The sequence below is a fragment of the Triticum aestivum genome, chromosome 6D, assembly GCF_018294505.1.
Source record: "Triticum aestivum cultivar Chinese Spring chromosome 6D, IWGSC CS RefSeq v2.1, whole genome shotgun sequence".
In the NCBI taxonomy this organism is placed as follows: Eukaryota; Viridiplantae; Streptophyta; class Magnoliopsida; order Poales; family Poaceae; genus Triticum; species Triticum aestivum.
Genome location: NC_057811.1, coordinates 392,926,628 through 392,998,716, shown reverse-complemented (window position 1 = coordinate 392,998,716; position 72,089 = coordinate 392,926,628). Strand labels below are relative to the sequence as shown.

General features: G+C 44.8%; 1 protein-coding gene across 1 annotated transcript; it reads right to left on the bottom strand.

Moving 5' to 3' along the window:
- Positions 1-41,813: 41,813 nt before the first annotated feature.
- Positions 41,814-46,848, bottom strand: LOC123145312 (fimbrin-4). The gene is made up of 15 exons (XM_044564690.1): positions 46,690-46,848; positions 46,467-46,594; positions 46,172-46,342; positions 45,778-46,046; positions 45,498-45,669; positions 45,056-45,094; positions 44,885-44,953; positions 44,683-44,799; positions 44,157-44,368; positions 43,839-43,997; positions 43,557-43,756; positions 43,292-43,458; positions 43,113-43,209; positions 42,891-42,982; positions 41,814-42,683 (listed from the first exon to the last, which is right to left on the bottom strand). The coding sequence occupies exons 2-15, from the start codon at positions 46,551-46,553 to the stop codon at positions 42,297-42,299; spliced, it is 2,238 nt and encodes a 745-aa protein (XP_044420625.1). The 5' UTR covers positions 46,554-46,594; positions 46,690-46,848; the 3' UTR covers positions 41,814-42,296.
- Positions 46,849-72,089: the final 25,241 nt, after the last annotated feature.

Genomic DNA, 72,089 nt, shown 5'->3' with positions numbered 1-72,089 from the left:
GGATGATGCATTACGGAACGAGTAAAGAGACTTGCCAGTAACGAGATTGAACTAGGTATTGAGATACCGACGATCGAATCTCGGGCAAGTAACATACCGATGACAAAGGGAACAACGTATGTTGTTATGTGGTTTGACCGATAAAGATCTTCGTACAATATGTAGGAACCAATATGAGCATCCAGGTTCCGCTATTGGTTAGTGACCGGAGATGAGTCTCGGTCATGTCTACATAGTTCTTGAACCCGTAGGGTCCGCAAGCTTAACATTCGGTGACGATCGGTATTATGAGTTTATGTGTTTTGACGTACCGAAGATAGTTCGGAGTCCCGAATGTGATCACGGACATGACGAGGAGTCTCGAAATGGTCGAGACATAAATATTGATATATTGGACGACTATATTCGGACACCGGATGAGTTCCGGGGGTCACCGGATATTTATCGGAGTGCCGGGGGTTATCGGAACCCATGGGGGATATAATGGGCCAACATGGGCCTTGTAGGAGAGAGAGGAGAGGGCCTAGGGCTGCCCCCCCCCCCCCGTTGGGAGTCCGTATTGGACAAGGAGGGGGGCGGCGCCCCCTCTTTCCTCCCTCTCTCCCTCTCCTTCCTTTCCCCTTGCTCCTTCCAAGTTGGACTAGGAAAGGGGAGTCCTACTCCCACTAGGAGGAGGACTCCCCCCTCTCCTTGGTGCGCCCCAAGGCCGGCCGGCCTCCCCCCTTGCTCCTTTATATACAGGGGTAGGGGGCACCCTAGGACACACAAGTAGATCATTGATCTCTTAGTCGTGTGCGGTGCCACCCTCTACCATAATCCACCTCGGTCATATCGTCGTAGTGCTTAGGCAAAGCCCTGCGCTGGTAACTTCATCATCACCGTCATCACGCTGTCGTGCTGACGAAGCTCTCCCTCGAAGCTCTACTGGATCGTGAGTTTGTGGGACGTCACTGAGCCGAATGTGTGCAGATCGCGGAGGTGTCGTACGTTCGGTACTAGGATCAGTCGATCGTGAAGACGTACGACTACATCAACCACGTTGTCATAATGCTTCCGCTTTCGGTCTACGAGCGTACGTGGACAACACTCTCCCCTCTCGTTGCTATGCATCACCATGATCTTGCGTGTGCGTAGGAATTTTTTTGAAATTACTACGTGCCCCAACACTTCATAGAATATATAGGAGTCAATATGTGCATCCAGGTTCTGCTATTGGTTATTGACCAGAGATGTGTCTCGGTCATGTCTACATAGTTCTCGAACCCGCAGGGTCCGCACGCTTAACGTTCGATGACGATTTGTATTATGAGGTATGTGATTCGATGAACCGAAGTTTGTTCGGAGTCCCGGATGAGATCACAGACATGACGAGGAGTCTCTAAATGGTCGAGACATAAATATTTATATATTGGAAGGTTGCATTTGGACATCGGAATGGTTCCGGGATGTTCGGGCATTTTTCCGGACTACTGGAACCCCCCGGGGAGTTAATGGGCCTTCGTAGGCCCTAGTGGAGAGAGGAGGAGGCGGCCAGGTGGAGCCCCCCCCCCCCCCAAGCCCAACCCGAATTGGACTAAGGTTGGGCGACACCCCCCTTTCCTTCTCCCCTCTTCTCCCTTCCCTCCTTCTCCTAGCTGGAATCGGAAAGGGGGGGGAGAATCCTACTTGGACCGAGAGTCCAAGTAGGACTCCCCCCTTGGCGCGCCCCCTCTAGGGCCGGCCTCCTCTTCCCCCTACTTTATATACGTGGGAGGGGGCCACCCCAAAGGACACCAAAGTTTCTCTTAGTCGTGTGCGGTGCCCTCCTCCACAGTTACACACCTCGGTCATATCGTCGTAGTGCTTAGGCAAAGCCCTGCGTCGGTAACATCATCATCGCCATCACCACGCCGTCGTGCTGACGGAACTCTCCCTCGTCCTCAACTGGATCAAGAGCTCAAGGGACGTCATCGAGCTGAACGTGTGCTGAACGCGGAGGTGCCGTACGTTTGGTGCTTGGATCGGTTGGATCGCGAAGACGTTCGACTCCATCAACCGCATTACTAAACGCTTCCGCTTTCGGTCTACGAGGGTACGTGGACACACTCTCCCTGCTCGTTGCTATGCTTCTCCTAGATAGATCTTGCGTGATCGTATGAATTTTTTTAAATTACTACATTCCCCAACAGTGGCATCCGAAGAAGACTGACGCTGACGGTAATGTTACTGTCTACAAAGCTCGACTTGTTGCAAAAGGTTTTCGACAAGTTCAAGGAGTTGACTACGATGAGACCTTCTCACCCGTAGCGATGCTTAAGTCCGTCCGAATCATGTTAGCAATTGCTGCATTTTACGATTATGAAATTTGGCAAATGGATGTAAAGACTGCATTCCTGAATGAATTTCTGGAAGAAGAGTTTTATATGATGCAACCTAAAGGTTTTATCAATCCAAAGGGTGCTGACAAAGTGTGCAAGCTCCAGCGATCCATTTATGGACTGGTGCAAGCATCTCGGAGTTGGAATAAATGTTTTGATAGTGTGATCAAAGCATATGGTTTTATACAGACTTTTGGAGAAGCCTGTATTTACAAGAAAGTGAGTGGGAGCTCTGTAGCATTTCTAATATTATATGTGGATGACATATTGTTGATTAGAAATGATATAGAAATTCTGGATAGCATAAAAGGATACTTGAATAAGAGTTTTTCAATGAAAGACCTCGGTGAAGCTGCTTATATATTGGGCATTAAGATCTATAGAGATAGATCAAGACGCTTAATTGGACTCTCAGAGAGCACATACCTTGAAAAAGTTTTGAAGAAGTTCAAAATGGATCAAGCAAAGAAAGGGTTCTTGCCTGTGTTACAAGGTGTGAAGTTGAGTCAGACTCAATGCCCGACCACTGCAGAAGATAGAGAGAAAATGAAAGATGTTCCCTATGCTTCAGCCATAGGCTCTATCATGTATGCAATGTTGTGTACCAGACCTGATGTGTGCCTTTCTGTAAGTTTAGCAGGGAGGTACAAAGTAATCCAGGAGTGGATCACTGGACAGCGGTCAAGAACATCCTGAAATACCTGAAAAGGACTAAGGATATGTTTCTCGTTTATGGAGGTGATAAAGAGCTCGTCGTAAATGGTTACGTCGATGCAAGCTTTGACACTGATCCAGATGACTCTAAGTCACAAACCGGATACGTGTTTATATTGAACGGGGGAGCTTTCAGTTGGTGCAGTTCTAAGCAAAGCGTCGTGCCGGGATCTACGTGTGAAGCGGAGTACATTGTCGGCGTTCTGGGAACGGGGGTCCCCAGACTTGCCTGCCTGCGACCCACGGCGTGGCTCCACCAGCGGCCCTGTATGGCCCATCTTCACCAGCAAACACTCAAAACCCTCGCGAGGCAGACAACGCAAGACCTCCTCGGGGGCAACCTCACCAGGCTAGGCTCGTGAGGGGCGGAGAGATAAAGGCAAGGGGAACCTCGTGAGGTTCCCGTGACATAAGCCATGACGACCAAGGCCAGGCGGGCGCCAGCGTGCATAGTGTCCTCGTTTCCTCTTTGGTGCTAAAGAGGCAAGCGCGGGCGAGGAGTCCCGAGGAATCAGGCAAAGGTTTCCATATCGGTGCAACGAGACCAAGACCAGAAGGACGGCAAGATGGAGGTCACCGTGGAGCCCAAGGCGGCGTCATCACCAGAGCCTTTGGCAGGCAAAGACCACCTTTAGTCAGGATAGCTTGTACTCGCTGTACCCCTTCAAACTTGGCCATTGTGGGATCCCTTCCCGCTCAATATTTGGGAAGAGGACCGGGGCCTCTATAAATAGGACTAGCCACCCCGTAGCAGGGGGGATCACTCAGCTCACCAACCACCACCCAAGCTCACCGAGCACAAGAACACCTCTCCTCGCGAGGCTGTTCTTCCCTTGTAACTGTTCATCCTCAGCCCAAGAGGCAATCCACCACACCACACTGGAGTAGGGTATTACACCACAACGATGGCCCGAACCAGTATAAACCTTGTGTCTCTTTGTTCTTTGGGTTCGTCGAGCTAGGACGTGAGATCTAGTTGCGAGCGAGCTAGAGGGAGGTGAGATCTTCGTGCGCCACCCAGTGTTCAAACCTCAAGGGTTTTGCCGGAACCCGAGATCCGACATTTGGCGCGCCAGGTAGGGGTGCGCCGAAATCTTCCTTCCGTCGATCCACGCTCCTCCACCACCTCGCTTCACCCCCATGGCCGGCGCTGCTTTTCCGGCTGCGACGACTAGTGCCCGTGGCGGGGCCGGGGGGCTCCGAGCCTTGGCCCCCGCCTTACGGCAGGTACAGTGGCTGCCCAAGTTCAAGCCGGAGATGCCACCGCGCTACGACGGCGCGGCAGACCCGTCGGCTTTCCTGCTGACGTACGAGGAGGCCGTCCTGGAGGCCGGGGGCAACGAGAAGGTCATGGCCAACTGGCTCCCCATGGCCCTCGCTGGTGTGCCGCGCGCCTGGCTCCTCCATCTGCCGGGATCTTCTGTGGCCTCCTGGGGGGAGCTGCGCGACCTCTTCATCGCACGCTTCGGGGGACCCGCACCACCCGTCATCGCGGCTCTCCTCGGTGGCTCGCAGGCGCCGCCCTCGGACCGTCATGCCAAGCCGTTCTTTCGCCAGATCGGTGCTGCCTCCACGCGGCAGGGGGCTCCCCCGGGTTGGGTAGCGCCCAAGGATGACCTGACCTTCGACTCGGGGGACCACCCAGTCACCACCATCGGCTCGGGCGTGCTCCCGATGCTTTGCACGCCCACCATCTGCAGCGTAGCCATTACCAAGACTCTCATCAACGGCGGCGCCGGCCTCAACGTGCTCTCTATGGAGGATTTTAGCCTCCTCCACGTACCGCTTGAGCGGCTCCGCCCCAGCAAGCCCTTCTCCGGGGTCGGCGGCGGCTCCTCCAACCCCTTGGGGCAGATCTGTCTCCCCGTGACCTTCGGTACCCGCGACAACTACCGCACCGAGCTAATCGACTTCGACATCGCCCGCATCGACTTACCGTACAACGCCATCCTCGGGTACCCGGTGCTGGCCCAGTTTATGGCAGCTACTCACCCCGCCTACAACCTCATGAAGATGCCTGGAAGCAAGGGCGTCCTCACGATGGCAGGGGACACCAAGGAAGCCTTGGCTACCCTCAAACTCGCTTTCAGGGCCACAACGGCAGCTTGCCCGGCCGACAAGGCCGCGCCCCGGGCCAAGGGGGCTGCACCAACCAAGAAGAAACAGCAATTCACTCAAGGCCAGGCCAAGACGAAGCAAATACAGGTCGACGAGCACGGGGCCTCGGGCGCCACCTTCACCACAGGCGCCGACCTCGCCCCAGATCAAGAAAGGGAGTTGGTGGACTTCCTCCGGGCGAACAAGGAAGTGTTCGCCTGGGAGCCCAAGCAGCTAGTTGGGGTCCCAAGAGAGGTGATTCAGCATCATCTGAAGGTATGCCCCAATGTGCGCCCTATGAAGCAGAGGGCGCGGCGACAGTCCACAGAGAAGCAGTCGTTCATCGTCCAAGAAACTCGCAAGCTGGAGGCTGCAGGCATCATTCGCGAGGTCCGGTACCCAGAATGGCTCGCGAACCCCGTCGTCGTGCCGAAGAAAGGAGGAAAGGAGCGCATGTGCGTCGATTTCACCAACCTCAACAAGGCCTACCCTCAAGACCCATTCCCGTTGCCGCGCATCGACCAGATTGTCGACTCCACCACCGAGTGCGACCTGCTATGTTTCCTAGATGCATTCTCAGGCTACCACCAGATCAAGATGGCGGTAGAAGATGTGGAGAAGACGGCCTTCTTGACCCCGTGCGGGGTATACTGCTACACTTGCATGCCATTCGAACTACGCAATGCAGGGGCAACCTTTCAGCGGTTGATGCACATCGCCTTGGGGCAGCAGCTCGGGAGAAACGCTGAGTCTTACGTCGACGACATTGTGGTGAAATCTCAGGAGGCAAGAACTTTGATTCAGGACCTGGAGGAGACCTTCGCGAGTCTGCGCTGATACGTCTCCAACGTATCTATAATTTTTTATTGTTCCATGCTATATTATATTCTGTTTTGGACATTATTGGGCTTTATTATACACTTTTATATTATTTTTGGGACTAACCTATTAACCGGAGGCCCAGCCTAGAATTGTTGTTTTTTTTGCCTATTTCAGAGTTTCGCAGAAAAAGAATATCAAACGGAGTCCAAACGGAATGTGATACGTCTCCAACGTATCTATAATTTTTGATTGCTCCATGCTATATTATCTACTGTTTTAGACATTATTGGGCTTTATTATTCACTTTTATATTATTTTTGGGACTAACCTATTAACCGGAGGCCCAGCCCAGAATTGTTGTTTTTTGCCTATTTCAGAGTTCCGCAAAAAAGGAGTATCAAACGGAGTCCAAACGGAATGAAACCTTCGGAAACGTGATTTTTAGGAAGAATATGATCCAGGATACTTGGACCCTACGTCAAGAAACAAAGGAGGAGGCCACGAGGTAGGGGGCGCGCCTAGCCCCCAGGGCGCGCCCTCCACCCTCGTGGGCCCCCTGTTGCTCCACCGACGTACTCCTTCCTCCTATATATACCTACGTACCCCCAAACAATCAGACACGGAGCCAAAAACCTAATTCCACCGCCGCAACCTTCTGTACCCACGAGATCCCATCTTGGGGCCTGTTCCAGAGCTCCGCCGGAGGGGGCATACATCACGGAGGGCTTCTACATCAACACCATAGCCTCTCCGATGAAGTGTGAGTAGTTTACTTCAGACCTTCGGGTCCATAGTTAGTAGCTAGATGGCTTCTTCTCTCTTTTTGGATCTCAATACAATGTTCTCCCCCTCTCTCGTGAAGATCTATTCGATGTAATCTTCTTTTGCGGTGTGTTTATTGAGACCAATGAATTGTGGGTTTATGGTCAGGTTTATCTATGAACAATATTTGAATCTTCTCTGAATTGTTTTATGTATGATTGGTTATCTTTGCAAGTCTCTTCGAATTATCAGTTTGGTTTGGCCTACTAGATTGATCTTTCTTGCAATGGGAGAAGTGCTTAGCTTTGGGTTCAATCTTGCGGTGTCCTTTCCCAGTGACAGTAGGGGCAGCAAGGCACGTATTGTATTGTTGCCATCGAGGATAACAAGATGTTTTTTTATCATATTGCATGAATTTATCCCTCTACATCATGTCATCTTGCTTAAGGCGTTACTCTATTTTCATGAACTTAATACTCTAGATGCATGCTGGATAGCGGTCGCTGAGTGGAGTAATAGTAGTAGATGCAGGTAGGAGTCGGTCTACTTGTCTCGGACGTGATGCCTATATACATGATCATACCTAGATATTATCATAACTATGCTCAATTCTATCAATTGCTCAACACTAATTCGTTCACCCACCGTAAAATACTTATGCTCTTGAGAGAAGACACTAGTGAAACCTATGGCCCCCAGGTCTATCTTCATCATATTAATATTCCAATACTTAGTTATTTCCTTTGCTTTTTACTTTGCTTTTATTTTACTTTGCATCTTTATCACAAAAATACCAAAAATATTATCCTATCATATCTATCAGATCTCACTCTCGTAAGTGACCGTGAAGGGATTGACAACCCCTTATCGCGTTGGTTGCGAGGATTTATTTGTTTTGTGTAGGTGCGAGGGACTTGCGCGTTGCCTCCTACTGGATTGATACCTTGGTTCTCAAAAACTGAGGGAAATACTTACGCTACTTTGCTGCATCACCCTTTCCTCTTCAAGGGAAAACCAACGCAGTGCTCAAGAGGTAGCAAGAAGGATTTCTGGCGCCGTTGCCGGGGAGTCTACACAAAAGTCAACATACCAAGTACCCATCACAATCCCTTATCTCCCGCATTACATTATTTGCCATTTGCCTCTTGTTTTCCTCTCCCCCACTTCACCCTTGCCGTTTTATTCGCTCTCTCTTTTCCGTTTGCCTCTTTTTGCCCGTCTCTTGTTTGCTCGTGTGTTGGATTGCTTGTTTGTCGTGATGGCTCTACCTAGATTTGGTGATCTTCACCTTAAAAGGTTAGAAGAGATCGAAAGCAACGTCAGGAGTTTTATGGTTTTGCAATTTGAGCATAATAATTTCTTCAGAAACGAGCTTAAGGAACAAAAAAGTTTTATGAGTTATATGAATAAAGAGCTAGATGATATGTCTAAAGAATTTGATGGTTTAAGATCCCAAATTGCTCGCCTTGAGAAGTTGACTGCTGAAATATCGGATAAGCAGGCTACCTTAGTTAATAAGATGGCCGCTAAACCGGATTTCTATGAAAATAAAGATGAAGATCTAAAAGTTATTGATGTGTCTCCTATTAAACCTTTGTTTTGCAATATGAATCTTGATAATGATGAGACTGAATATGATCCACCTTTACCTAGAAGGCGTTCCAAAAATTTGGAGTTTTTAGATCTTGATGCTAAAATTGATAAAAGTGGGATAGAAGAGATCAAAACCCTAGATGTTGCTACACCCACTATTTTGGATTTCAAGGAATTTAATTATGCAAATTGCTCTTTGATAGATTGTATTTCCTTGTTGCAATCCGTGCTAAATTCTCCTCATGCTTATAGTCCAAATAAAGCGTTTACTAAACATATCGTTGATGCCTTGATGCAATCTTATGAAGAGAAGCTTGAGTTGGAAGTTTCTATTCCTAGAAAACTTTATGATGAGTGGGAACCTACTATTAAAATTAAGATTAAGGATCATGAGTTCTATGCTTTATGTGATTTGGGTGCTAGTGTTTCCACTATTCCCAAAACTTTGTGCGATTTGCTAGATTTCCGTGATTTTGATGATTGCTCTCTAAACTTGCACCTTGCGGATTTCACTATTAAGAAACCTATGGGAAGAATTAATGATGTTCTTATTGTTGCAAATAGGAATTATGTGCCCGTAGATTTTTATCGTTCTTGATATAGATTGCAATCCTTCATGTCCTATTATTCTTGGTAGACCTTTCCTTAGAACGATTGGTGCAATTATTGATATGAAGGAAGGGAATATTAGATTCCAATTTCCATTAAATAAAGGCATGGAACACTTCCCTAGGAAGAAAATAAAATTACCATATGAATCTATCATGAGAGCCACTTATGGATTGCCTACCAAAGATGGCAATACCTAGATCTATCCTTGCTTTTATGCCTAGCTAGGGACGTTAAACGATAGCGCTTGTTGGGAGGCAACCCAATTTTATTTTTACTTTTTTTGCTTTTTGCTTATGTTTAGGAATAAATATTTGTTCTATCCTCTGGTTAGATGTGTTTTTAAGTTTTAATTAGTGTTTGTGCCAAGTTAAACCTATAGGATCTTCTTGGATGATAGTTATTTGATCTTGCAGTAATTTCCAGAAACTTACTGTTCACGAAAACAATTGTTAAAAATCACCAGAACGTGATACAATACTGATTCCAATTTCTGCTGATCAATAAACAAAATTGTCTAGGTCTTCCTATTTTGGCTGATTTTTTGGAGTTCCAGAAGTTTGCGTTACTTACAGATTACTACAGACTATTCTGTTTTTGACAGATTCTGTTTTTCGTGTGTTGTTTGCTTATTTTGATGAATCTATGGCTAGTAAAATAGTTTATAAACCATAGAGAAGTTGGAATACAGTAGGTTTAACACCAATATAAATAAAGAATGAGTTCATTACAGTACCTTGAAGTGGTCTTTTGTTTTCTTTCGCTAACGGAGCTCACGAGATTTTATGTTAAGTTTTGTGTTGTGAAGTTTTCAAGTTTTGGGTGAAAGATTTGATGGATTATGGAACAAGGAGTGGCAAGAGCCTAAGCTTGGGGATGCCCATGGCACCCCCAAGATAATCTAAGGAAACCATAAAGCCAAAGCTTGGGGATGCCCCGGAAGGAATCCCCTCTTTCGTCTACTTCCATCGGTAACTTTACTTGGAGCTATATTTTTATTCACCACATGATATTTGTTTTGCTTGGAGCATCTTGTATGATTTGAGTCTTTGCTTTTTAGTTTACCACAATCATCCTTGCTGTACACACCTTTTGAGAGAGCCATACATGATTTGGAATTTGTTAGAATACTCTATGTGCTTGGCTTATATCTTTTGAGTTATATAGTTTTGCTCTAGTACTTCACTTATATCTTTTAGAGCACGGTGGTGGATTTGTTTTATAGAAACTATTGATCTCTCATGCTTCACTTAGATTATTTTGAGAGTCTTAAATAGCATGGTAATTTGCTTAAATAATCCTAATATGCCAGGTATTCAAGAATAGTAAAAATTCTTATGAGTGTGTTGAATACTATGAAAAATTGATGCTTGATAATTGTTTTGAGATATAAAGATGGTGATATTAGAGTCATGCTAGTTGAGTAGTTGTGAATTTGAGAGATACTTGTGTTAAAGTTTGTGATTCCCGTAGCATGCACATATGGTGAACCGTTATGTGATGAAGTCGGAGCATGATTTATTTATTGATTGTCTTCCTTATGAGTGGCGGTCGGGGACGAGCGATGGTCTTTTCCTACCAATCTATCCCCCTAGGAGCATGCGCGTAATACTTTGCTTTGATAACTTGTAGATTTTTGCAATAAGTATATGAGTTCTTTATTACTAATGTTGAGTCCATGGATTATACGCATTCTTCTTCCTTCCACCATTGCTAGCCTCTCTAATACCGCACACTTTTCGCCGGTATCATACACCCACCATAAACCTTCCTCAAAACAGCCACCATACCTACCTATTATGGCATTTCCATAGCCATTCCGAGATATATTGCCATGCAACTTTCCACCGTTCCGTTTATTATGACACGCTCCATCATTGTCATATTGCTTTGCATGGTCATGTAGTTGACATCGTATTTGTGGCAAAGCCACCGTTCATAGTTCTTTCATACATGTCACTCTTGATTCATTGCATATCCTGGTACACCGCCAGAGGCATTCATATAGAGTCATATTTTGTTCTAAGTATCGAGTTGTAATTGTTGAGTTGTAAGAAAATAAAAGTGTGATGATCTTCATTTTTAGAGCATTGTCCCAAGTAAGGAGAAGGATGATGGAGACTATGATTCCCCCACAAGTCGGGATGAGACTCCGGACGAAAAAAAAGAGGCCATAAAAAAGAGAGGAAAAGGCCCAAAAAAAGAGAGAAGGGACAATGTTACTATCCTTTTACCACACTTGTGCTTCAAAGTAGCACCATGATCTTCATGATAGAGAGTCTCTCATTTTGTCACTTTCATATACTAGTGGGAAATTTTCATTATAGAACTTGGCTTGTATATTCCAATGATGGGCTTCCTCAAAATGCCCTAGGTCTTCGTGAGCAAGCGAGTTGGATGCACACCCACTTACTTTCCTTTGTTGAGCTTTCATATACTTATAGCTCTAGTGCATCCGTTGCATGGCAATCCCTACTCACTCACATTGATATCTATTGATGGGCATCTCCATAGCCCGTTGATACGCCTAGTTGATGTGAGACTATCTTCTCCCTTTTTGTCTTCTCCACAACCACCATTCTATTCCACATATAGTGCTATGTCCATGGCTCACGCTCATGTATTGCGTGAAGATTGAAAAAGTTTGAGAACGTCAAAAGTATGAAACAATTGCTTGGCTTGTCATCGGTGTTGTGCATGATTTAAATACTTTGTGTGGTGAAGATAGAGCATAGCCAGACTATATGATTTTGTAGGGATAACTTTCTTTGGCCATGTTATTTTGAGAAGACATAATTGCTTTGCTAGTATGCTTGAAGTATTATTATTTTTATGTCAATATTAAACTTTTGTCTTGAATCTTTCGGATCTGAAAATTCATACCACAATTAAGAAGAATTACATTGAAATTATGCCAAGCAGCACTCCGCATCAAAAATTTTGTTTTTATCATTTACCTACTCGAGGACGAGCAGGAATTAAGCTTGGGGATGCTTGATACGTCTCCAACGTATCTATAATTTTTGATTGCTCCATGCTATATTATCTACTGTTTTGGACATTATTGGGCTTTATTATTCACTTTTATATTATTTTTGGGACTAACCTATTAACCGGAGGCCCAGCCCAGAATTGCTGTTTTTTGCCTATTTCAGAGTTTCGCAAAAATGGAATATCAAATGGAGTCCAAACGGAATGAAACCTTCGGGAACGTGATTTTTAGGAAGAATATGATCCAGGAGACTTGGACCCTACATCAAGAAACAAAGGAGGAGGCCACGAGGTAGGGGGCGCGCCTACCCCCTGGGCGCGCCCTCCACCCTCGTGGGCCCCATGTTGCTCCACCGGCGTACTCCTTCCTCCTATATATACCTACGTACCCCCAAACGATCAGATACGGAGCCAAAAACCTAATTCCACCGCCGCAACCTTCTGTACCCACGAGATCCCAAATTGGGGCCTGTTCCGGAGCTCCGCCGGAGGGGGCATACATCTCGGAGGGCTTCTACATCAACACCATAGCCTCTCCGATGAAGTGTGAGTAGTTTACTTCAGACCTTCGGGTCCATAGTTAGTAGCTAGATGGCTTCTTCTCTCTTTTTGGATCTCAATACAATGTTCTCCCCCTCTCTCATGGAGATCTATTCGATGTAATCTTCTTTTGCGGTGTGTTTTTTGAGACCGATGAATTGTGGGTTTATGATCAAGATTATCTATGAACAATATTTGAATCTTCTCTGAATTCTTTTATGTATGATTGGTTATCTTTGCAAGTCTCTTTGAATTATCAGTTTGGTTTGGCCTACTAGATTGATCTTTCTTGCAATGGGAGAAGTGCTTAGCTTTGGGTTCAATCTTGCGGTGTCCTTTCCCAGTGACAGTACGGGCAGCAAGGCACGTATTGTATTGTTGCCATCGAGTATAACAAGATGGGTTTTTTATCATATTGCATGAATTTATCCCTCTACATCATGTCATCTTGCTTAAGGCGTTACTCTGTTTTCATGAACTTAATACTCTAGATGCATGCTGGATAGCGGTCGATGAGTGGAGTAATAGTAGTAGATGCAGGCAGGAGTCGGTCTACTTGTCTCGGATGTGATGCCTATATACATGATCATACCAAGATATTCTCATAACTATGCTCAATTCTGTCAATTGCTCAACAGTAATTCGTTCACCCACCGTAAAATACTTATGCTCTTGAGAGAAGCCACTAGTGAAACCTATGGCCCCCGGGTCTATCTTCATCATATTAATCTTCCAATACTTAGTTATTTCCTTTGCTTTTTACTTTTCTTTTATTTTACTTTGCATCTTTATCACAAAAATACCAAAAATATTATCTATCATATCTATCAGATCTCACACTCGTAAGTGACCGTGAAGGGATTGACAACCCCTTATCGCGTTGGTTGCGAGGATTTATTTGTTTTGTGTAGGTGCGAGGGACTAGCGCGTAGCCTCCTACTGGATTGATACCTTGGTTCTCAAAAACTGAGGGAAATACTTACGCTACTTTGCTGCATCACCCTTTCCTCTCCAAGGGAAAACCAATGCAGTGCTCAAGAGGTAGCAGAATGAAACCTTCGGGAACGTGATTTTCGGAACGAACGTGATCCAGAGGACTTGGACCCTACGTCAAGACATCAACCAGGAGGGCACGAGGTAGGGGGCGCGCCTACCCCCCTGGGCGCGCCCTCCACCCTCGTGGGCCCCCTGTTGCTCCACCGACGTACTCCTTCCTCCTATATATACCTACGTACTCCCAAACTACCAGATATGAAGCCAAAACCCTAATTCCACCACCGCAACCTTCTGTACCCGTGAGATCCCATCTTGGGGCCTGTTCCGGAGCTCCGCCGGAGGGGGCATCGATCACGGAGGGCTTCTACATCAACACCATAGCCTCTCCGATGATGTGTGAGTAGTTTACCTTAGACCTTCGGGTCCGTAGTTTTTAGATAGATGGCTTCTTCTCTCTTTTTGGATCTCAATACAATGTTCTCCCCTCTCTCGTGGAGATCTATTCGATGTAATCTTCTTTTGCTGTGTGTTTGTTGAGACCGATGAATTGTGGGTTTATGATCAAGTTTATCTATGATCCAATTTGTATCTTCTCTGAATTCTTTTATGTATGATTTGTTATCTTTGCAAGTCTCTTCGAATTATCAGTTTGGTTTGGCCTACTAGATTGATCTTTCTTGCAATGGGAGAAGTGCTTAGCTTTGGGTTCAATCTTGCGGTGTCCTTTCCCAGTGACAGTAGGGGCAGCAAGGCACGTATTGTATTGTTGCCATCGAGGATAACAAGATGGGGTTTATATCATATTGCATGAGTTTATCCCTCTACATCATGTCATCTTACTTAAAGCGTTACTCTGTTCTTATGAACTTAATACTCTAGATGCATGCTGGATAGCGGTCGATGTGTGGAGTAATAGTAGTAGATGCAGGCAGGAGTCGGTCTACTTGTCTCGGACGTGATGCCTATATACATGATCATACCTAGATATTCTCGTAATTATGCTCAATTCTGTCAATTGCTCAACAGTAATTTGTTCACCCACCGTAATACTTATGCTCTTGAGAGAAGCCACTAGTGAAACCTACGGCCCCCGGGTCTATTTTCCATCATATTCTATCTCCCGACAACAAGCTATTTCTGGCGCCGTTTTTATTTTGCTTTCTTTACTTTGCATCTTTATCATAAAAATACCAAAAATATTATCTTATCATATCTATCAGATCTCACTCTCGTAAGTGACCGTGTAGGGATTGACAACCCCTTATCTCGTTGGTTGCGAGGATTTATTTGTTTGTGTAGGTGCGAGGGACTCGTGCGTGGCCTCCTACTGGATTGATACCTTGGTTCTCAAAAACTGAGGGAAATACTTACGCTGCTTTACTGCATCACCCTTTCCTCTTCAAGGGAAAACCAACACAGTGCTCAAGAGGTAGCGAGAAGGATTTCTGGCGCCGTTGCCGGGGAGTCTACGCAAAAGTCAACATACCAAGTACCCATCACAAACCCTTATCTCCCGCATTACATTATTTGCCATTTGCCTCTCGTTTTCCTCTCCCCCACTTCACCCTTGCCGTTTTATTCGCCCTCTCTTTTTCGTTCGCCTTCTTCCCGTATGTATCTTTGTTTGTGTTTCCTTGTGCCTTCTATATGCTTGCATCTTCGCTTGCTGAAAATCTATTGGTATGGATCCACTTAAAGTGTTCTACTTGGATCATCTTCGATCCTTATGCGCTCGTGCTGAAACCCCAACTAGCCTAGTTGATGGGAAATCTTTAGATGAGCATGCTCATTTTGTGTGTCATCGTTTGTCTGAAAAAGGGAAGCTCTTATGGTATCATATAAATAGTTTGCTATGCTATGCTTGGAATCTTTGTGGAATTTGTGATTTTACTTGTTGCTCTAAGAACCCTAAAAAAACCTTCCCTACCTATGTGAGTTCAATGATAATGGAATCTTATCTTCTTATGCAAACGGTGTTTATAGCTACTATGATATCGAACAAATTGAAGAATTTTTCATTTTTAAGGATGCTCATGAAGTTGCTTCTTTGATTGAAAAGCATGATTTTACTCTCAACAAATCTGAAAATTCCGTCATACTTAAATATTGCAATGAAAACTTTGCTCATAATGTCTATGTCCAAGAATTTATTGAAAGAATGACCGTTGCTTTGGAAGAAAATAATGATATGCATGAATCTATAGATAATGATGATTCCGATGATTTGGTTGAAATATCCCTTGATGAACATGATGCTTGCTATTCCTGTGGCCATGATGCCAATATTTATGAAGACGAATTTGCTATAGTTCCTTATGTTAAAAATGGGATTGTTGCTATTGCACCCATGCTTGATAGTTCCCTCGATGAAAAGCATGATTTCAATGATTTTAATATAAATTCTCTTGATGTAAATTCTGCTAATAATATGCAAAACCCTAAGCTTGGGGATGCTAGTCTTGCTATGTCTACTACTTGTTTCAATGATCATGATTGGGGTGATTCTTCTTATGATCTTGAAAATTTATTTAATCCCCATGACGAATATGAGATTGATAATATTGTTTGCAATAATATTGAAAGTGGGTTTGGAAGAGTGTCAACTTTAGATCCCACATATTTGGAGAATATTCAATCTGATGAAATTTTGTATAAAAGTGGGTTTGGAGAGGTCATGACTTTAGTTAATGTTAATCCCACTATTTCGGAAGAGTGTCAACTTTGCATGCATGTGGATCATGTTGAAAATATTTTATGTGATAGCTATTTTGTTGAATTTGCTTATGATCCCACATGTAATTATTTTGATAGAGGAAAATATGGTCGTAGAAATTTTCATGATAATAAATTACCTCTCGTTATGTTGAGATTGCTATTGTTTCTTTCCACTTCCTTGCATATGCTAGTTTTTGCTTGCTATGATAATTTGTTTGCCTATAAGATGCCTATGCATAGGAAGTATGTTAGACTTAGATGTGTTTGTCACGTGTTTCATGATGCTCTCTTTGTGCTTCAATTCTTGTCTCTCATGCGAGCATCATTAAAGTTATCTATGACTAGCTAGGGGCGTTAAACGATAGCGCTTGTTGGAAGGCAATCCAATTTTATTTTTAGTTTTTTTTTGCTTTTTGCTTCTGTTTAGGAATAAATATTTGATCTAGCCTCTGGTTAGATGAGTTTTTATGTTTTAATTAGTGTTTGTGCCAAGTTTAACCTATAGGATCTTCTTGGATGATAATTATTTGATCTTGCTGAAAATTCCAGAAACTTTCTGTTCACGAAAATAATTGTTAAAAATCACCAGAACGTGATAAAATATTGATTCCAATTGATTCTTATCAATAAACAAACTATCTAGGTCGTCCTATTTTGGCTGAATTTTTGGAGTTCCAGAATTTGCGTTAGTTACAGATTCTGTTTTTGTGTGTTGTTTGCTTATTTTAATGAATCTATGGCTAGTAAAATAGTTTATAAACCAAAGAGAAGTTGGAATACAGTATTTTTAACACCAATATAAATAAAGAATGAGTTCATTACAGTACCTTGAAGTGGTCTTTTGTTTTTTCTTTCACTAACGGAGCTCACGATATTTTCTGCTGAGTTTTGTGTTGTGAAGTTTTCAAGTTTTGGGTCAAAGATTTGATGGATTATGGAACAAGGAGTGGCAAGAGCCTAAGCTTGGGGATTCCCAAGGCACCATAAGATAATCTAAGGACACCTAAAAGCCAAAGCTTGGGGATGCCCCGGAAGGCATCCCCTCTTTCGTCTACTTCCATCGGTAACTTTACTTGGAGCTATATTTTTATTCACCACATGATATGTGTTTTGCTTGGAGCGTCTTGTATTATTTGAGTCTTTATTTGGTAGTTTACCACAATCATCCTTGCTGTACACACCTTTGAGACACACACATGATTCGGAAATTATTAGAATACTCTATGTGCTTCACTTATATCGTTTGAGTTATATAGTTTTTGCTCTAGTGCTTCACTTATATCTTTTAGAGCACAGTGGTGGATTTGTTTTATAGAAACTATTGTTCTCTCATGCTTCACTTAGATTATTTTGAGAGTCCTACAAAACAGCATGGTAGTTTGCTTTAACAAAAATATGCATTCAAGATCAGTAAAGAAAAAAGAAAATTCTTATGAGTGTGTTGAATACTATGAGAAGTTTGATGCTTGATAATTGTTTTGAGATATGAAGATGGTGATATTAGAGTCATGCTAGTTGAGTAGTTTTGAATTTGAGAAATACTTGTGTTAAAGTTTGTGATTCCCGTAGCATGCACGTATGGTGAACCGTTATGTGATGAAGTCAGAGCATGATTTATTTATTGATTGTCTTCCTTATGAGTGGCGGTCGGGGACGAGCGATGGTCTTTTCCTACCAATCTATCCCCCTAGGAGCATGCGCGTAATACTTTGCTTTGATAACTTGTAGATTTTTGCAATAAGTATATGAGTTCTTTATGACTAATGTTGAGTCCATGGATTATACGCACTTTTCTTCCTTCCACCATTTGCTAGCCTCTCTAATACCGCGCACTTTTCGCCGGTATCATACACTCACCATATACCTTCCTCAAAACAGCCACCATACCTACCTATCATGGCATTTCCATAGCCATTCCGAGATATATTGTCATGCAACTTACCACCGTTCCGTTTAGTATGACACGCTCCATCATTGTCATATTGCTTCGCATGATCATGTAGTTGACATTGTATTTGTGGGAAAGCCACCGTTCATAATTCATTCATACATGTCACTCTTGATCCACTGCATATCCCGGTACACCGCCGGAGGCATTCACATAGAGTCATATTTTGTTCTAAGTATTGAGTTGTAATTGTTGAGTTGTAAGTAAATAAAAGTGTGATGATCATCATTTTTAGAGCATTGTCCCAAGTGAGGAAAGGATGATGGAGACTATGATTCCCCCACAAGTCGGGATGAGACTCCGGACGAAACAAAAGAGGCCTTAAAAAAGGCCCAAATAAAAAAATGAGAGAAAAAGAGAGAAGGGACAATGTTACTATCCTTTTACCACACTTGTGCTTCAAAGTAGCACCATTATCTTCATGATAGAGAGTCTCCTATGATATCACTTTCATATACTAATAGGAATTTTCATTGTAGAACTTGGCTTGTATATTCCAATGATGGGCTTCCTCAAAATGCCCTAGGTCTTCGTGAGCAAGCGAGTTGGATGCACACCCACTTAGTTTCTTTTGTTGAGCTTTCATATACTTATAGCTCTAGTGCATCCGTTGCATGGCAATCCCTACTCACTCACATTGATATCTATTGATGGGCATCTCCATAGCCCGTTGATACGCCTAGTTGATGTGATACTATCTTCTCCTTTTTTGTCTTCTCCACAACCACCATTCTACCCCACATATAGTGCTATGTCCATGGCTCACGCTCATGTATTGCGTGAAGATTGAAAAAGTTTGAGAACGTCAAAAGTATGAAACAATTGCTTGGCTTGTCATCAGGGTTGTGCATGATTTAAATATTTTGTGTGGTGAAGATATAGCATAGCCAGACTATATGATTTTGTAGGGATAACTTTGTTTGGCCATGTTATTTTGAGAAGACATAATTGCTTAGTTAGTATGCTTGAAGTATTATTATCTTTATGTCAATATTGAACTTTTGTCTTGGATCTTTCGGATCTGAATATTCATACCACAATTAAGAAGAATTACATTGAAATTATACCAAGTAGCATTCCACATCAAAAATTCTGTTTTTATCATTTACCTACTCGAGGACGAGCAGGAATTAAGCTTGGGGATGCTTGATACGTCTCCAACGTATCTATAATTTTTGATTGTTCCATGCTATATTATATTCTGTTTTGGACATTATTGGGCTTTATTATACACTTTCATATTATTTTTGGGACTAACCTATTAACCGGAGGCCCAGCCCAGAATTAGTGTTTCTTTGCCTATTTCAGAGTTTCGCAGAAAAAGAATATCAAACGGAGTCCAAACGGAATGAAACCTCCGGGAACGTGATTTTCGGAACGAACGTGATCCAGAGGACTTGGACCCTACGTCAAGACATCAAGCAGGAGGGCACGAGGTAGGGGGCGCGCCCTCCACCCTCGTGGGCCCCCTGTTGCTCCACCGACGTACTCCTTCCTCCTATATATACCTACGTACCCCCAAACTACCAGATACGGAGCCAAACCCCTAATTCCACCGCCGCAACCTTCTGTACCCGTGAGATCCCATCTTGGGGCCTGTTCCGGAGCTCCGCCGGAGGGGGCATCGATCACGGAGGGCTTCTACATCAACACCATAGCCTCTCCGATGATGTGTGAGTAGTTTACCTCAGACCTTCGGGTCCATAGTTATTAGCTAGATGGCTTCTTCTCTCTTTTTGGATCTCAATACAATGTTCTCCCCCTCTCTCATGGAGATCTATTCGATGTAATCTTCTTTTGCGGTGTGTTTGTTGAGACCGATGAATTGTGGGTTTATGATCAAGTTTATCTATGAACAATATTTGAATCTTCTCTGAATTCTTTTATGTATGATTGGTTATCTTTGCAAGTCTCTTCGAATTATCAGTTTGGTTTGGCCTACTAGATTGATCTTTCTTGCAATGGGAGAAGTGCTTAGCTTTGGGTTCAATCTTGCGGTGTCCTTTCCCAGTGACAGTAGGGGCAGCAAGGCACGTATTGTATTGTTGCCATCGAGGATAACAAGATGGGGTTTATATCATATTGCATGAGTTTATCCCTCTACATCATGTCATCTTACTTAAAGCGTTACTCTGTTCTTATGAACTTAATACTCTAGATGCATGCTGGATAGCGGTTGATGTGTGGAGTAATATAGTAGATGTAGGCAGGAGTCGGTCTACTTGTCTCGGACGTGATGCCTATATACATGATCATACCTAGATATTCTCATAACTGTGCTCAATTCTGTCAATTGCTCAACAATAATTTGTTCACCCACCGTAATACTTATGCTCTTGAGAGAAGCCACTAGTGAAGCCTATGGCCCCGAGGTCTATTTTCCATCATATTTAATCTCCCGACAACAAGCTATTTCTGGCGCCATTTTTATTTTGCTTTCTTTACTTTGCATCTTTATCATAAAATACCAAAAATATTATCTTATCATATCTATCAGATCTCACTCTTGTAAGTGACCGTGTAGGGATTGACAACCCCTTATCGCGTTGGTTGCGAGGATTTATTTGTTTGTGTAGGTGCGAGGGACTCGTGCGTGGCCTCCTACTGGATTGATACCTTGGTTCTCAAAAACTGAGGGAAATACTTACGCTGCTTTACTGCATCATCCTTTCCTCTTCAAGGGAAAACCAACGCAGTGCTCAAGAGGTAGCATGCGCCAGGTGGACTTGCGGCTCAACCCAAAGAAGTGCGTGTTTGGTGTCCCTTCCGGCAAGTTGCTGGGCTTTCTCATGTCCCACAGGGGGATCGAGGCCATCCCGTAGAAGGTCAAGGCGATCGAAGACATGAGCCCACCGCAAACCCTCAAAGAGATGCAGAAGCTTGCCGGCTGCGTGACTTCGCTGGGGCGCTTCATCTCTAAGTTGGGAGAACACGCCCTACCATTCTTCAAGCTGATGAAGAAGAAGGGCCCATTTGAGTGGACCCCGGAGGCTGACCAAGCGTTTCAAGACCTCAAGAGATACTTGACCAGCCCACCGGTGATGGTGGCACCTCGCCCCCTCGAGCCCTTGGTACTTTACCTATCTGCCACGCCCCACTCAGCCAGCACGGCGCTGGTGGCCCTCAGAGAAGAGCGTCAGATCAAGGTCCCGCCAAGTGAAGTCACCAGGCTGGACGAGGAAGCACAACACCAAGGCAATGCTCCTGAGGCGCTGGCTGCCCCGACAAGTCATCAAGCCCCTAAAGTTGGAGATCCGCAGGAAACGCCTCAGCCCCCAAGAGCCAAAGACTCCGCCAACTCTCCTGCCCTCGTCGAGCACCTAGTGTACTTTGTCAGCACAGTGCTGCGGCATGCGAGAGCACGATACCCCATGCCTCAGAAGCTCTTACTCGCGCTCCTGGTAGCCTCGCGTAAGGTGTGCCACTACTTCCAAGGTCACCCCATCAAGGTCGTCTCAGCTTACCCGTTGGAGAGAGTCCTCAGGAGCCCCAATGCTGCGGGAAGGGTTGCAGAATGGAACATCGAGTTGCAAGCGTTTGACTTGGAATTCAGCACAACTAGGGTCATCAAGGGGGCTGCACTCGCCGACTTTGTGGCCGAATGGACCGACGCCCCGGAACTTGAAGCAGGCGAGAACCGATCCCTCTCGCCAGGGAGTGAAGCGCCGGATGGCTGGGTCATGTACTTCGATGGCGCGTTTGCACGCCAGAGCGCGGAGGCTAGAGCCGTGCTCATTTCGCCAACTCAGGACAAGCTTTACTACGCCGTGCAGCTCTGCTTCCAGCGGGGCGAGAAGGTCTCCAACAACATCGCATAGCATGAAGGCCTTATCGCCGGCCTCAGGGCCGCGATGGCCCTGGGGGTGAAATGCCTCACCATCAAGGGAGACTCGTAGCTCCTCGTCAACTTCTCCAACAAGATGTATGAGCCAAAGGATGAACACATGGAGGCATACCTCACGGAGGTACGCAAAATGGAGAAGCAGTTCTTGGGCCTGGAGCTACAGCATGTGCCTTGTGGCACCAACAAGGAGGCCGATGACATCGCCAAGAGAGCATCCAAGCGGCTACCCCAAGAGCCTGGCGTCTTTGAGGAGCGGCTCTTCAAGCCTTCTGCGGCACCTCCACCTGCAGAATCAGCGCCACCTCAGGAGGAACTTCCCCAGCCACCAGCCTCGGGAGCCCCCACCTGCGGCCCGACCTCGGGAGCGTGCCTGCTCCTAGCGCTCAAGCCTCAGGAGGGGTGCTGGATCGAGGAATTCAAGGCATACTTGACGCAAGGCACGTTGCCGGAGAAGGAAGAAGACGCGGAGCGAGTGGCCCGACAGGCTACGGCGTACTGCATTCAGGATGGTGAGCTATACAGAAAGCGACCAAATGATGTTTCTCTGCGATGCATCTCCAGGGAACAGGGGAATGAGCTGCTGGCTGACATCCACGGCGGAGACTGCGGGCACCACTCATCGTCACGCACCCTAGTCGGCAAGGCTTTCTGCAGTGGGTTCTACTGTCCCACGGCACTCAACGATGTGGCCAAGCTGGTGAAATCCTGCGAGGCTTGCCAATTCCACGCCAAGCAGATCCACCAGCCAGCTCAGGGCCTCCAGACTATCCCGCTCTCATGGTCGTTCGCGGTCTGGGGGCTGGATATCCTGGGCCCATTCCCTCGAGCGCCTGGAGGTTACCGCTACCTCTACGTCGCCATCGACAAATTCACCAAGTGGGCGAAAGTGGAAGCCGTCTGCACCATCCCATCCGGATCAGCAGTCAAGTTCATCAAGGGCCTCGTAAGCCGATTTGGGGTCCCTAACCGCATCATCACCGACAACGGCTCGCAGTTCACTAGCAATCTCTTCAAAACATATTGTGCTAACCTTGGAACGCAGATCTGCTACGCCTCCATGGTGCACCCCAGGAGCAACGGCCAGGCCGAGCACGCCAACGCGGAAATCCTGAGGGGTCTCAAGACCAGGACCTTCAAGAAGAAGCTCGAGGCATGCGGCAGGGGCTGGCACGACGAGCTCCAGTCCATGTTGTGGTCCATCCGCACCACCGCCACCAAGCCAACAGGCGAGACCCCGTTGTTCCTCGTCTATGGAGCAGAATTGGTTCTCCCACATGAGGTCAGGCATCACTCCGCGCGGGTCCTGGCGTATGATGAAACGCAGCAGGACGCCATCCGGGGGATGGACCTCGTGCTGGGGGAGGAACGCCGCCGTGAAGCCTCGCTCCGAGCCGCAAGGTACCAGCAGGCGCTGCGGCGGTACCACTGTCGCGGCGTCCGCTCCAGGACGCTCGAGGTGGGTGACCTCGTCCTGAGGCGGGTGCTCTCCAGGGAAGGGCTGCACAAGCTCTCACCCATGTGGGAGGGCCCGTTTCGGGTCGCCCACGTCTCCAGACCTGGCGCCGCGCGCCTGGAGACACAGGACGGGACCCCCATCTAGAACGCCTGGAACATCCAGCACCTCCGGAAGTTCTACCCATGAAGAAAGGCCCAGTGCCTGTGAAGAAGGCCCAGTGCCTGTGAAGGTCTCCGCTCGTGACACTCTCACGTAATAATGAGTGGGGTTGTACACGCCCCGGAGTCTCCGGAGTGCCGCCCTCGGGCCTCGGGGGCTCCCTCCCACATCTTAGTGGCAGCACTTAGCTCCGCGCTGGTGAGAAGACAAGAAGACTAGACTAGGTGCCGGACGTGGCTTTTCATTTGCTTTCCGCGGTTGGCTTGCCCCTCTTTAATGAGAATTTGGTTTCTGGTGTTCCTCGCTGGTTGGTTCCCCTGCCTTTTTGCCCCTTTTTCTGCCCTCGGTTCCCCGTCTTGACCCGTTCTCTCCCTCGCATGCCTCGCGAGGGGGCTGGACAGGGGCCCTCGTGAGCGTTTTCCCTATTCTCCCTCGTGAGCGTTTTTCCTGTTCTTCGCAAGGCACCCTCGCTCGAGCTCGCAAATTGGCGCACCTCCCTCAATCCGTGCCCCTTGGGTACCGCGATGCAAGGCGATGGGTCATGGCCGGCTACGCCTGCGACCAGGGCTCAGAAGAGCTCAGAAGATAAGAGTTTCCTAATGAATTTTTTGCAATCCCCGGACGCCTCCCGAGTCATGGAGGCCTCGTCAGGTACTAACGCTCACCTCCTGAGATGGAAACTACTACTTCAAGCGCATCGGGCTAAGTTGTTTCTACGCACCTACATGAAACGTTAACGCTGCGACATAACATAGGAAAAATAAACATGGCATGGCAACTTGAGATCATGGTTCGTTGCACACCCCTACGGGGCCACATACTTGTCTCTCTTCATGCAGGAAGAACGGACGAAACAAAAGCGGCGCGTGCCCTACAGCCGCCCGCGGGGATGGGCAAATGCTGCTCTCCTGGGCTCAGCCGGACCCCTCCTCGCGCTTCACCGGGGCGCGGCGACGAGACGACCCGCTGCCGCCCTCGAAGCGGGCGCGGCTGCTGGTCATAGCCGCTGCTACTGGAGCTGTCGCCGGAGGAAGACCACCGTAGCTGGACGAGCAGCGGCCAGCGCCGAGGGCAAGGCCATCCACACCCTCATCACGGCCGTCGCCAAGGCCGAGCACCTCCTCACCGTTGCTACCTCTTGAGCACTGCGTTGGTTTTCCCTTGAAGAGGAAAGGGTGATGCAATAAAGTAGCGTAAGTATTTCCCTCAGTTTTTGAGAACCAAGGTATCAATCCAGTAGGAGACCACGCTCAAGTCCCACGCACCTACACAAACAAATAAGAACCTTGCAACAATTGCGATAAAGGGGTTGTCAATCCCTTCACGGCCACTTGCAAAAGTGAGATCTGATAGAGATGATAAGATAATATTTTTGGTATTTTTATGATAAAGACTAAAAGTAAAGAAAGCAAAATAAACGGTAATAGAAATAACTTGTTGACGAGAGATTAATATGATGGAAAATAGACCCGGGGCCATAGGTTTCACTAGTGGCTTCTCTCAAGATAGCATAAGTATTACGGTGGGTAAACAAATTACTGTCGAGCAATTGATAGAATTGAGCATGGTTATGAGAATATCTAGGTATGATCATGTATATAGGCATCACTTCCGTGACAAGTAGACCGACTCCTGCCTGCATCTACTGCTATTACTCCACACATCGACCGCTATCCAGCATGCATCTAGAGTATTAAGTTCATAAGAACGGAGTAACGCTTTAAGCAAGATGACATGATGTAGAGGGATAAACTCATGCAATATGATATAAACCCCATCTTTTTATCCTCGATGGCAACAATACAATACGTGTCGTTTCCCCTTCTGTCACTGGGATAGAGCACCGCAAGATTGAACCCAAAGCTAAGCACTCCTCCCATTGCAAGAAAGATCAATCTAGTAGGCCAAACCAAACTGATAATTCGAAGAGACTTGCAAAGATAACCAATCATACATAAAAGAATTCAGAGGAGATTCAAATATTGTTCATAGATAATCTTGATCATAAACCCACAATTCATCAGATCTCGACAAACACACCGCAAAAGAAGATTACATCGAATAGATCTCCAAGAGAATCGAGGAGAACTTTGTATTGAGATCCAAAAAGAGAGAAGAAGCCATCTAGCTAATAACTATGGACCCAAAGGTCTGAGGTAAACTACTCACACATCATCGGAGAGGCTATGGTGTTGATGTAGAAGCCCTCCATGATCGATGCCCCCTCCGGTGGAGCGCCGGAAAAGGCCCCAAGATGGGATCTCATGGGTAAAGAAGGTTGCGGCGGTGGAAATAGGGTTTTTGGCTTTGTATCTGATGTTTTCGGGGTATGTAGGTATATATAGGAGGAAGAAGTAGGTTGGTGGAGCTACGAGGGGCCCACGAGGGTGGAGGGCGCGCCCAGGGGGGTAGGTGTGCCCCCTGCCTCGTGGCCTCCTCGTTGATTGCTTGACGTCCACTCCAAGTCCTCTGGATCACGTTTGTTCCGAAAATCACGTTCCCGAAGGTTTCATTCCGTTTGGACTCCGTTTGGTATTCCTTTCCTTTGAAACACTAAAATAGGTAAAAAAAACAGCAATTTGGGCTGGGCCCCCGGTTAATAGGTTAGTCCCAAAAATAATATAGAAGTGTATAATAAATCCCATTAAACATCCAAAACAGAATATATAATAGCATGGAACAATCAAAAATTATAGATACGTTGGAGACGTATGAAGCATCCCCAAGCTTAATTGCTGCTCGCCCTCGAGTAGGTAAATGATAAAAACAGAATTTTTGATGTGGAATGCTACTTAGCATAATTTTCAATGTAATTCTCTTAATTGTGGCATGAATATTCAGATCCGAAATATTCAAGATAAAAGTTTAATATTGACATAAAAATAATAATACTTCAAGCATACTAACAAAGCAATCATGTCTTCTCAAAATAACATGGCCAAAGAAAGTTATCCCTACAAAATCATATAGTCTGGCTATGCTCTATCTTCATCACACAAAGTATTTAATCATGCACAACCCCGATGACAAGCCAAGCAATTGTTTCATACTTTTGATGTTCTCAAACTTTTTCAATCTTCACGCAATACATGAGCGTGAGCCATGGACATAGCACTATATGTGGAATAGAATGGTGGTTGTGGAGAAGACAAAAAATAAGAAGATAGTCTCACATCAACTAGGCGTATCAATGGGCTATGGAGATGCCCCTCAATAGATATCAATGTGAGTGAGTAGGTATTGCCATGCAATGGATGCACTAGAGCTATAAGTGTATGAAAGCTCAACAAAAGAAACTAAGTGGGTGTGCATCCAACTCGCTTGCTCATGAAGACCTAGGGCATTTTAAGGAAGCCCATCATTGGAATATACAAGCCAAGTTCTATAATGTAAAATTCCCACTAGTATATGAAAGTGACAACATAGGAGACTCTCTATCATGAAGATCATGGTGCTACTTTGAAGCACAAGTGTGGTAAAAGGATAGTAACATTGTCCCTTCTCTATTTTTCTCTCATCTCCTTTTTATATTTTTTATTTTTTTATTTGGGCCTTTTTCTCTTTTTTATGGCCTCTTTTGTTCTTCTTTTTTTCGTCCGGAGTCTCATCCCGACTTGTGGGGGAATCATAGTCTCCATCATCCTTTCCTCACATGGGACAATGCTCTAATAATGATGATCATCACACTTTTATTTACTTACAACTCAAGAATTACAACTCAATACTTAGAACAAAAATATGACTCTATGTGAATGCCTCCGGCGGAGTACCGGGATATGCAATGAATCAAGAGTGACATGTATGAAAATTATGAACGGTGGCTTTGCCACAAATACGATGTCAACTACATGATCATGCAAAGCAATATGACAATGATGGAACGTGTCATAGTAAACGGAACGGTTGTAAGTTGCATGGCAATATATCTCGGAATGGCTATGGAAATGCCATAATAGGTAGGTATGGTGGCTGTTTTGAGGAAGGTAATGGTGGGTGTATGGTACCGGCAAAAGTTGCGCGATACTAGAGAGGCTAGCAATGGTGGAAGGGTGAGAGTGCGTATAATCCATGGACTCAACATTAGTCATAAGGAACTCACATACTTATTGCAAAAATCTATTACTTATCAAAACAAAGTACTACACGCATGCTCCTAGGGGGATAGATTGGTAGGAAAAGACCATCGCTCGTCCCCGACCGCCACTCATAAGGAAGACAATAAATAAATAAATCATGCTCCGACTTCATCACATAACGGTTCACCATACGTGCATGCTACGGGAATCACAAACTTTAACACAAGTATTTATCAAATTCACAACTACTCAACTAGCATGACTCTAATATCACCATCTTCATATCTCAAAACAATTACCAAGTATCAAACTTCTCCTAGTATTCAACGCACTTATAAGAAAGTTTTTACTAATCTTGGATGCCTATCATATTAGGACTAATTTCACAATTTAAGCAAATTACCATGCTGTTTTGTAGGACTCTCAAAATAATATAAGTGAAGCATGAGAGAACAATAATTCTTATAAAATAAAACCACCACCGTGCTCTAAAAGATATAAGTGAAGCACGAGCAAAAACTATATAGCTCAAAAGATATAAGTGAAGCACATAGAGTATTCTAACAAATTCCGAATCATGTGTGTCTCTCTCAAAAGGTGTGTACAGCGAGGATGATTTTGGTAAAATAAAAAATAAAGACTCAAATCATACAAGACGCTCCAAGCAAAACACATATCATGTGGTGAATAAAAATATAGCTCCAAGTAAAGTTACCGATGGACGAAGACGAAAGAGGGGATGCCTTCCGGGGCATCCCCAAGCTTAGGCTTTTGGTTGTCCTTGAATTTTACCTTGGGGTTCCTTGGGCATCGCCAAGATTAGGCTCTTGCCAGTCCTTGTTCCATAATCCATCAAATCTTTCCCCAAAACTTGAAAACTTCACAACACAAAACTTAACAGAAAATCTCGTGAGCTCCGTTAGCGAAAGAAAACAAAACACCACTTCAAGGTACTGTAATGAACTCATTCTTTATTTATATTGGTGTTAAACCTACTGTATTCCAACTTCTCTATGGTTTGTAAACTCTTTTACTAGCCATAGATTCATCAAAATAAGCAAACAACACGCGAAAAACAGAATCTGTCAAAAGCAGAACATTCTGTAGTAATCTGTATCTAACGCAAACTTCTGGAACTCACAAAAATCTACCAAAATAGGAAGACCTAGATAATTTGTTTATTGATCTACTGCAATTGGAATCAGTATTTTATCACATTCTGGTGATTTTTAACAATTGTTTTCGTGAACAGAAAGTTTCTGGAATTTTCAGCAAGATCAAATAACTATCATCCAAGAAGATCCTATAGGTTTAACTTGGCACAAACACTAATTAAAACATAAAAAAAATCTAACCAGAGGCTAGATCAAATATTTATTAAAAAACAGAAAGGAAATATATTGGGTTGTCTCCCAACAAGCGCTTTTCTTTAAAGCCTTTTAGCTAGGCATTGATAATTTTAATGATGATCACATGAAAGACAAGAATTAAAGCACAAAGAGAGCATCATAGAACACGTGATAAACACATCTAAGTATAACATACTTCCTATGCATAGGCATCTTATAGGCAAACAAAATATCAAGGCAAGCAAAAACTAGCATATGCAAGGAAGTGGAAAGAAACAATAGCAATCTCAACATAACGAGAGGTAATTTAGTAACATGAAAATTTCTACAACCATATTTTCCTCTCTCATAATAATTACATGTAGGATCATAATCAAATTCAACAATATATCTATCATATGAAATATTTTCAACACGATCCACATGCATGCAAAGTTGACACTCTTCCGAAATAGTGGGATTAACATTAACTAAAGTCATGACCTCTCCAAACCCACTTTTATCAAAAACTTCATAAGATTGAACATTCTCCAAATATGTGGGATCTAAAGTTGACACTCTTCCAAACCCTCTTTCAGTATTATTGCAAACATTATTATCAATCTCATATTCATCACGGGGCTTAAATAAAATGTCAAGATTATAAGAAGAATCACCCCAATCATGATCATTGCAACAAGTAGTAGACATAGCAAAACTAGCATCCCCAAGCTTAGTTGCATATTATTAGCACAATTGACATCAAGAGAATTTATAGTAAAATCATTGCAATCATGATTTTCATTGAAGGAACTATCAAGTATGGGTGTAATAGCAATGATCTCATGATTAACATATGGAACTATAGCAAATTCATCTTTATAAATATTGGCATCATGGCCACAAGAATAACAAACATCATGTTCAAGGGATATCTCAATCAAATCATCAGAATCATAATTATCCATAGATTCATGTATATCATTATTTTCTTCCTCCATAGACTCTTGCAAAATATTAGCCTCTTCTTGGACAGCGGAGGAGTCCTCATATATGGTTTAACATAGGCATTAGAAGCATAATTATCATAACAATATTTAAGTATGGTAAAATTTTCAGATTTGTAAAGAGTAGTATCATATGTTTCAATCAAAGAAGCAATTTCATAAGCACCCTTAAAAGCAACAAATTCTTCAATTTGTTGAACATCATAGTAATTATAAACACCCTTAGCATACGAAGATACGATTCCATTATCACTAAACTCACATTGGTAGGGAAGGTGTTTCTTAAGGTTTTCAGAGCAACAAGTAAAATCATAAATTTCACAAAGATTCCAAGCATAACACATCAATCTGTTTATTTGATCCCATAAGAGTCTGCCCTTTTCAGACAAACGGTGACGCACAAAATGAGCATGCTCATCTAAAGATTTCCCATCAACTAGGCTAGTTGGGGTTTCAGCACGAGCGCATAGGGATCAAAGATGATCCAAGTAGAACATTTTAAGTGGATCCATATCAATAGATTTTTAGCAAGCAAAGATGCAAGCAAATAGAAGGCACATGGTAACACAAGCAAACAATAGATCTGGCAAGAAAAACGCAAACGAAAAAGAAGGCGAATAAAACGACAAGGGTGAAGTGGGGGAGAGGAAAACGAGAGGCAAATGGCAAATAATGTAATGCGAGGGATAAGAGTTTGTGATGGGTACTTGGTATGTCTTGAATTATGCGTGGACTCCCCGGCAACGGCGCCAGAAATCCTTCTTGCTACCTCTTGAGCACTGCGTTGGTTTTCCCTTGAAGAGGAAATGGTGATGCAGTAAAGTAGCGTAAGTATTTCCCTCAGTTTTTTAGAACCAAGGTATCAATCCAGTAGGAGACCACGCTCAAGTCCCACACACCTACACAAACAAATAAGAACCTTGCAACCAACGCGATAAAGGGGTTGTCAATCCCTTCACGGCCACTTACAAAAGTGGGATCTGATAGAGATGATAAGATAATTTTTTTGGTATTTTTATGATAAAGACTAAAAGTAAAGAAAGCAAAATAAACGGTAATAGAAATAACTTGTTGACAAGAGATTAATATGATGGAAAATAGACCCGGGGGCCATAGGTTTCACTAGTGGCTTCTCTCAAGATAGCATAAGTATTACGGTGGGTAAACAAATTACTGTCGAGCAATTGATAGAATTGAGCATAGTCATGAGAATATCTAGGTATGATCATGTATATAGGCATCACGTCCATGACAAGTAGACTGACTCATGCCTGCATATTACTCCACGCATCAACCGCTATCCAGCATGCATCTAGAGTATTAAGTTCATAAGAACGGAGTAACGCTTTAAGCAAGATGACATGATGTAGAGGGATAAACTCATGCAATATGATATAAACCCCATCTTTTTATCCTCGATGGCAACAATACAATACGTGCCGTTTCCCCTTCTGTCACTGGGATTGAGCACCGCAAGATTGAACCCAAAGCTAAGCACTTCTCCCATTGCAAGAAAGATCAATCTAGTAGGCCAAACCAAACTGATAATTCGAAGAGACTTGCAAAGATAACCAATCATACATAAAAGAATTCAGAGGAGATTCAAATATTGTTCATAGATAATCTTGATCATAAACCCACAATTCATCGGATCTCGACAAACACACCGCAAAAGAAGATTACATTGAATAGATCTCCAAGAGAATTGAGGAGAACTTTGTATTGAGATCCAAAAAGAGAGAAGAAGCCATCTAGCTAATAACTATGGACCCGAAGGTCTGAGGTAAACTACTCACACATCATTGGAGAGGTTATGGTGTTGATGTAGAAGCCCTCCGTGATCGGTGCCCCCTCCGGCAGAGCGCCGGAAAAGGCCCCAAGATGGGATCTCACGGGTACAGAAGGTTGCGGCGGTGGAAATAGGGGTTTTGGCTCTGTATCTGATGTTTTCAGGGTACGTAGGTATATATAGGAGGAAGAAGTAGGTCGGTGGAGCTACGAGGGGCCCACGAGGGTGGAGGGCGCGCCCACGGGGTAGGCGCGACCCCCTAGCTCGTGGCCTCCTCGTTGATTGCTTGACGTCCACTCCAAGTCCTCTGGATCACGTTTGTTCCGAAAATCACATTCCCGAAGGTTTCATTCCGTTTGGACTCCGTTTGGTATTCCTTTCCTTCGAAACACTGAAATAGGCAAAAAAACAGCAATTTGGGTTGGGCCTCCGGTTAATAGGTTAGTCTGAAAAATAATATAAAAGTGTATAATAAAGCTCATTAAACATCCAAAACAGAATATATAATAGCATGGAACAATAAAAAATTATAGATACGTTGGAGACGTATCAACCGTCGTTGTCCTCGGGGCAGCACCCGACGTGCCGGCCGTCTTCTCCGAACACCCTCATGTAGAGTGTCATGTCGCCGTCGTATTTGAAGTGGAGGGTGCACCGCCTGCCCAGGCCACGCGCGCGGGCAAATGTCTGCCAGCCGCGGGCCAGGGCTATGTTGCCCGCGACGGAGACCTCAACCGTGACCCAGGAAGCTTTGCTGCAGCAGTCGTCCGCCTGCAGCCAGAGCCCGCCTGGACCTGTGGCCGGCAGCTCGCCGGCGAAGGAGCGCGGGAGATGAAGCCAGGTGCCGGCCGGGTTCTCTAACCACACGATGAACTCCGGCAGCACTTCCGCCGAGTGGAAGCGCGGCCGGGGAGGCCGCACGACCATGGCGCGCCTCCCTTCATCGACGGGGCCGCCACGATGTGGGCGGCTCCCACCACGCGAAGAGGCGCCACCACAGCTGCGGGCGGCCACAGCAGGGGTCGCGGTGTGCTTGCGGGGGCGACCGCGCCCCCTCTTGGGCGGCGGTGAGCCGGGCCCCTCCTGGCGGGCCTTCCCCTTCTCCGCGGCCGAGAACCTCTTCGTGGGCGCCATGGGTGACACTGCTAGCAATGGAGCAAGGGGGAAGGAACGAGCAGAGCAGGAAGAGATGGGCGACGGGGGCTCCGCCCCTCCCCATTTATAGCAGGAGAAGGCCAACCGGCGACCCCCACGATGACAGGTAATGATGGTTTTTTCCTTGCATGCAGCAGGGACTCGTCAAGTCGGGCAGTTGCTGAGGCAGCATGGGGAAGCGGAGACGCCCACGTCCAATCAATCGCCACGCGTTGACCAAGGCCGCAGGCTGTTGGGGCCTGCGGCGCTTCGCACTTGCCCTTTGGCTTCGCCCCGAAGCCAAGTCCGAGCGTGCCTTGGGCCCGGTGGCTACTGTCGGCGTTCTGGGAACGGGGGTCCCCAGACTTGCTTGCCTGCGGCCCACGGTGTGGCTCCACCAGTGGCCCTGTACGACCCATCTTCACCAGCAAACACTCAAGACCCTCGCGAGGCGGATGACGCAAGACCTCCTCGGGGGCAGCCTCACCAGGCTAGGCTCGCGAGGGGCGGAAAGATCAAGGCAAGGGCAACCTCGCGAGGTTCCCGTGACGTAAGCCATGACGACCAAGGCCAGGCGGGCGCCAGCGCGCACAGTGTCCTCATTTCCTCTTTGGTGCTAAAGAGGCAAGCGCAGGCGAGGAGTCCCGAGGCATCAGGCAAAGGTTTCCATATCGGTGCAACGAGACCAAGACCATAAGGACGGCAAGACGGAGGTCACCGTGGAGCCCAAGACGGCGTCATCCCCAGAGCCTTTGGCAGGCGAAGACCACCTTTAGTCAGGATAGCTTGTACTCGTTGTCCCCCTTCAAACTTGGCCGTTGTGGGATCCCTTCCCGCTCAATATTTGGGAAGAGGACCGGGGCTTCTATAAATAGGACTAGCCACCCCCGTAGCAGGGGGGATTACTCAGCTCACCAACCACCACCCAAGCTCACCGAGAACAAGAACACCTCTCCTTGTGAGGCTCTTCTTCCCTTGTAATTGTTCATCCTCAACCCAAGAGGCAATCCACCACACCACACTGGAGTAGGGTATTACACCACAACGGTGGCCCGAACCAGTATAAACCTTGTGTCTCTTTGTTCTTTGGTTCGTCGAGCTAGGCCGTGAGATCTAGTTGCGAGCGAGCTCGAGGGAGGTGAGATCTTCGTGCGCACCCAAGTGTTCGAACCTCAAGGGTTTTGCCGGAACCTGAGGTCCGACATACATAGCTGCTTCGGAAGCAGCAAATGAAGGAGTCTGGATGAAGGAGTTCATATCCGATCTAGGTTTCATACCTAGTGCATCGGGTCCAATGAAAATCTTTTGTGACAATACTCGTGCAATTGCCTTGGCAAAGGAATCCAGATTTCACAAGAGAACCAAGCACATCAAGAGACGCTTCAATTCCATCCGCGATCAAGTCAAGGAGGGAGACATAGAGATTTGCAAGATACATACGGATCTGAATGTTCCAGATCCGTTGACTAAGCCTCTCTCACGAGCAAAACATGATCAGCACCAAGACTCCATGGGTGTTAGAATCATTACTATGTAATCTAGATTATTGACTCTAGTGCAAGTGGGAGGCTGAAGGAAATATGCCCTAGAGGCAATAATAAAGTTGTTATTTATATTTCCTTATATCATGATAAATGTTTATTATTCATGCTAGAATTGTATTAACCGGAAACTTAGTACATGTGTGAATACATAGACAAACAGAGTGTCACTAGTATGCCTCTACTTGACTAGCTCGTTGAATCGAAGATGGTTATGTTTCCTAACCATAGACATGAGTTGTCATTTGATTAACGGGATCACATCATTAGAGAATGATGTGATTGACTTGACCCATTCCGTTAGCTTAGCATAATGATCATTTAGTTTTATTGCTATTGCTTTCTTCATGACTTATACATGTTCCTCTGACTATGAGATTATGCAACTCCTGAATACCAGAGGAACACCTTGTGTGCTATCAAATGTCACAACGTAATTGGGTGATTATAAAGATGCTCTACAGGTGTCTCCGAAGGTGTTTGTTGGGTTGGCATATATCAAGATTAGGATTTTTCACTCCGTGTATCGGAGAGGTATCTCTGGGCCCTCTCGGTAATGCTCATCACTATAAGCCTTGCAAGCAATGTGACTAATGATTTAGTTGCGGATGATGCATTACGGAACGAGTAAAGAGACTTGTCAGTAATGAGGTTGAACTAGGTATTGAGATACCGACGATCGAATCTCGGGCAAGTAACATACCGATGACAAAGGGAACAACGTATGTTGTTATGCGGTTTGACCGATAAAGATCTTCGTAGAATATGTAGGAACCAATATGAGCATCCAGGTTCCGCTATTGGTTATTGACTGGAGATGAGTCTCGGTCATGTGTACATAGTTCTCGAACCCGTAGGGTCCGCACGCTTAACGTTCGGTGACGATTTGTATTAAGCGTTATGTGATTTGATGAACCGAAGTTTGTTTTGAGTCCCGGATGAGATCACGGACATGACGAGGAGTCTCGAAATGGTCGAGACATAAAGATTGATATATTGGAAGGTTGCATTTGGACATCGGAATGGTTCCGGGATGTTCGGGCATTTTTTGGAGTACCGGGAGGTTACCGGAACCCCCCGGGGAGTTAATGGGCCTTCATTGGCCCTAGTGGAGAGAGGAGGCGGCGGCCAGGTGGAGGCGCCCCCCCCCCCCAAGCCCAAACCGAATTGGACTAAGGTTGGGGGGGCGGGCCCCCCTTTCCTTCTCCCCTCTTCTCCCTTCCCTCCTTCTCCTAGTTAGAATAGGAAGGGGGGCCGAATCCTACTTGGACCGGGAGTCCAAGTAGGACTCCCCCATTGGCGCGCCCCCTCTAGGGCCGACCTCCTCTTCCCCCCTCCTTTATATACGTGGGAGGGGGGCACCCCAAAGGACACCAAAGTTTCTTTTAGCCGTGTGCGGTGCCCCCCTCCACGGTTACACACCTCGGTCATATCGTCTTAGTGCTTAGGCGAAGCTCTGCGCCGGTAACATCATGATCACCGTCACCACGCCATCGTGCTGACGGAACTCTCCCTCGTCCTCAACTGGATCAAGAGCTCGAGGGACGTCATCGAGCTGAACGTGTGCTGAACGTGGAGGTGACGTACGTTCGGTGCTTAGATCGGTTGGATCGCGAAGACGTTCGACTACATCAACCGCGTTACTAAACGCTTCCGCTTTCGGTCTACGAGGGTACGTGGACACACTCTCCCCGCTCGTTGCTATGCTTCTCCTAGATAGATCTTGCGTGATCGTAGGAAACTTTTTGAATTACTACCTTCCCCAACAGGTGGTGGTGCGACTGGCTTGGAGTCGACGGTGGTTGTTTGGTGGTGTTCTCTGGGGTTTGGTGGCGGTGCCTTTGGCGCTGCAGGGCGGCCATATGTTTCCCCCTCGTGAAGGTGTCTCGCTATGCATGCTCAAGACTCTCCTTTGGCGGCCGATGTGTTGCGGCGAGTGTCATGCTCTTGGTGATGTCTTGGTTCATCTTTGCTCTTTGATGGCGCCAGATGCCTCCCCAAATTGTTAATCATTCCGATCTTTCATGGCGGGGCACCCAGTCAAGGTTGTGTTTTTTGCACTCGTTGGTTGTGGATGCTCCTGAGTTGTGCCGTGGGGCTCGGTATGCACGCAATGCGGTGCATTAGGTTCCTCGCAAAGTCTAAGTATTGTGATCCCTCGACGACACCCCACAACTACTTGTGTCTTCCGTGGTGATGGTCCTTTTAGTCTGCTAGCTAGCTCCCGCCCTTGTTGGGTGTCTTGTTCTTCTCTTCTCCATGTAACCTTCTTGTACGGTTTCCGGCCCAGTTTCCCTTATAAACGGGTCAACTTGTTTAGGTTTTCGATCCGGTTTCCCTTATAAACTGGATCACTCTCCTGGCATAATGGCCACTTTGAGTAATATATTCAGGTGGAGGGACTCCTCCTCCGGTGATTCTACAAAAAAATGTTGCCAGGCTGTGTGTGTATTATTTGCCAGCTAATGCTAGTGTAGCAAAAAAGAATGAAAATGGTTGCATTATCTCCTATACAGAATTATTCGTGTTAAAAACTGCAGAGATTCAAGCATGAGCTCAAGCTATCTGCTACTCCCTCTGTATATTAATATAAGATCTTTTAGATAATTAGTGATCTAAAAGATCTTATATTAGTTTACAGAGGGTGTATATCATACTACTGCTCACGGCTGGACGAATGAATGTACAAAGTCAGGGCTGACATTAAGCTTGGTCTCGGTCTCGGACTTGGACTCATAAAGCGAGAGCCGGAAAATGGCATGAACTACGCAGTCGGGGTTGACATTGCAAATAGGGTCTACATGTGCATGCAGATTCAATCGTGACGACATCCTCTGCTGCCACATACTCAAGGTGGTGGATGTATGTGTCGCGAGGAACGCCGTTTGAGATGCCCTAAGGGCATCTCATGGCCGACTGTCGTTTGTTTGACGAACATCGCTGGAGATGCCCTAAGGTCATATGTGTGCTATTTTTTAATATATTTTTTCCATATGTTTGAATGATCTTGCGATAGTTACTATTTAAAACTAATAATATTCTATTTAATTGCTTACTGTTTATTTTGTTTTATTCCTCAGTCATCATCATGTCTACTAGTCGCATTTTGTTTAATCACTAACAATTACAAATTCAATATATTTCTAAATATTATGTGGAATAACATATTTGAAGTGATATAACTAAGTGAAAGTATGCTTTGATTATATTTTTTCTATATTATTTTCTCTGTTATATGAATTATAAAGAAAATAGGCCCTATTTTCATCTCCTCACGGCCCCCTCGAATTCCCGGAGACGTCTTGTTCCTTTCGCAGCCGATTTGAAGAAATTGCTCGACGGATCATTGTCGCATGTTCTTCTGGCTTGCAGACCGTGAGCGGTTGTTCGCAAACCCGTGGCTCTTTAGAAGAGTTGTCCTCCATGCAAGCTCGTTATGCACTCTTTGGGAGACGACTACTCCCTCCATCCACATATATAGGGCTTAGTTAAGTGAAAGTACGTCCTTGTGCATTACCGGTTCAACAATTTTTGCTTGATGTTACTTCACTCTGAAGTACTCGGTGGTAGCAGAATTTCGCGATCTATGTGTTTCAAAGAAGAAGAAAAGAGAAAAAAACTGCGTTCTATGGGATAGCACACCTCAATTCTTTCTTCGGTGTAAACTAATCTCCATCCTCTAAAATCTATGAAAATGACGCAACCCTCGAAGGCTTTTATATTATGGGACGGAGGGAGTAATAAACAACTAAAATAAAGGCATCACATCCATCTTCCGACAATCCTGGTCAGAGAGTTCTCCGACGGATTGTCCCTGTATAGGTTTTCTGCAACTTATACAATTAGTTTTCACTTTTCAGTTTGTATTTCTCCTTTTGATCGGTTTCTTGAGGTTGTAAATAACTTTGTTTGTCTAATTTACTGCAAATTGTCAGGCCGGTTTTTGCCCGCGATAGATCCCTAAAAAATGGAATGTTTTATTAGTAGTACACCTCTAAGAACACGAGTAGGATTAGAACAAGGAATACGAGTAAGCCAGTCTTGGCGCTTGGGTGGTCGCATCCCCCTCGGGTCATTGCCAAGTTTTAGGTGGTCCATGTACCCTTCTCTCGGCAGCGATGCAAGCCGCGAGATCCGAGACAAGAGAGGCATGGCACAACTCCACATCCGATCACGTACCCGGCCTAGAAAACAACACGCGCAGCTCAGGCAGGAAGGAACAGTCAGCAGCGGGTGCTCGTTCCTCAAGCCGTCTCTTCCACCACACCTCTAAACAAGGTTAGCATGATTTACTACCTGTAGAACCTTTTTCTTTTTTGCGAATGCACTACCTGTAGAACCTTAACAGTACGATCGAACGCCAAGCACCAGTGATCACACACGCGTGAACCAGATCATATCACCCATATCAATCTATCTAGTGAAACAATGAAACGAGGCGACACCCAGGATTTAGGGCACATGCACGCAGAACCGGACAAGGCGTGGCCCTGGCTGGCAAGACTGCAACTGCAAGTGGGCCAGGTTGCTCGTAGGTTGTGCCCGCGCGCGCCGAGCGGCTCGTCGTCTTCCCGGCCGCGCGCGTAGCGTAGACTGGACACTGGAGTCCTCCTCCTGTCTAGGCTGCCGCTGCCGCTGCTGATGATGCTGCGTGCACTGTTGACTGGGGCATGGCATGCAGATGCAGTGCAAACCATGGTCCTCCTAGCTAGCTAGTCCTGGCCGCGCAAAGGACTTGTATGAAAGTAACGGAGGTCGGCGGCCATGATGTACTATGTGGGTTGGGACGCAGGCAAAGTGATGTAAACTAATCTAAGCACTTACAGTGGACGGCATCTGCGGTGGAGCGGCGTTTCCTGTGACGCATCGACGTCGTGGAGTCTCAGTGGCGAGACACAACAAAGTTTCGGTGACGGATGCGTGATGATGAACGCGCGTAGGGAGGAGGCGTTGTCTGGTGTGGTGGGGGCGTCGACGGCAGGCCGAGCAAGGTCGATGTGTCAGTACCTGTTCTGAAGATGAATTGATGAAAGACGGAACTATGAGAGTGCGTCAGACCGGTTTGTGTTCCAGACCCGGTATGTGGCTTGGTCGGGCCTCCGGCTTTAGATGTTAGGCTAGTTGAGAGGTCTGGGTATTTGGCTCACACTTTTTACACCTCTTCATCAATGGATAAAAGTAGCGATAGATGTTACCAAGATGGCGGCTTCAGACATATTGATGTATTACGTACTATGTAAGTTCTTTGTGAATAATTAATAAATGAGTGCATGCATCTTTCAGATGCAGAGGCCGGGGTCATCCTCATTTTCTAAAAAAAAGCACTTACAGTATAGCTAGTATAGCAGCCTACCGGCCGGCAGAAAACAATCTCGCCGGCATGCATGCGGCGAGTGTGACTGATTCCGAGAGAGACACACACACTACGCGTGTGTTATCGACCACCATTACAGAACGGTCTGTACTCTGAACAGACGAGCCATCAAAATTCAAAACGACAGTATTATTGCATATGATACGGCATCTCCCGTTGAAGACTTGACAGGTCGCGGATATCGAGCTTGTATGATCAATCAAACCGTACTACACAGCAAACAATAAATCGATGGTTGATTTTGGCGCTATGCCCGCGGGATGCGACGTTCCTTGTTCTTACTATGCCTTGCTCCGTGGGAGCGAAAGGAAGAGGGACAGAGGCGGAGCAAAGGTTCTCCCTGTCCGCAAACATGTCCCCCCTCCCTGGTTCTTCCATCACGGCCGCGTGCACCAAGAGGCGCACTGTAGCCGGCCGCATGCAGTGACGAGCACTATGCCGCGTACTGTTTCGGCAGAGCAAGCAAAAGAAGAACTCGGTTCGCCACCGAGCTAGCTTACTGTGCCTGCCGCCGTCCTGCGTCAGCCGGAGGTGCCAATGCAAGTACAGCTACAGCTACAGCTACGACATACAAGCTCCTCGAAGAAGAGAAGATTTCTTTCATTCATTCACGCGCAAACAAACAAACAACAGACAAACAGAGGAGGAGGAAGAAGAATCATCATCTACCAGTTCATCACTAGGATCGAAACCCGTCGGCTGATTTCTCTTCCCCGAAAACAGATACAAATCAATAGCCAAGGTTATTCACAGCAACAGCAACCGTGGTATGGTCGGTTGCAGAGAAAAGCTAAAACGAGAACGAAGAGCAAGAAACTAACTACTGCTAATATAACCCCTACTGAGTACTAACTAGTATAGTAACTAGCTAGGTAGAGAAGGTAGGAGATGAAATGCCTGGCGTGCCCCATGTATGCCATGTCGCCGCGGATGATAGGAATGGTGGCAAAGCTGGCCGGCTCAATTCCTCGACCACCACGTCACCGCCCTATCAGCAGCAACTATCCTCCATCGTCGGAGGACACGGCACGCGGAGGAGGAAGCCGGGGCAATGGCCGGTGCCACCCGGGAGCGACCTCGACGACGATGCATCGGGTTCCAGCTTGACGACGACGCGCGTGCGCACGGCAGGGCACGGATGGAACCATCGACGGTGTGCAGCGGTGGGGCGGAGGGTGGTGGTGGTGGCGGTGTGGCCTCACCCCGGCTTTACTACAACTTGACTTCGGGGAGCAAGCAAGGGAGGGAGCAGTGCGTAGTATCAAGGCGGGGAGGGGAGGAAATGGCATGGAGCCCAGCCCTGCATGGTTATGCTGCTGTCTCCGGCCGGCCCGGTGGTGACCTCGGCCGCTGTGTGTGTGCCCGCGAATTTATGTAGCCTGCTGCCTGCGCGACGCAGGCTCATCGGAAGACGCACACGCAGTGCAGTCCCGCGACTCGTCATCTCGGTGCCATGTTCCGCAGCGCCCTTGTCTTTCTCTTCTAAGAAAAAAGAAACGCCAGTAATTTTCCAGCAGCTTAGTGGTACCCGTATTGTTCATGCGGAATGCACGTCCTGGGTCTCATTCATGCAGATCAACGAATAGTACGGTGCAAATCCATTACTGTCAAGAAGAAGAAACAGCTAATTAATTCCCAGGCATGCGTGATTGATCCATTTCAAACAGCTACTACTAATAATTCCCGATGCACCTCGCGCTCACTGATTTACAAATCGCTATCCGACACGTCACATTGCACGCAAAGGAACAAGAATGCCCCAACAATACTTCTACTACTAGCATAATGTGTACTCCCTCCATTCCTAAATATAAGTCTTTTTAGATATTTCACTATGGACTACATACGGAGCAAAATGAGTAAATCTACACTTTAAAATATATCTAAAATATGTCTATATACATCCGTATGTAGGTTGTAGTGGAATCTCTAAAAAAACTTATATTTAGGAACGAAGGGAGTACAGCGATTCCTTGGCATGCCAGAAATCAACATTTTTATGTACAGCTCATCATGCATGGTCCACACTCCACAGCAGCGACGACAGTTTGGTACAAAAATGATAATGGTCCAAGCAGTACAGCAAATTGGAAGGAAAAAATACGGAGCACATGGACGGACCGACAAGGCACGAGTTGAGCAATGGAGCTGTGCACTAAAGAGTGTACAGGAAATGGCCAGCCAACCAAACCAACCGGCGGCCTACTATATGTATGTGTCTGTATTTCTCTCTTTCTCCCGTATAGTACTTGCTATTCAGCAAAATTTAACTTAATGAACAAACGGCGGCTACGATCTATCTGTATGATGGTGTGTACCTATTATGCTACCTGAAAAGCAGGAGAAAAATTCACTTCTGGTAGCAGCAGCAACTTTTGGTACCAACCCTTGTATATAAAGCTAATTGATGGACAGCGCTACGGACGAAAATATAACCATCAGGATCATGTGGCGTCGTTCCCGTTTTCTGCAGGTCGAGCACCTGGGGTGGCGTCGTTCCCGTTTTCTGCAGGTGGAGCATCTGGGGTGGCGTCGTTCCCGTTTTCTGCAAGTGGAGCATCTGGGGTGGCGTCGTTCCCGTTTTCTGCAGCTGGAGCATTTGAGGTGGCGTCGTCTGTGGTCAGGGTGGATAGACTGTCGGACAGTGAGTTTGCCTCTTCGCTCTCAGACGGTGCCGCTGTCGAAGCACCATCCTCCGAGCCAATGTCGGAAGTTGCGTCCGAAGCCATGCTAGATGGCTCTGATGCTTCAGATATTTCAGGCTGTGGTTGTCTCAGCAGGCTCCAATACATGATGCTAGCTGTAAGAGTTAGGATCATCTTCTGGTTCACCTGTTCAATCAACATGAACAAAAGGAGGATATAAAACCAACAATATATGCACAGCAGTGTTTCAATTCTCAATCAACAAGCATCATCAACATTTCTAAAGGTAAAAGATTCCAAGAAGTAGATGAATTTAGCTCCGATCCAGTTTAATTCATTGGAAAATGAAAATATTACAGGCTCAGTTCCATATTCGTAACAATGGCCCTTTACCTCTATGATGTCCTCTGGCAGTAGAAACACAGAACATCCGAGCTTTCTTGCAACACTAATGATGTAGGTAGCATTTAGCTTCTTTTCCTCGTCTGCAAAATCAAAAGAAATTACCCATCAGCCAGTACTATGGTTCTTCTATTTGTAAAGAAAGCATATAATTAATTAATCAGAAACCAATTCATGAAATAGTCAAATAGCACATGTGGATCAAGAACAGACCAGCTTCTCCCTTTGTAACCACTTTCCAGTTCACAACCCTTGGCTGAACTGCACTAAGAAGTTCAAGAAAGAACACTCCATTTGATAAGCTCTTATCCTGAAGGGGAAAATGGCAAGAAAAACATTAACAGCTGGAGTTTCTGATATGGTCACGCGAAAGCTATGGATATTAAAGTCACCTTGAAGCTTTCCATTCGAGATGTTCTTCCGGATGTTTTCACTTTGCTGTTTGCCCAGTTCAGTATATCTGCATCAGTAATTTGCTTTCCTTGGGATCCTTTGGAGTGGGATCTCAGTCTGTTTAGCAATTGAAGGATATTAAATCTCATCAATTGCCACAGAAGTGCTGAAAGACAACACAGAGAAACTCAAATTATATGTCCACTAAGTTATCAAGAACAGTGCATTAGCATTCACTATAAAGTTCGATGTGATCGAACTCACCAACTATCAATTTCTTATTTCCCTGAACAATATCATTCCCAGCTAAATTTACTAATGAAAACTTTAACTCCTTCCCAATTTTTACAACTTGATTGCAGTTCTCCAGTTTCCTAAATGGCAACTTAATTGGAGGTTTTGATGCCAACTTCCAATTGACAGATCCAGGAGAAACTTTGTCAAGTACTTCAAGAAGTACCCATCTGAAAGATCATAAAATAAATTATCAACTCAGCAATTGATATAACACAATAACACAAGACATCATGAAAATAGTCTTGTTACCCATTGCGAACATCTTCAAAAACATTATTCACGTATGACTCGACCCCAAGGCTGTTGATCCACATTCGGAAGGCCCTTTCTTCTCTGGATACTAGAACATCATCACGTGATGCTGACTGTGTGAGTGTAACTTGTTTAATGTCACTAGTTAGACCATTCCTGCGCATCATGGAATGATATCATTGAAGTGATCAATGGTCAGCACGGAAAAATCGTTAAAATCGACCCAAGGAACTTCCAATTTAAAATAGCTCGTATGACTTTGATCATATCTTAAATTTCTAGATCATTTTCAAGAGCAGGAAAGTCGGCACTTACCGATGCTGGAATATTTGTGCAACAAATGCAAGATTCAAGTTGGCAGAACCCTCAGTTATATCCTTTGGTGTAAGGTATCTTTTGCAGTCCAACTTCTCTGCTTGTTCAAGTACCATTTTTGCCCTTTCATCAGGATCCTTAGTCTCCAGTGTGGTTTCAGGGGAAGTCTCTGGAGCAAGAGCCTTTAGAAGATAAGCATAGGCTTCACCATCCTGTAAATAATTAACTTATGTGACCATCGGAAGTTGAACAGAGCAAGAACAGACGCATGACAAAGAACAACATAATGATGGATCAAGTACAGAGCGACATAACGTACGCTGTATTACATAAAATGAAGAAAGTAACATAAAGTGTTTTGATAAACAATGTTGAAAAGCTAGCTGTTGCGTTGCCCACAAAACTCAAATTCAACAAGAAGATCAACCAAATGTGTAACAGGCAGATTTTTGTATCATTGCAGGTGTATCAAAATTGCATATAATTAAGTGATTATAAGTGTTGTGACATGTTCTGTCATATGCACCTTCACATCCGAAGAGAAATTGTTAACAGTTTTCTTGTAGCCAGCCTTTTTCAGATGATGGTTCATCCATCGAAGCAGCATCTTTTCTGGTGACAAGCTCAACACCTCATCTATATCCTGTACAACATGCAATAAAATGGATTTTGTTTTGAGCAAAGATGTACACCGGGAGCTGAAACAAAGGTAAAACACTTCTACTTACCTTACTGTCATCAAACAATTCCACAAGCTGGGGTGTCTTCTTAAGATTAAGATCAGCCAAAAGTTGAATCTGATAATAAGTGAAACAACTCTTTAGTTGATGAAGGAGGAGTTCAACCATAGTGTGTCCATTGAATTGCATAAAAAATGTGAATCTCATTTCAATACTTACCTTTATGATTTGAGATATCAATCCAAGAACTAAATGAGGCTGCCAAAGAAAACAATAGAAGTATGTGTAAGTCACCACTTGGTTTTTTTTTTTTAAGGGAATTTATAGAACTGAATATGGGAATTGGGAGCATTTTCCCTTTAGGGTAAGGTGGCTTAAAACAACTGACACATGAAAATCAACAAAAAAATATGAGATGTACTAACTACTAGTAAGTGATAAAGTGCATAAGGACAGTCAGCAGTTAATAATGAGAACAGTATTTATACCTAAATTTACCTACAAATTCATCAAAAAGATTATATATCAGTATACAGGACATGAAAGATTAAAGGGAGATAAATGATTTATCTCATTGCAAAAGAAGAAGGATAATTTAGAGCGCTGCAACATTTATCATGATCTACAAGAAAGGATAACAAGTAGGGAACACAAGGCATACCCTTCCTTCCACTAAATCCTGGGTGCCAATGTTGACAACAGTACATCCAATGGCCTTTGCAGAGTTGAGGCACAGTGTGTGGTTTTCATTCCTCTCCCATGGGTTAAGAACTCTTTTCTTATTTATTGCTCTCTCATCAATGGTCCCAGGTACAGCTACATTGATCAACTTACTGACAAAAGATCCATCAACGAATTAACATCAGCTACAACTAGCAGACAGTTTCTGTTGAAAGAGTAAATTGGCATGCGCCATGTAGCTAGCTAGAAAGCCTTCTCACCAGAGCAGCACACCATCCCTAATAAGATCGAATAGCTGGTTGCCGGATGGGTCGATTGGCAAGTACTTCTTCAAGAATGGGTCTTCACCAAGGTAAGTGTTAATATGCGCCACGTAAGAAGACTTCTCCGCCTGGTTGAGATTGTGCAGCAGCGTAGTGATGGTGGATTTGAGGAACGACGACGAGTTCTTGCGGCCGCCAGCCCCGCCGCCGCCAGCAGTGGCGCTTCCTTCCTTGGCGCTTACCCTTGCTTGCAGATTCAGGTACTCCTGCAAAAACACCACACCAAATTCCCCATCCGAACCGAATCTGTAAGACAATGACACGCTCTTCCCCTCCACAGTAATACTAGTAATACTACTAGTCAGGAACTCAGAGGATCGCCGAGATGTACCCGGAGGAAGGACTCGAACTCAATCTCCTGGTCGCTGTCGGGGTACGACTCCGACAAGAAAGCGGCGATCTCCTCCTCGGGGACCACTTCGTGAAGTCCCCTGAGCTTCTTCATCAGCCCCGGGAGGTTCTTGGTGGTGACATGGCCGGAGTCCCTCTTCAGAGACACGAACTGCAACCCACAACGACACAGAAACCTCGAGTTGGAGCGGAGGTGACAGAGGAAACCCTTCTGACAATAATTGTGGTTTTTGGAGCAGAGAAGCAAAGAAGAAGCCGTGGATTCGGGTTGTCACCTTGGCCTTGAGCGATCGGAGCTCGACCTGCGTGAACTGGCCCTGCAGGGAGGGGTCGGAGACGACGACCCCGACGAAGCCGGACATTTCCCCTCGCCACGGCCCGATTCGACCCGGCTCCGGCGCGGCTGCGGCGAGATTTCAGATCAGGGAGGAGGGACAGATCGTCCGCGCGCGGGTGGGGGGCGGCGGGGAGGGGTTGCGGGGACGAAGATCAGGATACCTTCCGAATTGCTCACGGTAATTCTGCCGTGCAGCCTCTGCTGTTCCTTCTCTCGCTGGCGTGCTTTCCTTGTGCTGGGGGGAAAAGGTGGGCAATGGCGTCCGGGAACTCCCAGATTTGGTGGGGGCGGGAGGGAGGGAGGGAGGGAAGGGGGAAGTGGCGGAGACGAGGAGAGGAGGTAAGGGTGGGGTCTGTTTGTTTCGTTAGTTTATTGTGTCTTCGCTTTAGGTTTTCCTCGGGGTTAAGGCACTGGATGGAAAGGGTAAAAGCAGGCAAGCAAGCAAAATGGAGATCAATAAATAATGAAGCAAAAAATTTGACCCAAAAAAATACTAGGATGATTTTTTTGTTTGATTTTTTTTTCTTGATGGAGAGAGATTGATGATGTGCTTAGCTGCGCATGCTCACAACCGGAAAAAGTCTTCGGAGAACTGTTTCTCTAACACGTGTGACGGCTGAATCCTCGCATTAAGGCGGCTTAGGATTTACATGTATATGGTTATAACTTTTGTTATCCTTGTTGCTCTTTGTACTACCATGATTGATTATGAATAGATCAAAAGTTTCTCTTGAAAAATGTCATAAGGGGTTGTGTGATTTTGCTTGTTGTTTTTAGCGGATTAGTTTTATTACCGACAAAAAGATTACTGCTTATGTCTACACGCTGGTACAAAATTATAAAAGAAAATGAAAACCATAAATATATTATTCATTGCAGTTATACTACCTCTATCCAGATTTATTAGGCCCCTTTATATTTTGGGTTAAACTTTGACCGTAGAATTGATTTGCAAAATATACGAGACATGTCATAAAAATTCTATTGTTAGATTTGTAATCAAATGAAATTTCCAATTATATATTTTTTGACATGTATCTCATATTTTATTGCGCAAATGTATGGGTCAAACTTTGACTCAAAATGTGAGGGGGCATAATAAACTCGGAAGAGAGTAATAATGATGTTACAAAAAAATTCCATCTATCTACAATCAAAGTTGAAGAAGTTTAAATACGGATTCTAGTAAGCCATTCATTTGTTTGTTCACTTGCACATATTCTAGTGAGTGTATTCTTGGGAGCAGCCCACTTTCTTTTCCCTCACCCTTCCCCCTCTTGCGTTGACCCCCTTTTTGGAACTCAACTAGAGCTTCCTGGTCTGATCCAACGCTTTGTCCAACATCGATGGTTGCCGAGAGGTGTGCATGTCTTCCTTATGTATATTAGGCCAGTAGTTATGGCGTTATGTCGTGGTTTGGCGACATGTTGTCGGTGTGCTTTGATCCCTTGCCAGCGAACGGTGTATGGAGCTCGCCTTCCTCCTCCTTTGACCCACCTGCGTGATGGATGACGGCAAGAGGCGGTGGTTTTGGGAGAAGCACTTTCAATAAGCTTGGGGAGAGATTCGGGGTCATCCTTTCTTCTTCTTCTTCTTCGCCGGCATGGTGTCGGCCGAACAAGGAGAGGTCGATCTGACTACTGTCTTCGCCGAGCTGGAGTTCTTTAGGGATTGCAAGCTTCCTTGTGGGTCTAGCGTTTCCTTCATCCCGTTGCATCGACCTCGGCCACATAAGTTGTAGGTCATCAAGGGTATTTGCTTCTCGTGTGCCGTCTTCAACCTCCATGTGAGGCCCTTGGCTCCTTGCTCGTCATTGGCAGGCTTGTGTCGCAGACGATGGCCATGGAGTCTCCAACGAGATTGCTACATGTGACTGGACTTGACCATGGTCCTCTTGTATGGTTTGGGGACCTATTTGCAAAAAGGAAGAACCATCTTGTAAAAAATTGTTTGTTTTTAGGTCCTCCATGCAGTGTTTGCGATATTTTTGTTGATAGCTTACCAAGCTGACCACTTGGTCTCTATGCAGTGTTGTACTCCCTCCGTACTAAATTACTTGTCCATAAATAGATAGAAATTGATGTATCTAGATTTAAAAATACGTCTAGATACATTCATTTTTACGACAAATAATTCGGGGCGAAGGGAGTATTAAATTTGATATGAAATGGAGCTTGAGCCTTTGAGCCCCTACCGCTGTTCAAAAAAAAAATGGTTAGTGTATTCTTTACAATCATTTTGAATGAACAATTGTTTTGTTGGACATTTGCAGCGTTAAACCTACATGCTGCCACATACGGAAAAATGGGTAAAATCAGGATAATTGTACTCTTATTAGTGGGTGGTTACGGTGAGTAGCAGTGTGCCAGTGTGCATGTTGTTCCCGTGCACGAGCGGCCGACAATCCGGTTCGGTACACGACGCGCCCTCTCGCCATGTTACTATCGGCGAGCCGAAAGCGTCACCGCCGCTTCCGAAATAAGAGGAAGATACAAAGCACGTCACCGGCCTTCGGCTTGGCGCGTTGCTACCTGGTGCCATTCCCGCCGGAACACACCAACAGCGCGGACCTGTACAGACACATGCCCGCCGGTCCATCCTCCCACCGCCCACGCGCCCGTCACTGCGGACACGCGTGACCCATCGGCCGGTGCGCACGCGTATGGCGCCGATGTGTTTATCCGCCGCCACCGGAGGACCTCATATTCGCCTGAATTCATTGCCAAGGACAAGGACGCGTCTATCCGGAAGGACTGGGCGAACTGAAGTTTGCAGCACGAGTCGCATGACCGGGCGTGCAGTTCACGACCGCCGCGGGAAAATCAGGAGGCGCTGCTACGTGGTCGATCTAGCAAAACGGATTTCCTTCGGTCAAAATTATGTATTGTGCTGCCGTCATCCGGCCGGACTAAACAACACGCCGGCCCACGAGTATGGGACGAAATGACGAATGGAAGATGTACTACAGAGTAGAGTACGCGGACCCATGCGCCGACCGGGCACGGCTGAATGAATCGCGTATGCTACTCCGATCACGTGCGACCGACGACATGGAGGAGGCAGCCTCAACGTGCTCGCTACTTTTTTCCTTTGAACCAGGATCTCGTGACTTTTCTCGCGTGCACTTTTAATTCTTTTTTTATTTAGAGGAATTTTTTCAGGGGGATTTAGGGGAACTATGCTCACTTTAACCCGTGGAGACATGGAATATCCTATTTGGCGCTTAAGGCGCTGAATACTACCTTGTTGGTAGACAGAGCCCAAACCTTCCCACACATGTTTTATATGGGCTGGCCCATGCAAGCTTCCAACCCCTCCTGCTTTTGGGAAGCTTCCAGATTCTTTTGGCTCGTTATATTTTTTTCTTTCTTTTATACACTTTTTTATCACTCCGTTCCGAATTAATTAAAGAAAACTCTTCCAATCAACCTGCTAATTTCTGGGTTCATCCGCCGCTTCGCTCGTGTGGCACCTGTTCACGTGACGTGGTGCCCATGGCTCCCTCTACCTTATCCAACCTTAACCACTTTATTCCTTATCCTGAGCATTCTCTTGCCCACCTGCAAGGCTGCAACCTTCTACCTCTCGCCCTCCTACATCTGACTGCATAGCAAGGTAGCCATCAACTATCTCCGTTCATATCTTGCAGCTCCTTCACCACGGCTAGGCGCAAATCTGGTGGTGAGCTTGCAAGCTGCAACACATGGTGGGTCTGTAGCAGCGGCGGCGGGGCGCTCCCCGGCTTGCGGCAGGGGCAGCAGTGCTTGCAACTGCAGATCACGGTCATCTGTTGCCTCCACCACGGCCATCGGTCGTCGCAGGTCCGTCGGCCGCCGTGGAGCATCCGGCTCTGCTTGGCACGGCCGTCGACGACCTCCTCCCATCGCCCCCGACCATCACCGACCACCCCCTATTTGCAATTGCAACGACAGAGCTGAAAAAAACGGAGGCGAACGGCGGCGACATGGTGTTTCTGCCACATGATTTCCATTGCAAATTTTCTGCAACATCACGTGTGTTGCAGAAATTCCTTCTGCAACAACTCCTGTGTTTCAAAAAAGTGAAGATAAAAAAATCCGCAACATCTTTGTTGCAAAAAAATTCTGTAACAATACCTCTGTTACAAAAAAAATATGTAACAAGATTTCTGTTGCAAAAAGAAAATTCTGCAACGAGACCTCTGTTGCAAAAAAAAATTGTAACAAGACTTCTGTTGCAAAAATAAAATTCTGCAACAAGACCTCTGTTGCAAAAATAAATCTGCAACAAGACTTTTGTTGCAATGATGGAGGCGTCGCTTGGCCGCTCGATACGCTACATCTGACGGCTCGCGACCCGGCTGATCTTTGTGAAAGATCAGCCGCGGACGCGTAGCGTCGCCCATTAATTAACGCAACCTCTATACAATGTCTTACTTACATTGTATAGAGACTCCATCAATTAATTCGGATTGGAGGGAGCAGTTTTTCTTTTCATGTTTTCGCTTCTTTCTTAATTCTTGCTTATCTTTAAAAAATCATGAACTTTTTCATTTTCATGAACATGTTTGAATTTGTGATTTTTAAAATCTTAAGTTTTACTCAAATTGTATTTTTTTAATTCACAAATAGCTTTTCAAATTATAATCGTTTAATCTATACAAACCAGGGTCATGCGCAAAAGAGCCCGTCCAGGTGTACACTATAGTGGTCGTTTTGCACCTTAACCGCAGAATAGAAGCTCCTTGCAATCACGTCTTTTTTCTTGAAAGAACCTCACTGGCCTTTTTGTAAGAGAAGTGCACTTGCGCGTCCTTGATGGCCCAACGCCAAACGGTCACACGCCTCTATAAGATGTGTATTGGGCCGGTCCGCGAAGCATCCCTTGGTCCTCTACCTCAATCTATCGTTCACAAAGCATGCATGTACTCAAGGGCAGATCTAGGGTGGGCAGGGTAGGCTGCCGCCCACCCTGGGATTTTAGGTTAGTCTATAGACCACAGGTTATTAGAAGATGCCTAGCAACAACCTACTGCTCGTCTTGACCCGCATGTAGACACGCATTGGAGCAAGCCAGCCCTAGTAGCCACAAGAGCTCTCCCCTACATCATCGCATAGGCCCCCCCTCCTCTTCCGTGTCTAACGGCCTCATCAGCGGCAAGAGGAGTGGGGATCTATCGGTCCATTATGTTTTTTCTCCTTAGGTTTTTGTTACCTCGGCGGCATCGACGAGGTGGTGGCAGCGATGGCGTGTTGGAATGTCCCCCCTCCTACCTCGACAACTTCTAATCCAACGCCGACATAGGGCATGTGATAGTTGCGTCCCCATATCTATTATCTCTCTTCAGATCTTGGTAGTTGGCTTGCGATTCCTTTGCAAGATGGCTAATGCTCTTCTTCCTCCCTAATGGTTGCGAGCGAAAGTTTCTTTGCGAATTGAGACCTCGCTGATCCAAGGACTTTGCCGTCACGGCCAAGGTGTGGTCATCGGTTTCAGATCCCACACAGCCCAAGTGGCTCAATCCATCAAGCGGCATAAGAAACCTCAAGGATGATCCATCAGTGGAGTTCTCGTGGAGGCGGTGATGGATCCTTGCTGGAGCTCTCTCAGTGGGTGAATGACAACTCGTCAGTGCTAGTGGTTGTTATTTTTCTATCTTGAAAAGTTTGTTATGTAAAATTGCAGTTCTATTCTTCTTATCCAAAGAAAGCAATTTGTATTCTACAAAATAGCGAACCAGACCTGGTGCCTCTCCTGACTAGCCGACTCCCCTGACTTTGATTCTGTTGGAAACCGTAGTAGAAAAAATCGCCCTACGAACTTCCAGGAACAATATGAAGATGCATATAGGGTTTAGATCAACGATCATTACCGACTCCGGAGTGCAGCGAAAGTAGACGAGTCGGTGTAGATCGTATTTCGAGTCCCATGAACCGTTGATGATGATCCCACGAACCGCCCTCGAATGATCCCTCAAACAAGAGACAGAAAGCAAGACCTCTCTACTTGGTTGCAAGCGGACGGTCTTCATGATCCGGCAGCGCTTCGCCGTCCAGAGCTAATCGTCGCCGGAGAATTAGCGGGAGGAGATTAGAACCACACTAGGCTTCTAATTATGAGGATTAGAGGAACTAGGTCTAGCTCTAATTAGTGCAAGTAGGACCTATTAGAACTCGAACTAGATGAACTAGAGGAGGCTCCAAAACTTCTGTATAGAAATGAGCCAATACCTCGAGTATATATAGGTTAGAGGGGAGGATGGGCTGCCAAGAGGAGGGGAAGGACTCCCATCCCTTGAGCCGGCCAAGGGGGGAAGGAGGAGTCCTTCCCCCTCCCCAATTCGACCTCCCCTAGAGGGAAATGGGACATGGTAGTAAGGAGAAGCTTCAAAAGATCAAGTCCATCCTAGAGGAGTGAGGTGGTAGCTCGGAGACTAAGTATATACTAGGCCAATATATATGACAGGCCATGGAACACCAAGAAGCTAATGATGTTGGTGGTATATTTTGTATATCTACTAATCTTAGTTTGTAATGCCTAATGCAAACAATGTGATCAACTATTAGGCTAGCTAGCAAGCAATCATATGGGTCCTTGTTGTGATCCTTGGTATTACCTCTTTTATTAACCACTTGTATGAATTGTACTTCTTATGCCCACTTAGGTAAGAGTATGCAACCTGTTATACTCCAGATGAATGTTATGAGTCTTTGTTGTGGTGTTTGTTTCAATTTGTATATCACAAGTCACGTGCTAGTTCTATGTGCATGTTATTGATTCTTGTATCATCGATCTTGGCAACAACATTACAGATAAGTGGACTCCATAGATAGTCCACACAAACAATTTAGATACGTAGCATAGTGCATACAATAATAGATAGGACCCAAACTAACCTCATACATAGTTCATACCATTGCAACACCAGCAATATGGATAGGTACTATAGTGGTTACAACAATAGAAAGAAAAGTAGATAGATAGGTAGCATACTGCATACAACAGCACTAGAGAAGACTAAGTCTCAACCACTAAACGCAATGATAGAATCTTCCTCACAAATCCCCTTGATCTTCTCCAGCTTGCCCTTGTGAATTTCTCCAACTTTAGTTAGCTCAGAAATGTGTTGGGTTCTACAGTAGGGTGCGTTGACTACAAATTAAAATTTTCCTACACGCAGAACAACCAAGAACATACTAAAGGAGATGGATCACGGATCGTTACCACTAGACTCGTGGTGTCGTGTAGCGGAAGAAGAGCTGGGGCAGCGCGTCCGCGTGGATCGTCTCCTCCTCATCCGATCTCCCTCGAACAACTGGTCTTCGGATCCCACATACTGGTTCACCGGAGCGGCGCAAGGGCACCGCCTCTAATGGTATCCGCGCGTGCAGGAGGAACACCATGCGGCGGACTGCTAGGTCCGATCACACAGCCGGCGGCGAGTGGAGGTGGCCACTTGCAACACATGCAAAGCCCTAGCGACAACGCCGAAAAAGCGACCAATCAAATGAGTGTGCCGCACCCCCACTATATATAGGCATCCGTCATGGGCTCAACACTTGGTCCTCGCATGGATCCTAAAGCCGAAAGTCTGTTCAGTCTGGATCCAAGTTCGAGTAGGATCACACTTGACTCGTGGAGTCGGATGCGGCCTCTCAGATTCCTTCCCTTAAGCGCGCGACCCCTTAGGTTCTCATTCACTTGGTCGTGAGTCAAATCACATCCGGCTCAGCTATTCGGTAGCGGCCTCTAGCAAAGCATGCCGATTCCAAGTGTCCGATGAAGCTGGTTAGGTGAACCTGTATATCACACTTCTGTTCCTTTTCCCACACGATATATGTTATCGGTGATGGAAATATGCCCTAGAGGCAATAATAAAATGGTTATTAATACATTTCCTTAATCATGATAAAGGTTTATTATTCATGCTAGAATTTTATTGACCTAAAACTTAAATACATGTGTGGGTACATAAACAAATACCGTGTCCCTAGTATGCCTCTACTCGACTAGCTCGTTGATCAAAAGATGGTTAAGGTTTCCTAACCATAAACATGTGTTGTCACTTGATAACGGGATCACATCATTAGGAGAATGATGTGATGGACAAGACCCATCCATTAGCTTAGCATATGATTGCTCAGTTTATTGCTACTACTTTCTTAATGTCAAATACATATTCCTTCGACCATGAGATCATGCAACTCCCGGATACCAGAGAAATACCTTGTGTGCTATGAAACGTCACAACGTAACTGGGTGATCATAAAGATGCTCTACAGGTATCTCCGAAGGTGTCTGTTGAGTTGGCATGGATCGAGATTGGGATTTGTCACTCCGCGTGACGGAGAGGTATCTCTGGGCCCTCTCAGCAATACAGCATCACAAGAAGCTTGCAAGCAAAGTGACTAAGGAGTTAGTTACAAGATGATGTATTGCGGAACAAGTAAAGAGACTTACCAGTAACGAGATTGAACTAGGTATGGAGATACCGACGATCGAATCTCGGGCAAGTAACATACCGACGGACAAAGGGAACTACATATGTTGTCATAAAGGTTTGACCGATAAAGATCTTCGTAGAATATGTAGGAACCAATATGGGCATCCAGGTCCCTCTGTTGGTTATTGACCGGAGAAGCGTCTCGGTCATGTCTACATCATTCTCGAACCCATAGGGTCCACACGCTTAACGTTCGTTGATGATATACTATTATATGAGTTATGTTTGTTGGTGATCGAATGTTTTTCGGAGCCGGGATGAGATCACGGACATGACGAGGAGCTCCGGAATAGTCCGGAGGTAAAGATTGATATATGGGATAATAGTGTTTGGTTTCCGGAAGGGGTTTCAGATGTTTCCCGAAATGTTCTGGTATGAGAACACTTTATTTGGGCCAAGGGGTAAAGCCCACGTGGTTTTAGGAAGGTGCAAAAGGAAGTTTTGTGAAGGCCAGGGGCCAGACGCCAGGGACCCTGGCGTCTGGTCCTGGAGTCTGAGAAGGACTCTTGCCTTGCGTGCCAAACCAACTTTGAGGAGGCTCTTTCTCCAAGAAATGACCCCAGGGCTCAACATATAAATAAAGAGGCAGGGCTAGCACCTGGAACACATCAAGATTCACCAAGCCGTGTGCCGGCAACCCTGTCCCCTCTAGTTTATCCTTCGTCATAGTTTCCGTTGTGCTTGGCAAAGCCCTGCGGAGATTGTTCTTCACCACCACCGTCACCACACCGTCGTGCTGTCGGAACTCATCTACTACTTCACCTCTCTTGCTCGATCGAGAAGGCGAGGACGTCATCGAGCTGAACGTGTGCTAAACGCGGAAGTGCCATACGTTCGGTACTTGATCGGGACGGATCGTGAAGGTGTACGACTACATCAACCGCGTTGATAAACGCTTCCGCTTTGCGATCTACAAGGGTATGTAGATGCTCTCCCCTTCTCGTAGCTATGCATCTCCATGGATAGATCTTGCGTGTGCGTAGAATTTTTTGTTTTCCATGCAACGTTCCCCATGAGTGGCATCATGAGCCAGGTCTATGCGTAGATGATATGCACAAGTAGAACACAAAGGTGTTGTGGGCGGTGATGTTCATACTGCTTACCACCAACACCTTATTTTGATTCGGCGGTATTGTGGGATGAAGCGGCCCAGACCAACCTTACATGTCCACGTACATGAGACCGGTTCCACCGACTGACATGCAACTTGTTTTGCATAAAAGTGGCTGGCGGGTGTCTCTTTCTCCTACTTTAGTTGAATCGAATTTGACTACGGCCGGTCCTTGAAGAAGGTTAAAATAGCAAACTTGATAAGCACCGTTGTGGTTTTGCGTAGGGAAGAACGGTTCTTGCTAGTTATCCGTTGCAGCCATGTAAAACTTGCAACAACAAAGTAGAGGACGTCTAACTTGTTTTTGCAGGGCATGTTGTGATGTGATACGGTCAAGATATGATGTGAGATATGTTGATGTATGAGGTGATCATGTTTTTTAATAAGTTCACGACTTGCATGTCGATGAGTACGACAACCGGCAGGAGCCTTAGGGTTGTCTTTAATTATTGTATGACCTGCGTGTCAATCACTTAAGCGCCATGTAATTGCTTTACTTTATCGCTATGCGTTAGCAATAGTTGTAGAAGCAATAGTTGGCGAGACGACCTCGACGCTACGATGGAGATCAAGGTGTCGTGCCGGTGATGATGGAGATCATGCCAATGCTTTGAAGATGGGGATTAAAAGCACAAGATGATGATGGCCATATTATGTCACATATTTTTTATTGCGTGTGATGTTTATCCTTTATGCATCTTATTTTGCTTAGAACGGTGGTAGCATTATAAGATGATCCCTTCACTTAATTTCAAGATAAAAGTGTTCTCCCTGAGTATGCACCGTTGCCAAAGTTTGTCGTTTCGAAGCACCTCGTGATGATCGGGTGTGATAGACTCTACGTTCACATACAACAGGTGTAAGCCAGTTTTGCACAAGCAGAATACCTGGGTTAAACTTGACGGGCCTAGCATCTACAGACATGGTCTCGAAACACTGGAGACCGAAAGGAACATGAGTCATATAGTAGATATGATCAACATGAAGATGTTCACCATTGAAGACTACTCCATCTCACGTGATAACCGGACATGGTTTAGTTGATATGGATCATGTATCACTTAGACAACTTGAGGGATGTTGATATAAGTGGGAGTTCATTAGTAATTTGATTATTTGAACTAAAATTTATCATGAACTTAGTCTTAATAGTTTTTGCATATCTATGTTGTAGATCAATGGTCTGTGCTACCGTTTCCTTGAATTTTAATCCGTTCCTAAAGAAAGCTAAGTCAAAAGATGATGGTAGCAACTACACAGACTCGGTCCGTAACTTGAGGATTATCCTCATTGTTGCACACAAAAATCATGTCCTTAATGCACCGCTAGGTGACGGACCTGAAGCAAGAGCTAATGCAGACGCTGTGAACGCCTGGCAGGCTCGATCTGATGACTACTCGATAGTTCAGTGTGCCATGCTTTACGGCTTGGAACTGGGACTTTAAAAGCGTTTTGAACACCACAAAGCATATGAGATGTTCCAAGAGCTGACATTAATATTTCAAGCTAATGCCCGGGTTGAGAGATATGAAGTCTCCAAGAAGTTCTTCAGCTATAAGATGGAGGAGAACAGTTCTGTCACTGAGCACATACTCAAAATGTCTGGGTACCACAACCACTTGACTCAGTTGGGAATTGATCTTCCAGCTAAGAGTGTTATTGACAGAGTTCTTCAGTCACTGCCAGCAAGCTATAAAGGCTTTGTGATGAACTATAATATGCAAGGAATGATGAAAACGATTTCCGAGCTCTTCGCGATGCTGAAATCAACGGAGGTAGAAATCAAGAAAGAGTATCAAGTGTTGATGGTTAATAAGATCACCAGTTTAAAGAAAAAGGGCAAGGGAAAGAAAGGGAAATTCAAGAACAACGGCAAGGAAGTTGCTGCTCCCGTGAAGAAGCCCAAAGCTGGACCCAAGCCTGAGACTGAGTGCTTCTACTTCAAGGGTAATGGTCACTAGAAGCGGAACTACCCCAAATACTTGGCGGATAAGAAGGATGGCAAAGTGAACAAAGGTATATTTGATATACATGTTATTGATGTGTTCCTTGCTAATGCTCGTAGTAGCACCTGGGTATTCGATACTGGTTCGGTTGCTCATATTTGTAACTTGAAACAGGAGCTGCAGAATAAAGAAGATTGACTAAGGACGAGGTGATGATGCACGTCGGAAATGGTTCCAAGGTTGATGTGATCATCGTCGGCACGCTACCTCTACATCTACCTTCGGGATTAGTTTTAGACCTCAATAATTGTTATTTGGTGCCAGCGTTGAGCATGAACATTATACCTGGATCTTGTTTATTGTGAGTCGGTTATTCATTGAAGTCAGAGAATAATGGTTGTTCAATTTATATGAGTAACGTCTTTTATGGTCATGCACCCTTAGTGAATGATCTATTCTTGTTGAATCTTGATTGTAGTGATACACATATTCATAATATTGATGCCAAAAGATGCAAAGTTGATAATGATAGTGCAACATACTTGTGGCACTGCCGTTTAGGTCATATTGGTGTAAATCGCATGAAGAAACTCCATGCGGATGGACTTTTGGAATCACTTGATTATGAATCATTTGATAGTTGTGAACCATGCCTCATAGGTAAGATGACTAAAACTCCGTTCTCCGGAACAATGGAGCGAGCTAATGATGTTGGAAATGTGCCCTAGAGGCAATAATAAAATGGTTATTATCATATTTCCCGTTCATGATACACTACTGCAGGATGCTGCTAACGCAACACTACGATCGGAGACCCTTCGACGAAACTGTGTGCGATGCATTAATCGCAAATGGTGATGTAAAAAACTGTCAAAAAAGATGCAAAACGTTTGCGATGGCGGATACATCAAACACGGTTCAGATTTTAGTTGCGTGTGTGATGCGGGGCATATGATTCAGTTCAATGAACTATTTGCGATGAGGAAGAAGATCAGAAGCGGGCAGCCAAATGAAGGCGTGTGCGATATACGGCATACAGTTCAGTCGAATTAACTGTTTGTGATGTGGCGGAACAACAGAAACGGGCAGCCAGATGAAGGTGTGTGCGATTGAGGGCATACGCTTCAGACAGATTAACTATTTGCGATTAGGCAACACAACAGAAATGGTCAGCCAGAGCAACGTGTGTCTGCGATTGACGACATACACTTCACACGGATGAACTGTTTGTGATTAGCCACAATAAACAGAAACAATTAGACAGATCAATGTGTGTGCGCTAGACGGGCACACATTCTAATTAAAAGAAGCGTGCGCGATGGTAATAACGAGCACGCACGGTTGTTGGAACAAGACGTGTGCTGACATTGCCTATTGCGGTGCACCCTATGGTGCAAATGCCACGTACGTGGCCGAGAAAGCGTGCCCACGTTACGCCGTCTGGGAATAGTGCCGCACTTAGAAATTATAGAACCATCAATAAATTTTGAGCCTGCGTCCTGTCACATTCCAAATTACTACCACGCTATATTTAATTGCAAACCTGTTCACACCGATCAAAACCTAAACGGTTTCCCACTTAGGAGCGTATTAGTACTCGGTTATAAATACTACTACTCCAAGATGACTGCACATTCCTCCTCAACTCCTCATCCACAAAAACAAACAAGTCATTCATCATCGTTCCCTTACGTCTGCCATGGCCAGCGTGAGTTATGGGTCGAGAGATTACCACCAGGGAGAGGCGAGCATGGAAGCGGAAGCATGAGAGATGTCCCGCCTCGCCGTGAAAGCAGCGGACATGTCCCGCCGTGCCACCGTAGCAGCACAGAGGTCCCGCAGCGCCGCTGAAGCAGCACGGAGGTCCCTCTGTGCCATCGATGCGGCAGACTGGTCCGGCCGCGCCGCGGAAGCAGCAGAGATGTCCTGCCGCATCGCGAATGCAGCAGAGATGTCCTCCCGTGGCGCAGTGGCCTGGGAAATTGTCCCGCGGGCAGGCGAGGACTCTTACAGGCGCATGCATGCGATCGTCCATAGCCAGATGGATCAGATCTCTGGCTGGGCGAGGTTGCAGGACAACATGGAAGCCTCGTTTGAACAGGCTACCGGCGTCATCGGGCAACTAAGGGAGGGCAATGCAAAGCTCCGGGCTGAGTGCGACCAGCTGAGGGCGAAGATCGTCGGAAGTGCAAAGCAGCATGAGGAGACCACTGCCTTGTTGAAGGGGACTAGCGTCATCATCAAGAAACTTATGGACGAGAATGACATGCTCCGCATCGAGCGCCAAAGGCTGGTGGAGGAATCCATGGATGCTCTCAAGTAGCGTCTTGAGGACACGAAAGAGCTCATCGCCGCTCGCTGCGGAGACTAGTTCCCGCGGCCTGCAGCAACGCATCAAGAAAGTAGAGATCAGTGAGCCAGATCGTTGTCTTCTTCTTTTGCCCTTGTGTATTTCGGGCATTGTCGCATGTGGCTTTTTTATTATCTTCCTAAATATGTAAGACAATTATTATCCACTATCATCGTCCTTATATTCACCAGTCTTGCTATAAGTCCCAATCGATGCTATATAGGTCCGTCAGATCTTACATCAAGATCCGTGCAAAACTTTCTTTTCAGATTTTCTTTTTTCTCTCTTAAATCTCAGTCGAGTGAGACATGGCCACGCCATGAAACAGGGGCTCGGGCGCCATTAATGGAGACGTTGGGAGGGAGGCGGTTGGCGGGTAGAGGTCAAAGGGCTCTCCTCCCGATGAGCATGTGCAAGGGTCTGATCACACGCCTCCCGTACTCAAATAGCTACCCCGCACGGCACCTCCTAGCCAATAAAAAAGGGGACGCGTGGCGGCACGTAAATGGTAAGTAGAATGCCCAAGGTTTCAATAATACTTGTGTTTTCGATTTGTAACGTGATGATGACCCACAAGTATAGGGGATCAATTGTATCTCTTTTCGATAAGTAAGAGTGTCGAACCCAACGAGGAGTAGAAGGAAATGAGAAGTGGTTTTTGAAGGAAATATGCCCTAGAGGCAATAATAAAGTTATTATTTATTTCCTTATATCATGATAAATGTTTATTATTCATGCTAGAATTGTATTAACCGGAAACATAATACTTGTGTGAATACATAGACAAACAGAGTGTCACTAGTATGCCTCTACTTGACTAGCTCGTTAATCAAAGACGATTATGTTTCCTAGCCATTGACATGGGTTGTCATTTGATTAACTGGATCACATCATTAGGAGAATGATGTGATTGACTTGACCCATTCCGTTAGCTTAGCACTCGATCGTTTAGTATGTTGCTATTGCTTTCTTCATGACTTATACATGTTCCTATGACTATGAGATTATGCAACTCCCGTTTACCGGAGGAACACTTTGTGTGCTACCAAACGTCACAACGTAACTGGGTGATTATAAAGGTGCTCTACATGTGTCTCCGAAGGTACTTGTTGGGTTGGCGTATTTCGAGATTAGAATTTGTCACTCCGATTGTCGGAGAGGTATCTCTGGGCCCACTCGGTAATGCACATCACTTTAAGCCTTGCAAGCATTGCAACTAATGAGTTAGTTGCGGGATGATGTATTACGGAACGAGTAAAGAGACTTGCCGGTAACGAGATTGAACTAGGTATTGAGATACTGACGATCGAATCTCGGGCAAGTAACATACCGATGACAAAGGGAACAATGTATGTTGTTATGCAGTCTGACCGATAAAGATCTTCGTAGAATATGTGGGAGCCAATATGAGCATCCAGGTTCCGCTATTGGTTATTGACCGGAGACGTGTCTCAGTCATGTCTACATAGTTCTCGAACCCGTAGGGTCCGCACGCTTAACGTTTCGATGACAGTTATATTATGAGTTTATATGTTTTGATGTACCAAAGGTTGTTCGGAGTCCCGGATGTGATCACGGACATGATGAGGAGTCTCGAAATGGTCGAGACATGAAGATTGATATATTGGAAGCCTGTATTTGGATATCGGAAGTGTTCCGGGTGAAATCGGGATTTTACCGGAGTACCGGAGGGGTTACCGGAACCCCCCGGGGGTTTAATGGGCCATAGTGGGTCTTAGTGGAGAAGAGGAGGGGCGGCAAGGGCAGGCCGCGCGCCCCCTCCCCCTCTAGTCCGAATTGGACAAGGAGGGGGGCCCCCCCTTTCCTTCTTCTCCTCCACCTCTTTCCTCCTCCACTCCTAATCCAACAAGGAAAAGGGAGGGAGTCCTACTCCCGATGGGAGTAGGACTCCTCCTGGCGTGCCCCTCCAGGCCGGCCGCACCTCCCCCCTTGCTCCTTTATATACAGGGGCAGGGGGGCACCCTAGAGACACAACAATTGATCATTGATCTTTTAGCCGTGTGCGGTGCCCCCTCCACCATAGTCCACCTCGATAATACTGTAGCGGTGCTTAGGTGAAGCCCTGCGTCGGTAGAACATCATCATCGTCACCACACCGTCGTGCTGATGAAACTCTCCCTCAACACTCGGCTGGATCAGAGTTCGAGGGACGTCATCGGGCTGAACGTGTGCTGAACTCGGAGGTGCCGTGCGTTCGGTACTTGATCGGTCGGATCATGAAGACGTACGACTACATCAACCGCGTTGTGCTAAAGCTTCCGCTTCGGTCTACGAGGGTACGTGGACAAAACTCTCCCCTCTCGTTGCTATGCATCACCATGATCTTGCGTGTGCATAGGAAATTTTTGAAATTACTACGTTCCCCAACAGTTTTCATTAAGGTAATGTCTACAAGTGCTAAAATTGTAAGTAGCAGAGTAGTTTGATAGTAAGATAATTTGTAACGAGCAAGTAACGATAGTAGTATTAAAAGTGCAGCAAGGTAGCCCTATCCTTTTGAGGCGAAGGACATGCCAAACGGTCTCTTATAATAAGCAAAGCGTTCTTGAGGGTACACGGGAATTTCATCTAGTCACTTTCACCATGTTGATTCGATTTGTGTTCGCTACTTTGATAATTTGATATGTGGGTGGACCGGTGCTTAGGCGCTATTCTTACTTGAACAAACCTCCTACTTATGATTAACCCTCTCGCAAGCATCCGCAACTACGAGAAAAGTATTAAGAATAAACTCTAACCATGGCATTAAACTTTTGGATCCAATCGGCCCCTTACGGAATAGCACATAAACTAGGGTTTAAGCTTCTGTCACTCTCGCAACCCATCATCTACTCACTATTCCACAATGCATTCCCTTAGGTCCAAATATGGTGAAGTGTCATGTAGTCGACATTCACATGACACCACTAAGGGAATCACAACATACATACTATCAAAATATCGAACATATATCAAGTTCACATGATTACTTGCAACATGACTTCTCCCGTGACCTCAAGAACAAAAGTAACTACTCACAAATGATAATCATGATCAAGATCAGAGGGGTATTAAATAGCATATTGGATATGAACATACAATCTTCCACCAAATAAACCATATACTAATCAACTACAAGATGTAATCAACACTACTAGTCACCTACAAGCACCAATCTATAGTTCTGGTAACAAGATTGAACACAAGAGATGAACTGGGGTTTGAGATGAGATGATGTTGTTGAAGATGTTGATGGAGATTTCCCTCCCCAAGATGGGAGAGTTGTTGGTGATGATGACGACGATGATTTCCCCCTCCGGGAGGGAAGTTCCCCGGGCGGAATCGCTCCGCCGCAGGGCAAAAGTGCTCCTGCCCAAGTTCCGCCTCGAGACAGGGGCGCTCCGTCCCGAAAGTCCTCTCCTTATTTTTTCTAGGTCAAAATGAGTTGTATACCAGAAGATGGGCACCGGAGGTGGGCCTGGGTGAGCACAACCCACCAGGACGCGCTTGGGCTCCCTAGCGCGCCTAGGTGGGTTGTGCCCACCTGGTGGCCCCCCTCTGGTACTTATTTGCTCCAATATTCATCATAAATTCCATAAAAATTCTCTGTGAAGTTTCAACTTGTTTGGAGTTGTGCAGAATAGGTAGCCTGACGTAGCTTTTTCAGGTCCAGATTTCCAGCTGCCGGAATTCTCCCTCTTTGTGTGTACCTTGCAAATTATGAGAGAAAAGGCATTAGAATTACTCCAAAAAGCATTATTATGCATAAAAACATCATAAATAACAGTAGGAAAACATGATGCAAAATGGACGTATCAACTCCCCCATGCTTAGACCTCGCTTGTCCTCGAGCGAAAAACTGAAATCGAAAAACATGTCCACATGCTTAGAGAGAGAGGTGTCGATAAAAACAATATACGTACATAGAAGCATCTTGTAGATTATTATAACAACAAAAAATTTAAGCATAAGACTTTTATCATAGAGCTTTTATCATAAACTTCTCATGAATAAGTAACAGTTCATCACACAATCGAAGTATAAAGCATAAAATCTATTAGAAACCAACAAACTATGTTCTCAGTCAACTTTGCAACTACAATTCATCATCTTTTCAGGAAGGGTCATGTATCGGAGACTTTAGGCAAGTCCACATACTCAACCATCATATAGTCTTCTATGATTGCTAACACTCATCGCATACACATGAGCAAAATGTTTCAATCGGACACATAGAAAGATAGGGGCTTATAATTTCGCCACCCAACGTATTCACCTCAAGGGTGATGCCAACAATAATAACTTATGCCACCCATATTCAACTGGACATATGTGCCTAGATCTTTCCTCGCCACATGATGCTTGCCAAAGGAGAAAAATAAAAAGGAATAGAGGGAAAACTTTGACTCTTTGCAAAAAGTAAATACGTAAAAGTAAAAGAGAGGCCCTTCGCAGAGGGAAGCAGAGGTTGCCATGCGCTTATTTGTTTGTATGCTCAACCCCTTAGTGCAAAAGAACGTCACGTTGCATTTCCCCTTGTGATAGCGACCTTTATTATGCAGTCTGTCGCTTTTGTTCTTCACCATCACAAGTTCATGCAACGCTCAATTTTCTCTTACACTAAATGATCTCACACATTTAGAAGCAATTTTTATTGCCTTTTTGCACCGATGACAACTTACTTGAGGGATCTTGCTCAATCCCTAGGTAGGTATGGTGGACTCTTGAAAATAAGATTTGGGTTTAAGGGTTTTTGGATGCACAAGTATTATCTCTACTTAGTGCGGAATTTTTGGCTAGCAAAGATAGGGGCAAGCACCACATGTTGAAGGATCTATGACAATATAACTTCTATGTGAATATGAACAAACATAAATCATTACGTTGTCTTCCTTGTCCAACGTCAACAATTTTGGCATATAATATTTTGATGGGGGCTCACAATCACAAAAGATTTCTAGGATAGTGTATTTATATGTGAATCTTCTCTTCCCTTATTAATTCTTTCATGAGTTGCATCATTGACCAATGCTATGTTTGTCAATCTCTAATAAAATTTTCTACTTCTACTTTTCCTTATGTGGTGCCATCACCTACCATAAGATTAGCATATGATCTTCTTCATTTATTTCCTTTCTTTTTATTTATATCCTTTATTTTTATTGCAATAGGAAAGTAAAGAAGGCAAAAAACTCAAACTAAACTTTATTATATATCTTGCACATGAATACAAGGATAGATCACTAAGCAAGCTCTCGAAAAGAAAGGATCGAACTAAACTTTTATTCATCTAAAGCAAAAGATCAAACTAAAATAAGTAAAGGCAAAAAGATAGTGGGGATGATACGATACCGGGGCACCTCCCCCAAGCTTGGCGGAAGCCAATGGGAGTGCCCATACCCGAAACTCAATTTTCTTTTGGTGATGATGAAGAAGGAGGTGGTGATCGAGATATCTTGTCCTCGGGTTTCCATGGCAGAGGCTCACCATTATAAGAGGAGGAGTGAGTCTCACGAGTCCTGCAACTGGCAGCCAAACTCATACCTTTAAACCTTGCCTCATATTCAAAGATTTGGTTTTGAAGATCATAGATCTGGCTTTGGAGGAAGTTGATTTACTCGTTGAGGGTGAAGACGGTGTCCTTCATAGACTTGCCATCCACCTTGAGATCACAGGTGTAGTCCGCGATCATGAGGTGATTGGCATTGAGTCCACGTTCCACCATCCCCTTGCACCGGAAGACCTCCTGCTCCATAGCCTCAAGCCTGGCCTCCACGGTTCCTGTCCCCTTGGGACCTCGCACATCGCGGATGTGCATCACCCCTCATGCATCTGGATAGCCTGAGGATGCTGCATCACCTCCCGCAGATATGGGTTGATGACATTCTCGAAGAACTTGTCCTTGGAGGAGCGTGGAGCGGCCATGGTAGATTGGATCTGTCATAAAATAGCAAGAAAAGAGAACAGAATATTTATCCGCGATACGGTGGTCAATAGGTTCAGGGGGTATATAAAGATTTTTTATCTTGGGAAACAAGCAAACTGTAGAAAAATGGAGTCCGGAAGGTGCCCCGGGTGGGCACAACCCACCTGGGCACGCCTGGCTTGCCAGGCGCGCCCTAGTGTCTTGTGCCCACCAGGGTACGCTTCCTGGAAGTTTCTTATTTTCCTAATTTTATAAATATTCCAAAAACTGACAAAAAATATTTTTGTGGATTTTTCGGAGTCAGTTTACTTACCGTATCACGTACCTCCTTATTTTCACGATTCTGGAGTGTTCCGGAAGGACTCTTTTATGTGTTCTTCCGGTGTCAAAGTTTGGATAACATTACTTTCAACATTAATGGGCGTATCTGAGATATAATGTTTTATTCGTTGCCCATTAACAACCTTCGGGTTGGTACCTTCGCCATTATTTATTTTGATAGCTCCAGACCGATAAACCTCCTCGATAACATAGGGTCCTTCCCATTTGGAGAGGAGTTTTCCTGCAAAGAACCTGAAGCGAGAGTTGTACAAAAGAACATATTCTCCGACTTTGAACTCACGCTTTTGGATTCTTTTATCATGCCATCTTTTGACTTTTTGTTTAAATAACTTGGCATTTTCCATAAACCATTTTATAAGGAGACATACCCATAGGATTTTTGTATGCTGTCCTATAAGCCCAAAGTGCATCATCTAATTTCTTAGACCAATTCTTCCGGGACCTATTGGCAGTCTTTTGCAAGATTAGTTTTATTTCACTATTACTAAGTTCAACTTGACCACTGGACTGAGGATGATAGGGTGATCAATTATATGGTTAACACCGTACTTGGCAAGCATTTTACGGAAAGCACCATGAACAAAGTGTGAACCACCATGAGTCATTAAATATCTAGGGACTCCAAACCTTGGGAAAATTACTTCCTTAAGAATTTTAATAGAGGTGTTGTGATCAGCACTACTGGTTGGAATAGCTTCTACCATTTAGTAACATAATCAAAAGCAACCAAAATATGTGTATACCCGTTAGAGGAAGGAAAAGGTCCCATGTAATCAAATCCCCAAACATCAAATGGTTCAACAACAAGTGAATAATTCATAGGCATTTCTTGACGCCTATCGATATTACCTATTCTTTGGCATTCATCACAAGATAAGATGAACTTACGGGCATCCTTGAAGAGAGTAGGACAATAAAATCCAGATTGCAATACCTTGTGAGCAGTTCCATCTCCAGCATGATGCCCTCCATAAGCTTCGGAGTGACATTTCTGTAGTATTTGTCCCTGTTCATGCTCAGGTACACAACGTCTATTAATACCATCTACTCCTTTATAAAGATGTGGGTCATCCCAAAAGTAATGTCTTAAATCATAGAAGATTTTTTTCTTTTGTTGGTATGTAAAGCTAGGTGGTAAATATTTAGCAACAATGTAATTAGCATAGTCAGCATACCAAGGAGTGTTATTAGAAACATTTATTGCAGCTAACTGCTCATCAGGAAAACTATCATCAATAGGTAGTGGGTCATCAAGCACATTTTCAAGCCTAGACAAGTTATCAGCTACGGGGTTCTCAGCTCCTTTCCTATCAGTGACATGTAAATCAAATTCTTGTAGCAAGAGAACCCATCGAATAAGTCTAGGTTTAGCATCTTTCTTTTCCTTAAGATATTTAATAGCAGCATGATCGGTGTGAACGATAACTTTAGAGTCAACAATGTAAGATCTAAATTTATCATGAGCAAACGCCACTGCTAGGAATTCTTTTTCAGTAGTAGCGTAATTCTGTTGAGCACTGTCTAGAGTTTTACTAGCATAATAAATAACATTCAGTTTCTTATCAACTCTTTGTCCTAGAACAGCACCAACAGCATAATCACTAGCATCACACATAATTTCAAAAGGCAAGTTCCAATCAGGTGGTTGAACAATAGGTGCAGAAATTAAGGCTTTCTTGAGTGTTTCGAAGGCTTCTAAACAATCATCATCAAAAACAAAAGGAACATCCTTTTGCAAAAGGTTTGTAAGAGGCCTAGAAATTTTAGAAAAGTCTTTGATAAATCTCCTATACAAACCAGCATGACCTAGGAAACTACGAATACCTTTGATGTCTTTAGGACATGGTATTTTCTCAATTGCATCAATCTTAGCTTTGTCCACTTCAATACCTCTTTTAGAAATTTTATGGCCCAAGAAAATACCTTCATTAACCATAAAGTGGCACTTCTCCAAATTCAAGACAAGATTTGGTTGCTCGCATCTCTGCAAAACTCGATCAAGATTGCTTAAACAATCATCAAAAGACTTCCCATAAACAGAGAAGTCATCCATGAAAACCTCAACAATCTTTTCACAAAAGTCAGAGAATATAGCAGTCATACATCTTTGAAAGGTAGCAGGTGCATTGCATAAACCAAAAGGCATATGTCGATAAGCATATGTTCCAAAGGGGCAAGTAAAAGTGGTCTTTTCTTGATCAAGTTGAGAAATAGGTATTTGTGAAAAACTAGAATATCCATCAAGGAAGCAAAAATGTGTGTGCTTAGATAATCTTTCTAACATTTGATCAATAAAAGGCAGAGGGTAATGATCTTTTCTAGTTGCTTTATTTAATTTTCTAAAATCAATTACCATTCTATAGCCTGCAACAAATCTTTGTGGAATAAGTTCATTCTTATCATTAGGAACAACAGTAATACCTCCTTTCTTAGGGACACAATGAACAGGACTTACTCATCTACTATCAGCTATAGGATAGATTATACCTGCTTCCAGAAGTTTTAAGAATTCCGTTCTTACCACTTCCTTCATTTTCGGATTTAACCGACATTGGTGATCAACAACGGGTTTAGCGTCAGGTTACATATTAATCTTGTGCTGACATAGAGTGGGACTAAGGCCCTTTAAATCATCAAGAGTATACCTAATAGCAGCTCGCTGCTTCCTTAGAACTTTCAATAATCTTTCTTGTTCATGTTCTAAAAGGTTAGCACTAATAATAACAGGATATATCTTCTTTTCATCAAGATAAGCGTATTTCAAAGTGTCTGGCAATTGTTTTAATTCAAACACAGGATCACCTTTAGGTGGAGGAGGACCTCCTAGAGTTTCAATAGGCAAATTGTGTTTAAGCAGAGGACGTTGTTCAAAGAAAATCGTATCTATTTCATTTCTTTCATGCATATGTAAATCATTTTCACGGTCTAGCAAATATTGTTCTAAAGGATTAGTAGGAGGCACAACAATAGAAGCAAGACCAATTATTTCATCCTTACTAGGCAATTCTTTTTCATGAAGCTTTCTACTAAACTTGGAAAAATTAAACTCATGAGACTCATCACCAAAGCTAACACCGACAGTTTGTTTCTCACAACCTATTTTAGCATTAACGGTGTTCATGAAAGGTCTACCAAATATAATGGGACAAAAGTCATCTTGTGGGCAACCAAGAACAAGGAAATCAGTAGGGTATTTTATTTTCCCACACAAGACTTCAACATCTCTAACAATCCCAATTGGTGATATAGTGTCTCTATTAGCAAGTTTAATAGTAACATCTGTGTCTTCTATCTCTGCGGGTGCTATGTCTTTCATAATTTCTTGATATAAGGAATAAGGAATAGCACTCACACTAGCACATATGTCACATAAACCATGATAACAGTGATCTCCTATTTTAACTGAGACAACTGGCATGGCAACAACAGGTCTATGTTTATCCTTTTTATCAGGTTTGGCAATTCTAGCAGCTTCTTGACAGAAGTAAATAACATGGCCATCTATGTTTTCTTCTAGGAGATCCTTAATCATAGCAACACTAGGTTGTACTTTAATTTGTTCATCAGGTTTAGTGTTCTAATATAACTTTTGTTAACCATAGTTGAAACTTTCGCATGTTCCTTTATCCTAACAGGGAAAGGTGGTTTCTCAATATAAGGAGCAGGAACAACTGGATCAACATTATAAAATACAGTTTCCTCTTTAGCTAGTACCGGTTCTTTAATTTCTTCTTTAATAGGTGGGTGATATTTAAACCACTTCTCTTTAGGGAGATCAACATGAGTAGCAAATGATTCACAAAAGGAGGTTACTATCTCAGAGTCAAGTCCATATTTAGTGCTAAACTTTTGAAAAGCATCGGTATTCATAAAGGATTTAACACAAACGTACTTAAGCTTAATACCTGACTCTTTACCTTCGTCGAGTTCCCATTCTTTAGAGTTGCGTTTAATTCTTTCCAAAAGATCCCATCGGAATTCAATGGTCTTATTCATAAAAGAACCAGCACAAGAAGTATCAAGCATGGATCAATCATTATGAGAAAGCCGAGCATAAAAGTTCTGGATAATAATTTCTCTTGAGAGCTCATGATTGGGGCATGAATATAACATTGACTTAAGCCTCTCCCAAGCTAGAGCGATACATTCTCCTTCACGAGGCCGAAAATTATATATATATAATTCCGATCACGATGAACTAGATGCATAGGATAAAAGTTTTGGTCAAACTCCAATTTCAATCAATTCCAATTCCAAGATCCAATATCATCGCATAGCCTATACCATGCCAATGCTTTTCCCTTCAAAGATAAAGGAAAAACCTTCTTCCTAACATCATCTCCAGGTAAACCTGCAAGCTTAAACAATCCACAAATTTGTTCCACATATATCAAGTGCATATCAGGATGTTCGGTTCCATCTCCTGCATAAGGATTAGCTAGCAGTTGTTCTATCATACCTGAAGGAATTTCATATTCAATATTTTCAGTAGGTGCATTAGGTTGAGGGGTAGCTAATTGTGGTTTCGGTCAAGGTGAAGATACCCCGAACAAACCCCTCAAAGGATTGTTTTCCATAGTAACAAGTGACAGTAAATTTCAGCACACTATATAAATGTTTCCTTACCAAATTCCACTTACCAAAGGCGCTTCACTCCCCGGAAACGGCGCCAGAAAATAGCCTTGTTGACCCACAAGTATAGGGGATCAATTGTAGCTCTTTTCGATAAATAAGAGTGTCGAACCCAATGAGGAGCAGAAGGAAATGACAAGTGGTTTTCAGCAAGGTAATGTCTGCAAGTGCTGAAATTGTAAGTAGCAGAGTAGTTTGATAGCAAGATAATTTGTAACGAGCAAGTAACAATAGTAGTATTAAAAGTGCAGCAAGGTAGCCCAATCCTTTTGAGGCAAAGGACAGGCCAAAACGGTCTCTTATAATAAGCAAAGCGTTCTTGAGGGTACACGGGAATTTCATCTAGTCACTTTCACCATGTTGATTCGATTTGTGTTCGCTACTTTGATAATTTGATATGTGTGTGGACCGGTGCTTAGGTGCTGTTCTTACTTGAAAAAACCTCCTACTTATGATTAACCCTCTCGCAAGCATCTGCAACTACGAGAAAAGTATTAAGAATAAATTCTAACCATAGCATTAAACTTTTGGATCCAATCGGTCCCTTACGGAATAGCGTATAAACTAGGGTTTAAGCTTCTGCCACTCTCGCAACCCATCATCTACTTACTACTCCACAATGCATTCCCTTAGGCCCAAATATGGTGAAGTGTCATGTAGTTGACGTTCACATGACACCACTAAGGGAATCACAACATACATACTATCAAAATATCGAACACATATCAAGTTCACATGATTACTTGCAACATGACTTCTCCCGTGACCTCGA

Excerpts from the sequence above, each read along its gene's own strand:
- LOC123145312 (XM_044564690.1), bottom strand. The coding sequence starts at position 46,553 with ATGTCCGGCTTCGTCGGGGTCGTCGTCTCCGACCCCTCCCTGCAGGGC. Across the intron at positions 46,047-46,171 it reads AGTTCGAGTCCTTCCTCCGG|GAGTACCTGAATCTGCAAGC; the intron begins GTACATCTCGGC and ends GTGTTTTTGCAG. Across the intron at positions 43,998-44,156 it reads GCACAAATATTCCAGCATCG|GAATGGTCTAACTAGTGACA; the intron begins GTAAGTGCCGAC and ends CATGATGCGCAG.